A 72,089-nucleotide genomic window follows, 5' to 3' on the forward strand; every position below is an offset into this window, starting at 1 on the left:
AGCCCTGTCATTGATCAATTGTGAGGATACATTTCCTTTACATTCAGGAAGAGAGCCTGTGAATCCTCCGAGGTTCTGCTTTTTAACGTGAACCTTTAATGGAAGTCATTATACTCAATCAATTTGTTTACGAATTTCAGACAACAATAACAAGTTTCAGATTACAAGCAAAATCTGTACATTTGCGTGCATAAAGCTATAAATTACCCAGTCATAGATCTCAGATAACAAGAAAATGTAAAAATACTGATTTCAAGTACGGTGAACTTCTTACAGCCTCCGCGTGACACTTAAAGACTTATGAATTACGTTTGATACGTCTCCTTGTTTTTGTCTGATTAGCTGCGTTGTTCATATATTTGGATATTCACTTCCGTAGTAGAATATTTAGTCTATTACTACTAACTACTAATACCTTTGCGAAAGGAATTATTACTGAATTTTCTAGGAATCAGACTCACAAGTATTTCAGGTATATTTCAAGCTTTTATCAAAATCAAAAAGTCTGGCTAACTTGTTTTGCACCGATAAAAGAATCGTATTATTAATTTGTACCTATATAATATAACCTTTTATATTGGCACACTGTCCAATTATATTTTATTTTATCATGAAACAATGATATACGTTCAGTTTACAATACGAAAATTGAGATCCAATTAATGTTCAATCTTTTGTTGTTTCTGGTAGGCAATATCGTCATCTGTTTTGGAGGCGGAACACCACATATGCCATTCCAGTCATTTTTTCTAGCTTTACGAAATCATATTGCCCGCTGACATTTACTGTAGTAGCCTTATTATTCCCACACACAATTTCTAATGTGAAGGATTATTTGGTGAATGATCAATACTGTTTTTATATAGCACTCTTTATATGCATTTTGACTGTCTTTTCTTCTTCATTCATGTCAAATAACTGTTACAGTAGCAAAGGAATGTTAAATGTTAGTGTCTGGAGTCTGCAGTATCAAAATAGGATTTTCGATGTTTTACACAATTACGTTATATGCACGGCATGCTTTACTACTTTAAGGTCAATAAAAGGAACAAAAAGAACATTTTCGAAATAATTCTTACTTTCCCTGGCTGCATGCTAGCTCGCACGCAACAATGAATGAAATACCTGTAATCAGTATGTCGCACATTGTTTATTGTCAATTTACGCTTACGAAATAAATCTGTCAAATCATTCAAATACCTATAATTCCAGACTCACTCAACCAGCCTTTCAGACGATGTCGACTTTCACCAGCTATGGCATTTTGTATTTCATTAGTGACTTACTGATTTCATTAAAAGAAGTTGATGCAAAATATTTCTAATGCAGCCAACAAGAAATCAAATTCCCTGTTTCTTTTTATCGTATCCCCACCACCAATCAATTAGTGTAGTACTGTTTTTTTAATGATTTCTGTGAAATTTGAAAATCTTTTTTCAGACAATCGATTAACGTCCTAAACATGCCATTAATCTTGCTTTGCTCAAACTTCATGTACATAGTTAACATGCATCGTAATTTGCTCTATGTACACGTTTTTCATCAATGTTTTGTCTCCTCTCCTTTGTTGTATATCCGTAACATAGGACTATCTAAGAGTTAAAAAACTCTTGAACCAACATTATTTGGTCACGTGATATCAACCTATGTGTACTTGTTTTAGATAACTGATTTCAAATTTCGGCATAAAAAACATATACTTTTATCTGAGCTTTGTATATGCCACTCGCGTGCAACTCCTTTAACCGTTGATTCAGGTCAGGTCTTCATTTGTTGCCTAACCTTCTATCTCTATAAACGCACATTAAGAGTAATTTTAAAGTTAATTTCCTCTTTGCTCTAGCTTTATATTATATTTTTTGAATTTCTCAAATATATTTATTTTAAGAACAACATTATGACAATTACAGTATTTTAACCACTCGCCCATAACCGTTTCCAAATTTGGTTTCGATGAGGCGGCATGGAAAAAAGATATAAGTTGAATCGTAAAAATTTAACGCAATTTTCCTGAAAAAACAAAATTGGTAGAGGAGATAATTTTATGTGGCGATTTTCAGACTCTGCAATGTTCGGCATTTCACCTGGTGACTTTTCGACCATAAGTGGTACATTGAAGTAGTTACCTGCTAATTGGTAAAGTACAAAGGGTGATTTTTGAAGAGTTTAATGTAAGATTTCAAATATATTTTCTGGTAAGAAGAAAAACATCGAGTCTTCATTTATTCGTTATTAACACTTGGGTATAGAAACTTTCAAAAACGTCGGAATTTACATACAATATATCGTCGTTGCATGAAGGGCTCTCGTGACCTAATTATCTGTAGTATGAAGAAATCGTAGGTTTGTACTACAAGTATTATTAGTAAAAGATGTTGATAAGGTTTATGATGTGCACAAAAGCTTACTCTTAACTCACCTTGTTTCAAAATCAAAGAACAGTGTAAATAAATTAGTCCTGCCTGATGAATCCTAGCACAAGCAGTAGTAACAGAAGATATGGCATGTGAAACACATAGTTGCTCTCGTACATTTATGTAAAAGCAAATTTAAAGAACTATAAACACACGTATAGTTTGACTGCAGAGGAAAGAGCACGGAGAAACCCAATACAGATATCCAAATTGCTCATGGAGTCATCCACCTGTTCCGTTCAAGACATGCGTCTCCGTGTGGCGGCCGTAAAAAGTCTCCCCGTACCTTTCATTAGAGCTGTTATATCTTGATCTCTTCAGATCGTTCAGCACAACATTTATATTTTTAGTCTACTGTTTTAAATTTTCAGCTTGAACATTTCGGCTTGGGTGGTTCCAGTATCTTTGGGTATTGTTTAATCAGCCACTGGGTATAGTGCCTGCTTTTTGATTTTGTCCTTTGGCAGTTTCTGTGATATGCAAGATCAATAATCACAGATCCCCGCTCTAAATTCCAGTTTGTTTAGTTATGTCCATTGTTTTCTCGTTTAGGATAAAGACATTATATCTGGGACCATACGCCTCTTTTCATGGGACTGCACATTGTGCATCAAAGAAGGTTCCATGTGCATCGCCGTATGAACCTCTAAAATATATTCTAATACAGTAAAATCTCGATATCTCGACTTCATCGGGACCAAGAGAAAAAAGTCGACATTTCGAAATATTGAGATAACCGAAGTTAGGTCAACTTTTGTTGGTAGGTGGGGTAATGTAGTTTTGTCTTGATAAAAATATGTATACTTGTACATAAATATTTTGTTTTTACATATTCATTGGTCATTACTTGTTGATTTTTTTTTATAATTGTTTAACCTACTTCCTGGTTTCTAATACCTCTTTCCACTATATTATACTCTGTGCAATGCACATGATGTAAAATTCACTCTAAGTTTTTAACCTAGATATGGTGTAAATTGTATAGAATCTTCGTTTCTTTTTGTTTATAATTGCATTTAAATTCATTCAATTTTGAATTTAATTTACTTAATTAGCTTTGCACACAGTTTGCGTTGTAAACAAACAAATACTCTTGATGAGCGCCGGCTATTGGCTTCGGGTCGTAAGCAGGATCTTTGTCATATGTTATAATATGTGTAAATGTTGAGTTCTGTTAAACCCAGGGCTAGAGTGCGTGGACGAAAACTTGCATTTCTACTACAGTCTATGAACAGGCTCCATCAAACGGAGTCTGCCACATTTTCGTTTATTTATTTAAAGCATCCTCTTCCGGTAAGCGTTTTTTTTTTTTAAAGTTGCATTCCATATATTTATAAAATTAGATAGTAGTGACATTGGTACAAGACATAAAATCAAAATCAAAATTATGTTTATTCCGGACAAGATGACATGGTATTTGTCAAATATTCATAATATACTAGAAATTATTCTTTTGTTTGAGTCATCAGTAATAACTTGGTGTACGATAGAAATACGTAAATGCACTTTTTACCACAAAATCAAATTTCAGCATTCATATTTTGTACAGTCACGTTGTTTTATTTTTTTAGTAAACAAGTTATGCAACATGTTTTGTGATAAAGAGTACATCTCAAGGAATGACGTGTAAGTTTTAATATTTCTATAAGAAACGGATTCAACTTGATGTTCTTAGCTTTAGTATCATTGTTAGCTCCATACATTTCAAAATTTTGGTTTTCAATATTAAATACACTTTCTATAGAAGCGTGTGTTATATATTCTATTTCAAATGATTAAAAACATAATATCTTTGTATTTAAGACAGAAATATGATTTCTGTTTCCAGTTTATTAAGTCTAAATTGCCCTTCTGTTTAATTAAATTTCTGCCAGTGGAAAATTATCTTCATATTCATTGAATTTTTATGGTTTCATTGTGCCTTGCAAAATATGTATAAGAAAAGTGTATTGCTTTTCCATGTTATTATTTCTGTCTTGTGACGATACGTAACAAGATACTCTCTTTAGAATGGTAGTGTTTTATAGGGAACTATTGAAATTTTGTTATCTGGGTAGGCGTCATATAACAATAATGTGATAGGCTCGGCAGCGTTTTAGTAGCGGGTCGACTTGTGTCTGCCCACATTGCGTCAAGGACATTAAAATATACCCATAACCCTAAAGCAAATGAGATGTTTTCCTTTCATATCTTTGTGTTAGGAATAAGGTATGAGAGTGATTCATATGCGGTTTAGAATTTGTTCACAACCTAAATAAGTACAATAACTTGATGTATAACAAGCTATTACTATCATTTTATCTTTGAAAATTTGCTTTTGCATTTTGGTAGAACATTTCATCAGACCTTGTGTCAAAAGGATTTCTAAATTCATATAAACACAAATGAAAAAAAAAATCAATCAAATATTACAATTTAAACAAAGCATCATTTAGTCTGACTCAGACAAATATTGTCTACTCTGATAGTCATATATTTTGGTTCTGTAACAACATGTTAAGTAACGTGTATTTTGGTTTTAAGCCAAAGTCTAGAGGAAAGGGTTCTATGCTTCTAAGGGATCTTTTTACAGATTTTATTCATGAATTCGAAGATTAAGCTGTTTAGTCTTTACCGTCCGATGTCATTCTGTTTTCCTTTCTTTTTCATTATGACTTACATTATGCATATTTCTGAGAAATTTCAAGTAGTTATATTCTATTCATAAGCTTACCTAGTATACGCGTTCAGTTAATATCATTTGTGATTTTTATCTGCCATGTCTGCTTTCCGAAGCTTGAAAATTGCTTCATACAGACGAAGAAAATCACCTTGATTAAACTGATTTAAGACATATTTTCTTTTCGGTGCATAACAGGAGTATAATTTACTTACCCTGAGCTTCGATCCTATACATTATATCCTTTATTTATTTGGATATATTTATTGTAATGTATTTGTTAATTCCTCATCATCGTTAGAGAATAGAGTATTGAACAATTTCAATATGATATCAAAACAACAAGATATCATTGAGCAAGAGTTAAACACCAAGAGCAAGACATGGTATGCAAAAAAGTTATAACATGCGGAACAAATATGCACTTTTATAAGATTAGTACATAAAACTGATAGACATATGTGTTACAAAACATATTGATTAAAAGCTTAAAGCTGGTAATTTGAGGTAGTGTTGAATAGTTTTGAGAAGTTTTGGGTAAATCGCGTTGTCGCTTTCATCAGTATAGTGTCAGTGTTAAAACAACAAGATAAGTTAAACAACAGAACAACAGCGTACAGCTAGGAATAGTTTGCTCAATGTGTTAGCTTACATTGCCATTGTGTCTAACATTTTGAATATATTGTCTAAATAAAACGTTAAATTATGGCTTCAACAAATGTAAGAAGCTGACGCGTAAGCTTACATCAACTTGGTCTTCTTAGAATATCTTCTAAAAAAAGCAAAAACGAAAAAGTGTTTATCTGTTGTAGCCTTATAGAAACGATTAATTGTATGCTAATGGCAACAAAGGTACCAATCTGAAGGGGCATACACAATACACTATTTTGCTATTGTTAATAACTGTTTAGTAATCGTTACTCATCCACGTAAAACAAGTTATCAAAAGAACATCAAAAGGAATTATACAAAATATTCGATCTCAAAATGTGACATTGGTATTTGGGCTAACAATGTGAATTTACACTTTTGTTTTGCTAAATATTTTGTTTAACATTATTTTAATGTCCATGTAAGCGTGAAAATTGATGTCTACCATGAAAACATAAATGAATTTTTCAACATCTGTGCTTGACCTTGTCCTCTATTGTTTGATTAGCGGTCTGACGAAACATGTAGACATGCATTTTCACTTATTAATAATAATCAAAATTATAGTACTTTATTTAATTAGCAAAAAAAAAAAAAAAAAAAAAAAAAACAATAGTATTAAAGCAATAGAACGTAATATTTGCATCAGCCAGGATTGAATTATTCTTTGATAAGAATACATTGTTTTACTAGACGTCTGGCATCACGAAAAATATAAATACATAGACCTCGATCAATACAACAACTGTACAAACTAAATAGCACTGGGTCTCTACCAATTTTTTTAAAAACTTTATTGCCCATAATGACCGATTAAATAGGATAGTTGTATTATCTATAGAATTGCCGGCCAGAGTAGAAACGGAATCTGCAATGAGGCTGGAATGTATCAAGAGTAAATGCATTATATAACATTCTAAAATTATTGATTTTCGACACTAAACCGAAAATAAGAGACACCAGCGCTTAAATCATACGGCATTATTCGACTGTGATACGAGTAAAAGTCCACACATTACTAACAAAAATGGTATTAAAAACGATTTCAAGGTAATTTCATCACTCCCTTTGGCACTATCTATTTATAGTTTCTTGGTTTGAAAATAATCTAAGCAAAGCCTCGTGTGTATGCTTGTTAACAATAGTTGAGACTAGTTATTAATTTCATACTTTTCACTATTTTGAACTTACGGAAGTTATGGAGAATTCGTATTCAAAACCTTTTTTGCACGTATTCCCAGATTAGCCTGGTATGTATTAATGGCAATGACACGCGGGCGTGAAGACTTTGTCCAGCCCTGTTCATCGATTTGCACAAATGTTTACTGTGAAATAAGTATTTTCTCTACAGAAGCATTCTCATCACGCATAAAGACGTTATAGATGTCTAAAGGTTATGAAGCTTCCGATTAATGAATGAAATGCAGTTATCGTCATATATATCTTGGACTTGTGTGTCTAAATTGATCTTTCTGCAACAATGTTCTATAAATGTATTTAGGTTATGCATTTATTTCCCTACGGACGTTTTAGAAACCCATTTTAATTTAAGTCGGTAATCAATAACTGAAGATGTAGCTGAATTAAGCTAACGGTATTCTTGTAATATTAATTTGATCCCAAGCATCAGCTATTTAGAATAAGGTTAAGTGGTTATTATGTCTCCAGGTGATGATGAATAGTCTTTACAGAAGAACATAATTGTGGCTTAGTGACGACATTATTAGTCAAAAGGTCATGATTTAAACCCTAAAGCACTCCTCATGGAGCTATTCAATCGATAATTGTAGTAGTCGTACACGTTGATTTCTTGGGGGGAACCCGATGATTTTCCATTTTCAGTATTCTGTAGAGCACGAGTTTTAAAATTGCCTTTTCTGTCTAAAATGTGACATTGCTATTTTAAGCTCTCATGTGTTCGTTTAAAACATTCGTATTTAAAGCCTCTAAGATAATTATAGCTAGTGTTTCCAGTTTGATCGCAAGTAACTTTTCATGTAAAATCATTTTACATCAACACCAAACGTTCGATATACAAAAAGAAACTGTATTTAGATAATTGTCATACATTAAAACAAAAGTGAACATACTTTAGATGAAATACATTAGATGATCAAACTTTAGTAGGCTTTCAAGTGGCATCAACACGATTTACTATGCGTTTTAGACCTTATTATACAAGCTACATGTAATTCATTTGAACAACACATCAATTCTTCTAGAAACCCTCAACAAGAACATAAGATAATAAAATCAATGTACAAACAGTAGAAAATGCAAAACCGAAAGGCAAAGTTCGACAGTTACAAGGCAGACAAATTAAACTGAAATTCATTAGTGACGAAAAGGGCATTTTAAAGGAAGTATGATTTCAGCCCAAGTAAAATAATTCACAATAGATGACTGACTTAGCAGCTTTGACATGACGAGGAAGGTTATTCTATATAAACAATCAAGAATAGAGTAATGACTTACAAAATTGATCAGCGTTTGGTCCAGAGAAGTAAATATACCGCCTCGTTAGCATAGTGATACAGAATGGAAGCATCCTGGTGCCAGTAGAGAGATTTAAATCTATTTTACATGAAACTGTGTATCTCCTACGAAGGACTTAGTATCTCCTACGTAGACCATAGTGATACTAACTCCTATCGTAGTAATAATATCTCCTACGTAGGAGATACTAAGTCCTACGTAGGAGATACTATTTTCTACATAGGAGATACTAAATCCTTCGTAGGAGATAGTATAAAGTATGTAGTATGTCCTACGTAGGAGATACTAAGTCATACGTAGGAGATACTAAGTCCTACGTAGGAGATACTATTTTCTACATAGGAGATACTAAGTCCTTCGTAGGAGGTAGTATGTAGTATGTCCTACGTAGGAGATACTACGTCCTACGTAGGAGATACTAAGTCCTTTGTAGGAGATACGAACTTCTACGTACGATATACTAACTCTTACATAGGACATCCTAAGATAGTACTAACTCCTACGTAGGAGATACTAATCTAATCTAAATCTCACTCCCACGTATGATCATCAAACAAACCTTAAGAGTGTCATAAGTTATAACCTTAACTGTTTCAACATGTCTTTTGGTAATTAATATATGTCCTATTGTTCGATTCACTGAATCCATGAGAGTGTTTTCGTGAATTCTTTGAAATCATTTTCAACAGCAGTATAATATGTAACTTTTTTCTCTTGGTATAGGACTTTATTGTAATATTTTTGATTTATAGTATATGTTTTGTAGAAATTACATATAAATGTAATTTGAGTCGCCTCTATATATTGACATAAATTGATGAATTAGTTAAACTTAGAGGCAAAACATACGTTGTGATAAGAATGTTTCATAAACCGGGCAGCGACTTCCAACTCTTAAAATTGAAACAAATAGATCCGCGTGAAATTCACTAGGCGTTTTGTATTTTAGGCAATTATAAAGTGCAGTGACTGACAGTTTACTTGTCTATAATTAAAAGATTAAAATATTAAGCTGTTTAGCATTGTCTTCTTTGTTTCATCATTATAGAAAATTGACTTAGATTGGTATTGGTACTACTATAAGATATACGAGTACATTTTGTATCTTTACGTATTGATTTACATAATATTTCTGGAAAGAAGAAGTGAATAAATTAGCACATTAAATTTGCAACACACAAAATATGTTTTCGATATTAAGAAACAAGTGACACATGGAGTGGTGAGCCTTTAAGGTTGTGTAAATGTCAGTGGCTGATGGTCAATTACGAATTATAGAAATACAAGATCCTGATGAAAGATCCTGTAAATATGCGCGCTTTGAGTCAATAGCAGAGAAACAATACATGGTTTGGTTGATTACAAGAAGGGTGATGTGAAATAGCAAACGTAAAAATATAATTTGATATGCTCTACTACTTGCCATGTAAAATTCTTTAACCAAAATGTCTACGGATGACTCTTGTTTCTGGTACTTGTAACATGCGTAAATGTTGAGTTCTGCTTAACCCGGGTCTAGAGGATGTGGATGGTAGCATGCATATCACTACCGTCCATGAACAGGTTCAATCAAACCGAGCCTGCAAATTTTTCATTTTTGTCGTGTTGAGCGACCTGTGGAGTTTTCACTATTTCTATTTTAAGTCCCATGACTGCACTCGTATTCGACTACTCTTCAGAAAAAAAAACCTATGTGTATGTAAGAAAACTGATAAAAATCGTTATTCCTCCTATTATTCCAGTAGAAAATTTATGTTTACACTGAAATCGCTTCGTTTCATACATAGGAGGCTCGTGTGCTGATTAACTTTTAGCAATATGTGTTCTAACAGGTCTTAATACGATTTGCTTTTTATTTCCTCTTCATTACTTTCGCGTTTGATCGTGTTATTTCTGCCACAGAAGATAATCCGATAACAGTTTGTTTTCCGGTTTATCAAGTGTGACAGGTCTTTTCTGGCTACTGACATATTTCAGCTTGAATGGAAGCGAACACGTTTGAAAGTTTTTCCTACTGTAAAGGTTTTTGCGAAGTTCAGTTCTAAGTAAAGAAAATATAAACATAATTAATATCCCTTTTCGTATATTTGCAAGATATAAGATTATTTTGTATTCCCCATTACTTTACTAAACTAGATAATTGCACCGTTAAGGAAAAAGGTTAATAACAACTTGTGAGGTGACTACGAAAACAAATTATTAAGGATCTGTTTAGATAACACCACATTCATCATAGATAACATTGCTCCTTAAAGGAATTGATTGAATCAAGTAAAGAAAGGCTAAATATTTCAGCATCGTACCCTTTCTATAGAATTGTTACGAAGAAAGAACCGATTCAACTGCAGATTATCGCTAGTGAAAGAGCGTTTTGCGTTTCGCTTTTAAACAAAGCACAAGAGTATTTCACCAGACGAGTTCGCATAAAGGTAAAGAAAAAATCAGAAACTGCAATATAAGTGTCCAATATTAATTGTATTTTGGGTAATGTAGACGACTGGTCAGAATTATTGGAATTTAATGACGTATATTTCCCATAAATCAGTAAAATCATTTAGCAGCATAATATGGTGCTATTGTGGATGCAACATTGGCAGAAGAAATACAAATTAATGCCTTGCCTGTCGTGAACTACTAAATGAAAGCTGTAAATCCATTCATTCCTTCTAACAGCAACTTCCTACTCATGCCAAATTTAAGAAGACCCTATAGCTAACAACACCAGCTAATTTCCATTTCAGACGTACTTTTAAAGTACTCAGCCATACACTTAGATAGTAAAATAAATTGTTTAATAGTGTTGAGTTTTAAAGGCACTGATCTCCAGACCTTACGACACCTAAAAAAGGATATTTTTTTAGATATCAGAAAATGAATGCTATATTTCTTAGGAAGGCTTTAAAACTTAGTTAATAATAGATTTTGTGTTACGGAAACATAAAAAGAATTAGTTGTATGTATTAATTTTTCCATTTAAATCTGAAAAGCGTTTGTAACAGGATACCGGAGGTAAACTGCCTTGGAGGTTAACTGCCTTAAATATAACGCTTCATATTTAACGGCACTTATGTAAGTATTCCTCAATGGTGTATTGATCAAGATCGCAGAAATATTTTTATTGCCGCGTCTCCCCGGGTTCGATTCCCAAATCGGGCATGATTTCGTTTTGTTTTGGCATTTTAAGACAGTTTAAAAACAAAAGTTCTTATGTTTATAATATGACCAAACTTCAATTCTAAAGAAAAATCGTTTTAAGGGAAAATCCGGAGGTAAGTGCGTTTAAATGCGGTCTCTTCTTGCATGAAAGATAATTGTTGACTACACCTGCCTGCTAATGTAAATTCACTATATGACTAAGTTGACGGCGCTAAGACTACGAAAGTGAAAGATACATTGATGCTTTCCCCCTGAATCCTACAAAAATGGACGAAAGTGAAAGTTTGTCTTGCAATATACCATGCTCTTAAAATGTATGCTGTTGATGCACTGACTTCAGATACATTGTTACCGATACAAACTTATTTTTGTGTACTGTATACAGTCTGACACGTTGTCACTAACACGACAGCGAAGAATGATAATATTTACAAGATATTTATTATCTCTCAAAAGATACACGTTTCCTCAAAAGACTGAATTATTAAATGATATTCCTTTTAAAATGAAATATTACTTGATTCGTGTGCAGAAATCATTAATCCTTTACAACGTTTCCTTCGATTCCGTAATAAGGACTTTTCGTAATAATTTCAAATGCATTATGTGCACGACAGTTTAGCATACCTGATAAAAAGCTTTTATAAAAATCGTTGCAAAAACAATTGTTGCATGTATCAATTGTTTCGACAATTCGACAACAAGTTTTTATCGTTTTGAAAAAAAAAGAGTCAAAAGATAAGTCCGGTAAATTTAATTTCGCAAAATGTATCATACCCGCTGATGTTGCCCCTTATTTTACAAGAAGGTAAGATGTATATTAAAGCGACTAAACCATACATTGTGAATTGTGATTTTTAAAATAATTTATCAACGATAGGCAAAATTATGTCACTATATCATACAACTACATGACACTTTATGATAGGTAAGTTTCTAGTACTTTCCAGTTTTACGGGAACATTCGAGCTCACGCATTTTTATAAACCGTTGCAACGCTTTATTTTGTAAACATTGATATAAATATAGAACGAGACGCGAAATTATTTTATGACACTTTCATCACGTGGGCAGCAAACCATATACTGCGCTTGCATATATTTTGCTTCCGTTACTAATAATAGAGCGGATAGGTATCGCACAGTATTATGTCGTTTTCAATTTAAAAAAAAAACATAATCAGTAGCACTCTCGTTTAAAGTAAATATATACGCTGGATATCAATATTTGGCTTGCTGGCATTAGGTTGAGTGGTTGGATACATATTCATTTTATAGTGATAGTTTTGACGGTTCGAACTTTGCATTCGACCAACATTGTTTTGCATTACATACTTGTGTAAGTTTGTTTTTCACTGGTTTCTAATTCAATATTTTGTTTCTTATTTTCGTATAAAATCGGTAGAATCTTTAACACAGCCGATACTGAAATTATGACCAGGCAATGCTTTTATTAGAGTGAAATGTAGGATTGTTATAAAATTTACAAAACTAACCCGTATGGGTTAAAAAATGTCACAGGAAAGCTTGAAAAACGTATGACCATATTAAAGACGGGGTGTATTTAAACATAATAGTGAATACGAGTGCAGTCATGTGACTTAAAATAGAAATAGTGAAAACTCCACAGGTCGCTCAACACGACAAAAATGAAAAATTTGCAGGCTCGGTTTGATTGAACCTGTTCATGGACGGTAGTGATATGCATGCTACCATCCACACCCTCTAGACCCGGGTTAAGCAGAACTCAACATTTACGCATGTTACAAGTACCAGAAACAAGAGTCATCCGTAGACTTTTTCGTTAAAGAATTTTACATCGCAAGTAGTAGAGCATATCAAATTATATTTTTACGTTTGCTATTTCACATCACCCTTCTTGTAATCAACCAAACCATGTATTGTTTCTCTGTTATTGACTCAAAGCGCGCATATTTACAGGATCTTGCATCAGGATCTTGTTTTTCTATAATTCGTAATTGACCATCAGCCACTGACATTTACACAACCTTAAAGGCTCACCACTCCATGTGTCACTTGTTTCTTAATATCGAAAACATATTTTGTGTGTTGCAAATTTAATGTGCTAATTTATTCACTTCTTCTTTCCAGAAATATTATGTAAATCAATACGTAAAGATACAAAATGTACTCGTATATCTTACAGTAGTACCAATACCAATCTAAGTCAATTTTCTATAATGATGAAACAAAGAAGACAATGCTAAACAGTTTAATATTTTAATCTTTTAATTATAGACAAGTAAACTGTCAGTCACTGCACTTTATATTTACAATTTCAAAACGCCATTACAATACGCGATACCTATATACTTGTGCGCTCTATTGATTATCATGTTCTCACTGTTACCTGAACTTTGCATGGTGCTAGCTCAAGGGAATCCCGTTTTTTTATAAACCGGAAAACCCTCATCAGAAATAATAGATATTGTTTTGTTTTTGATGTACTAGGAAAACAACACTTTTCGAATGAATTCGATGAAAAGTACATTGTTAGAACATTGAATATGCATCATAAAGGTGAATGTAGGTAAACGTTTGATTTTATTAATTCTCACACCACGATTTGTGGGTTAGTCGCTTTAATATTTCATGATAGATTTCAACTTCACGTCCTCAAATATTATAACGTACAAAAGGTTACTTTATACTGCATGGATGAAGTAAATATGCGCCGACTCAGTCTTATTTTATTATTATCTCATAAAGATATGATCTTTTGAGAGTTGTGATTGGATACAGATAACACATAGACTTTTATAATACTATATATTAATACAATTGCGACTTCACATACATCGAAACGAGTATAATAATATTTTTTTCATAGGTTTTTCAATAGCTATTTTTGTGCCACCAACAGACTGAGAACGAACGAAAAACCATGCGATACGAGTAGTTATACTTTATTTGAGCTTTTCGCTTGAATGATAGAAACCTCTGCTTACGTAACCGACATCCATGGCGGAAGAAACTCGTTTCGTTATTATTTAATGCCCATCAAATACAACAAATATTTTCAAAATGTATAACAAAATACTGTAAACACAGTCAAAGGGCTTAACGGCTTAATGTTCAAACAAATTACCTCTTGAGTTTTATAGTATAACTGGCATGTCTGAATTAGCTAAACATAACTTTATTCCCAGATATTTCCTTGCATTTAAGTTTGATTTGGTGGTCTCTGACAAATGATTGGTATTTGAACCCACATTTTTCAATGCTTAATCTTTAAAATTGAAAAAAAAAAACTCACCATTTCTAGAGTGCATATATTTCGCATCCAGCATTTAAACTATCCCGTAAAAAGACCGTTGTCTCATATTTGTTTGCTTATTTTTCTTCTTTTTTTTTCTAGTGAACGGAAAAATCCGTTTCATTTCAAGTAACATTTTTAAACACCTTTCAAATTAATGTCAGCATCGGTGTACAATAAAAGAAGATAAGGTTACTTAAAGTTGACACTGTCACATGCAAATGTAAAACTGAAACGTGAAATCATAAGAATGCATCCTTTGAGTTGCCAAAAAGCCTTTAATAGCTTTCTTATCAACTCGCCTTATCTTAAATTAACCTTACTTAAACAAGAAGACAGGATGTACAGTCAGACTCATACCTTAGATAGTCAGTTTATTTTCCTTCATAATATATTCTACACGATAGGAAACGTCTTTTGACTTGGATTTAGAATTACTGTCTGCATTATTATTAAAAGTAATGCTCACTGGGGTAAGTAAGCGTACGAGCTCGCACATCCTGCTGCCATTGGCCTTACATTTAATCAATGTTTTATTACGAGATAATTTAGTGACGTCTTACATTGTGTAGTGACAGGGCGGGATTAGAACTTAGATATACCCTTCTAAGGCTGGAGGAGTGCTATTGCGGTTTATTCCTGACTAACGATATTGTTTCATATTCATAATTCAGTCATCTACCTGAACTTCTTCTTTGTAAATATCCGATTTGAAAATTACTTCAAATTGTAGAACTTTATGATAAACCGAATTACAGATAAACTCTGATAATACATTTTCGAAATATGCATTTAAACTAAATGGTCAGTAATAACAGTTTAACTTATTTTCCGACTTTGTAAAATATACATTTTTTTGTGTATTTCATATATACTTGTCACAAATGGGCTGTAGTCGACCAGTGAATAATTGTTTAGAACGTAAGCTAATATTGTTCAGTATAATACTGCACTGACCGAAATATAAATAACAAAGTCTATACAACTGCGTCCCGTTTACTTACAATATAATCTAAACACACTACTGGATGCACCTACCATTAAATATGGTTTAAAACCCTGTAAAATATCCATTAAAATAGGAAAAAACCGTTAAAAAACACCATTAATTCTTGCATCACTTTATTTAACAGGTTTCATAATATTAATGGGTTACATGTTAAAATACCATTAAAACACCCATTTTCGACCATGAATCATGACGTTAAAAATTTGGTTTGGTAGCTAAAAAAGTTACTGGCTTTGAAAAAAGTAATGAAATTCTGTATATTTTAAATTTAACAGGAATATTCACGGTCCTTAACTTTGATTTAATGCCCATTAAACGTTAAGGTTCTGTACGATTTCATTTAAGAGTACAATTAATGGCCCTTAACAGCAATGTGATGCCCTTTAAATCCTACATTCTGTAAAATGTGATTCGTATATTTTCAGAAACACCAAAAAAATATTTTTGTTTTGTTTTTGGCTTGAGCTCGCCCCATTGAATGCTTATAATTCCAGTCCCAAAGTGTTGTAAAATGGACTTTAATCACAATAAATACATACTACGCACACATCGTCTATAATATATCATGATGTTATATTTAGTTACATTAAAGTTATTTCCCCTTGATGCAGTTACGCCATTTTCTTCAAATGTTTGCCAAATTGTGTTCCTACAAAAAATCAGATTTATTTCAATGAAAGTCGGATGAAAACATACTAATTTATTTGATAACATCAAACTACCTTATTTTGGTAAGAGTAAATACGTATTGATGCATGCCACTTTTCTATTTTCTGGTTTTCCTGTCCAAATAATCAGCATTTGTATACGAAAGTGGGTGGGGTAAGGAATTTACATTATGAGTTGTGTTCAGACTAGTTTTTTCAAATTTTCCAATCCTCGAGTAGAAACTAAGGTTTATAGAGAAGTGAATAGTACACATGATAGTGAAGATTTACAGTCTGATTTAAATTCACTTGGGGCATGAGCAGACCAATGGCTTCTTCGTTTCAATGAATCAAAGAGTGTGGTACGCTTGATATGGGGGAGCTACTTGTGATGCAATTCCTCAAACATTTGCTCTTAGCTGTTTAAGTGCATGCACCTGTGCACAAAGTACTGAAGGAGAGCTAAATTGTGATCGCCCATTGTGTGCTGACATTGTTATCAACAGTGGCTTTTTGAATACACATGACGACTAATATCTGTACCAATAAAAACTTTGTCAGAATGTTTGTCAATATAAAAATGTTGGTTGGTTAAAACTACCCACATGGTCACTTGATTTAATAGTAAAACCGGTACCTGTAAACCCTTCTCAGTACATCACAATACAATGCAATATCCGTTTATTTTCTCATTTCATATGAACATATGACAGAATGAGGATACAATATGACAAATGTTTGTACAAGGCTCTTACATGTGTTTACATAACAAAATAATGAGAAAAAAGAATCAAATATTCTTCTAGCATTTTACAAAACTGTACATATGTATAGATACTATTACATATGTAGTAATACGTACTTTAAATCAATAAGGCAAATCTAAATATGAAGTTGATTATCTTAATGATGTTTAATTCTGGTGGTAAATTTTCATGGCCCTTAATTTGATATACCATTAAAATATTACAAACTCATTAAAATTGAATCTGACATATTTAATGAGACCATTAACTAATTCTTAATAATTAACAGCCATTGATAGAGTATTAAAAAGTTAATGGCCCTCTTTGTATTTACTAATTAATGTAAAATTAAGGGGTACCTTTTTTAATGGCTCATTAATTTAATGCCAATTAAGAAATTTTCATTGGGTTTTAAGGAGCCAATTAAATTATTTTAATGGTTTATTTTAAGCAGCTTTTTATGACCCTCAAAGTTATTTTAACAAGGTATATTTTACCAGGGTTTTAATGTACTTATTTCATGGTTTTTTCATGGCTTTTTAATATATGGCATTAAAGCTATGATCATGAAAATGCCATTAAATAGTAAAAAGTAAGAGGTGAATTTTAATGGTGACCTGTTAAACCTCTGTTAAAATGTTTGAAAAAATTAAGGCCAATTTCATGAGCCTTTCAATGGCATGTGCATCCAGTAGTGACAGTCGTTCCTAACATTTCAAAATTAACAAAAAGTCCAGCAGTAAAAGCGACATGTAATTAAAATAGGCTAGTGAAAAATGGTAAAATTGAATTAATCTTGCTGTTTAGTTCGTTTTCTCTTTTCTCGTTTGCACGTTCTCAACTAATAAGACAATCATTTTCTCATTATGTAATCTCTTTATTGTTCCTTCTCACTGCAACTTCATGAATCACGTTTGGAATCTTAATTGGAAGGTAGAGACTAGATTTTTTAGTAACTTTCTACCATTTTTTAATTACATATATTTGTGTTCTACTTCTGAGCCAGATGCCCCATATTCTGATTAAAGACAGCAAGTGGTGTATAAATTAATTGATTGTGATTCTGATGTTGTACTATGATACTGCTGATATCTTCTTACTAAGAGATTATATCTAGATCAAATATTGTCTTCCCAATGGATCTAAGCAAAGCAAAATAACAAGCTTTTAAAATTGAAGAAAAGAATAATAAGTATCAGTATAAAATAGCTGACAATGCCTTACAATAATCTGCTTTCCGAAAAGAAAAAACGGCGAGTGCCTGATTTAAAACTGGATATAGTGAATCTTTGAAAAAATCATTTACTTCAAGTAAACACATAGAAATTACAACTGATGAGTCTGTACAAATGTGCTGATAGAGTACAAAATGTTATATACAAAAATTGTTATGGAATAACCATGCGTTTTCTATTTTTATACTAGCTCAATTAAGTATTTCGAAGGCACGATAACATTCTTTCTTTTGAAACTTTTTCATTGAAATGTTCTGAGTATCAATGGACGAACACTTCAAAATGTGGAGTCCATTTGCGCTTATGCATTTCAAAATTGAAAATATCAGTCTTGTTCATTTAGTAAAATAGAAAAATGTCATTTGCATAATTTAAATGATTAAACAAAAAAAAAAAAAAAAAAGAAAGAAAAAGCCAAACACATAGCGCTTTATCTCCATACAGATGAAAGTTTTTCGTGTCATTGACACATTTATTTAGTTTTGTGGAATTCCCTGCAAAGAACAGACTAGTTTTTTTAAATTTTCAAATCCTCGAGTAGAAACTAAGGTTTATAGAAAAGTGAATAGTACACATGATAGTGAAGATTTACAGTCTGATTTAAATTCACCTGGGGTATGAGCAGACAAATGGCTTCTTCGTTTCAATGAATCAAAGAGTGTGGTACGCTTGATTTGGGGGAGCTACTTGTGATGCAATTCCTCAAACATTTGCTCTTAGCTGTTTAAGTGCATGCACCTGTGCACAAAGTACTGAAGGAGAGCTAAATTGTGATCGCCCATTGTGTGCTGACATTGTTATCAACAGTGGCTTTTTCAATACACTTGACGACTAATGTCTGTACCAATAAAAACTTGGTCAGAATGTTTGTCAATATAAAAATGTTGGTTGGTTAAAACTACCCACATGGTCACTTGATTTAATAGTAAAACCGGTACCTGTAAACCCTTCTCAGTACATTACAATACAATGCAATATCCGTTTCTTTTCTCATTTGATATGAACATATGACAGAATGAGGATACAATATGACAAATGTTTGTACAAGGCTCCTACATGTGTTTACATAACAAAATAATGAGAAAAAAGAATCAAATATTCTTCTAGCATTTTACAAAACTGTACATATGTATAGATACTATTACATGTGTAGTAATACGTACTTTAAATCAATAAGGCAAATCTAAATATGATGTTGATTATCTTAATGATGTCTAATTCTGGTGGTAAAGTTTCATGGCCCTTAATTTGATATACCATTAAAATATTACAAACTCATTAAAATTGAATCTGACATATTTAATGAGACCATTAACTAATTCTTAATAATTAACAGCCATTGATAGAGTATTAAAAAGTTAATGGCCCTCTTTGTATTTACTAATTAATGTAAAATTAAGGGGTACCTTTTTTAATGGCTCATTAATTTAATGCCAATTAAGAAATTTTCATGGGGTTTTAAGGAGCCAATTAAATTATTTTAATGGTCTATTTTAAGCAGCTTTTTATGACCCTCAAAGTTATTTAACAAGGTATATTTTACCAGGGTTTTAATGTACTTATTTCATGGCTTTTTTCATGGCTTTTTAATATATGGCATTAAAGCTATGATCATGAAAATGCCATTAAATAGTAAAAAGTAAGAGGTGAATTTAAATGGTGACCTGTTAAACCTCTGTTAAAATGTTTGAAAAAATTAAGGCCAATTTCATGAGCCTTTCAATGGCATGTGCATCCAGTAGTGACAGTCGTTCCTAACATTTCAAAATTAACAAAAAGTCCAGCAGTAAAAGCGACATGTAATTAAAATAGACTAGTGAAAAATGGTAAAATTGAATTAATCTTGCTGTTTAGTTCGTTTTCTCTTTTCTCGTTTACCCGTTCTCAACTAATAAGACAATCATTTTCTCATTATGTAATCTCTTTATTGTTCCTTCTCACTGCAACTTCATGAATCACGTTTGGAATCTTAATTGGAAGGTAGAGACTAGATTTTTTAGTAACTTTCTACCATTTTTTTAATTACATATATTTGTATTCTACTTCTGAGCCAGATGCCCCATATTCTGATTAAAGACAGCAAGTGGTGTATAAATTAATTGATTGTGATTCTGATGTTGTACTATGATACTGCTGATATCTTCTTACTAAGAGATTATATCTAGATCAAATATTGTCTTCCCAATGGATCTAAGCAAAGCAAAATAACAAGCTTTTAAAATTGAAGAAAAGAATAATAAGTATCAGTATAAAATAGCTGACAATGCCTTACAATAATCTGCTTTCCGAAAAGAAAAAACGGTGAGTGCCTGATTTAAAACTGGATATAGTGAATCTTTGAAAAAATCATTTACTTCAAGTAAACACATAGAAATTACAACTGATGAGTCTGTACAAATGTGCTGATAGAGTACAAAATGTTATATACAAAAATTGTTATGGAATAACCATGCGTTTTCTATTTTTATACTAGCTCAAACAAGTAGTTCGAAGGCACGATAACATTCTTTCTTTTGAAACTTTTTCATTGAAATGTTCTGAGTATCAATGGACGAACACTTCAAAATGTGGAGTCCATTTGCGCTTATGCATTTCAAAATTGAAAATATCAGTCTTGTTCATTTAGTAAAATAGAAAAATGTCATTTGCATAATTTAAATGATGAAACAAAAAAAAAAAAAAAGAAAAAGCCAAACACATAGTGCTTTATTTGCATACAGATGAAAGTTTTTCGTGTCATTGACACATTTATTTAGTTTTGTGGAATTCCCTGCAAAGAACAGCTAGACACAATTTAGTTTCACTTCACTGGTAATATATCAGCTAGCTGCCTCGAAAAATCCATGAAATGTCAATTAATTTGGATGTATGAGGTGGTGACCAGTAAATATATGCCATCGCAATTGATTGATTACAAACGGCATTAAGTTACTAGGAAAATTAAGAAATCTGAAAATGGCTACAGGCTACCAAAATTTAGACATAATTAAGAAAACGTTATGGTGGAATGAACTATGTATTTGTGTTGCGGATAGATATCACAGCCTTAAAACTGATGCCAAATCTACATTAATCCCACAGAGATTTTTTTTTACTAACCTTTATAATCAGAAAGATACAACTGTTTGGAATAATGTTAACGTGGTCTATTTAAGGCTATTTTGCTGAGGAGGTCACAAATCCGCCATATTTCACTCCGAATCATTTTATTGGATCTGTTTAGAAATAGCGAAGGCCACGTTTTGGCATGTTCCTCGTACTTTATACGAAAATGTTAGCTGAAGAAATCTAGCCCTTTTTGGCAAAATGATCTGCCTCCTTTTGTGGTTTCTTCAGGTTGTTAAAACGTTTGGTATTTCATTTGATTGCTGTGAGCATAAACGTTTACTTCCTGGTATGAAATAGTACATTTCTTTCACGTAACCATTTACAAATTGGCAAGAAATATACATTTTTGTAGAACATGAAATATTTAAACATTGTCACATTAAATTATTCATTTTTAACACTGCATCGTTTTCTTAAAGATATCAGTGTCAAGTATCCATCCCGCCGTTACATAACTGAAATACTGTTGAAAAACGGCTTACCCAAAACAAATATTTATATCAAAACATCAAACAAATTTCCTGTAGCAACGAATAAAACATGGTCTTGATTTATCCATTATTGACATTTCTTTACGGGGAATATTGATGTAGACATCTGTCATTCCGCTACTAGCATTTATGATGCCACTGACTGGCGTTATCGTCAATGCCTTACTTTTATATGCCATAATTAATAGAAGAATCCTTTTCAGTAAGAAAACATGTACGAGCATGTATCTTTATCACCAGTAAGGTAATACAATTAAAGATTTTGAAAGCCTTGGAAATAGACGATTTTGCAATAAGCAATATCAATTGACAGAACCAACCTGGTACCTCTTTAAATTGATAAATTGAGCATGGATATATGTATCTTTTTCTAGCGTTAAAAAGTATACCTCTCTCTCCAGTTATATCTTGCATACTATTCCAATCAGCTATGGCAAAGGTACTGACATGTATCAAAATGTTTAAACATGCCTCATATAACGTGATTTTAATACCTCTTATATTTCGATCAAAGTTATAGTTTTACAACAGAAATAAATGTAAAACAGTACATCTCGGGGTATAGAAGATTTGATTGACAACGCAAATGGAATATCAGCATGACGAAATTAACAGCTCTTCAAAAATACAACAAGGTTATAAAAAACAACTTGTGTACAGCTACATTTTATAAAGTGTCATCATATGTTCAGAATATTGTCATTACATATTAAAGTATTAACATTATGTTTGCAAGTAAATATTATATTTCATAAAATATATACGGATACCCATGACTTGTTTCCAACACGTTCCGACGCGGAAAGGCTCCGCTTCAGTCGGAACGTGTTGAATGCATTTCATATGTAGAATTACAGTCAAATGTATTGAGAGAACACGTCTCTTAAATGACCACCTGCGTTAAGATACCATTTTTTTTCAATTTTAAATTATGTTGTATAAAGAGATTAGTTACATTGATACACATTTTACCATTCCCTTAGAGTATTAATGCAAGTGTTCAATAAACAATGGCCTTTCAAATTATTACTTTTCTCTTACAATATCATGTCTTAAGAAAACTAGAATCTCGTGTCCACTGGACACGGATGACCATACATACTGCGCCATAGACATTTTCACATGAAGGATGTTCTGCTTAAAGTTATCTAAATTGCATTCAGATAAGGTTGTACATCTGCGCAACTTTTAATCCATTCTTTCAAAAAGTGTATACGGATAGCTTTAACACATTTGTTTATACTATAAAATGAAACATGTTGGAGGATTGTTAATCAATTTTCTTAAATATTCTAAATCAAAATAGGTGAACTTCTTCCCTCTTCATTCGTTTCCGTACGAAGTCCCACCCTTCCCTGAATATTACTATAGAGAATGACTAAACATACAAAATATAGCTGCATTCGATACGACAACGTGGAACATCATGTCACCGAAAGACATTTTTCTCATAATATCACTCAAGATGACAATTCTGGAATGCTTTTTTTTCACTGCTCCCAATGCATTTTGTTCTTATCAAAGGAAAATAGTTTGGTGTCATTTTAATTACGTAACTGTAAGTCCGTTTCTGTGCTGTTTCATTGTGCGGACTCTCTTGCAAGTCCGAAAGAATATCTTTGTAAATTGTTTCCTCATCTCTGGTAAGAACAAAAAGTAAATAAATGCTTTGTATGCAAAATTGAATTGATACAAATCCTCAAATAATTTTAGAAACAGTGAGTCTTCAAAACTAACAATATGATCTCCACTCAGGAATGTCAAGCGTGTTTTTATGACATTATTAGGTATGAACAGAAACGTGTACGTTAAAGCTATAAACACAGACGTCACTGTAAGACGTCTGCTTTGGGAAAATATCCACAAATTCATTTTTTGGATTTTTCCTTGGTCATCCGTTCTGGAACTAGAAGGACATTCCGCATAGCGCGTTGTTTGTTTAGAATTTAGCCTCATTTCTAATGTTATCATTTTTACTTCAACTTTTAGTATTCCATTATTAAAATACTTGCAGTTAGAGGCACACAGGTGGATCAGAAGAGGTATAGAAATGGTGATACTAAGTACGGCAGGTAAAATAAAAGACAATATTATATCAATTTTCCTCATGATCATAATATCTTGTGCGTGTGCAGGTATAACATTACATATTTGCCTGTTCTGGAATATGAAAACACCACTTGTCCAAGTGAGGTAGAGGTGGCCGACGATTGAAAAGATTGAGATTAGTGTGATGTAACACTTAACTCTAAACGCATTCATGTATTTTTGTGCTGTCTCCGGTCTATAGCATACACACAGCCTTTCGATGAGCAGCATCACAATATACCAACTTGACAAAAATGTTGTTAAAAGATTCAGATAGTAGACAAGCTGGCAGAAACCTTCTGTATTGTAAATATCGACGACACGAATTGAAATCCAAGGAATTGCCATTGCAATAAGGTAAAAAGTGTCAACTATTCCCATTGACAAGAAGTAGCAGCATGCGGAAACTTTCTTTAGTTCAGAGTTTCGAATTGTGATAGAAAGTATTAGATTGGAGAGAACGCCAACTGTAAGGAGAACAGGTACTCCGAATTTATCAAGAAAATAGATACAATTCAATAGAACTGTCACCGTGTGTGATTGTACAATCTGTTGTTGAGTGAAATTCATCAGCGAAACTGACATATTTGTTAGGTCAGAATAGTTGTTTTGGCTTAACGTATTTTGATAGATAAACTCTGTCATTGATCGTTCGTGAGGATCCATTTCATCCATGTTTAAGAGCACAAGGTATGGGTCATGTGAGGTTAATCTTAAGGAGTACTTTGCTTTGGGAAAAGTCCAACAGAACCACTGTCAATATATTCCTTCGATTTAAATTAAGTTATTTGCTGCAATAAAGTGAACCCAAACAACACTTGTCGTTTACGAAATCAATGAAACAAGTGCCAATCTAATTTGTTTTTCTCATGGGATAACAATCCATTTTTTTATTGAATTCATTCTCTTCGAGTATAGGTCAATGTATGTCATTACTGCTCTTTCTTGGATATTGATTGAAGGCAATTCATTCAAAATTATTTTCCGTTGAAAGGTCCATTTACTTGGTTCTTCACGGCCGCATTTCGTAATTATAAGCTCCAAGTCTACTCATACATTGCTCCATTCCTCTGAAATAGATCAAATGAAAATAACTTTAGTTTGAAAAACACATTTTTTTTTAGGTAAAAATTAATTCAAGCAAGCGTTATACCTTTAATGATGAATATTTTCTATAATTATGTTTTCCTAAAACTACAGGCTAATCGAACAATTTCAAGCAGTGTCTGTCTATACGTCTCTCTAAAACATGTTGATACAGGTTTTGCAAATTCATGTTGAACATGTTTAGATACATCTAGAGAAAATGAATATTTTGAAAGCTTTATAACCATACCAATACATGTACTAAGTTTAATCACAGCCGGTAGTAGGTGGTACTGCAAATTCCATTACCTCTCCAAACTGAATATGTGTTTTGTTTTTGTTCGACTGCGTTCTATGCTTCCATGGGATGTTCTTACAGTTTTTAAGTTGTTATTTGTGAAATGTTAACGCTTTCAAGAGATATTTAAAGCAAGCGCATATATACACGTATATGTGAACATAATCTTTTAACGACAAAGGAATATTAAAATATGCAAAAGACAATTCTCTTTACAGTAAATTAAATAAAAAAACCAGATATTTATACTTTCTTCAATCAGTAGTGAGACGTTTTGTCAAACGTTGATATGTTATCAAATTTATAATGTGTGACATTCCTCTTTTTACAAAATTGCTACAATTGTAAATTAACATTATTCGCAACAATGCAAAAAAATGTTCATGTAAAATATTGCTTCTATGCTGGTAATAACCTCAAAGTCTCTAACATTTATCGGAATTTATATCGCAAAAGTATATGATTTGTTGCATAGCCCTCTCGTAAGACCTACATACATCGGCCTAAGCCACACAGACTTGAGCAATGCCGGAAAGCCAAACGAATGTCTAGCCGGTTATTTATTAACTATTAATAATTAATTGTTTATAACGGCAATGTCATATGTTACTTTGTTCGATGGTATTAACTATCATGTTAATCAGACAGTTATCTGATTTAAATGTGTACAAAACAAACATCTGTGACAATAATAATCTTTTTTACTTAGTTTCACACAATCATTCGCTTCTGAAATCAGCAGTGACCCAGAAATCCACTGATCTATTGCATGTGGAAGAGGGGCAAATGTCCCAAACCCTTTGTTGGTAGTGTAACATACAATATAGTAACTTGATACTTTGGTGTAAAAAGATGTATTAAGGATAACCTTAAAATATCTTAATGAAAGGCTACCTGCCCTCATAAATTGTTAAAGTTTGACATAAATGTGATGGAGAGACACAATGTGAATAGCTGAAGAGCATAGTATGCTCAAATAGATAGTTGGCTTGTTAGGTGCTAGTTATGTCATACAATATAATACATATAATGTAAAATGATCAGATTCCTGCTTTAATGGCAATGAACGATCCCGAGAGCCTGTCGGTAAATTATATTTGGCTCGAATGAAATAAGGACAGTTAAGCTGTTGCCTTATCTTTCATACACACCATTTCTTACGTAAAAGATTATTTGCAGACTTATAGGTATTTCGCTCCTCATATTTTAGCGAACCAGTACTATGCAGAAAATCTCTAATCAGTTGGGTCACCAATTATAAGCTGACATTTGCTGCTGGCCTTACCGTTCGTGACAAAATGCTGTTAAACACGGTTCTTACGAGTGTCTTCAATCACATTTTATACTATTTGCGTGCAACTTACTTAGACAAATAGGAATGAAAATGTAACTTGGTTGTTATTACGTGCATATAAATGGATATAATGAATAGTATAATTCAGTAATTCACCCTCTTTTCATAATGATAAGTATTATCATGGAATTACACATAAGACTGTCATTGAAGGTTCCGTGTGCACCGCCGTATGAACACGTCTGCGGATGTCTCTAAATTGTTTTTGTACTTGTAGCATATTTCAATGTTGGGCTATGCTCAACCCGGGGCTAGAGGGCGTGGACGGTAGCATGCATTTCCACTACCGTCCATAAACAGGCTAAATCATTTGCATATTTTGTCGTGTTAAGCGACCTGTGGAGTTCCCACTTTTTCTATTTTAATAGAAAATAACTATTAGCACATACGTCTAACAGAAATCCGACAGTGTACTTACTCATCCAACAGTTATTACGGTGTAATACTGGAGTCAGCATTTCATCATGTATGTGACTAAATACAATGTAATGGAATAAATCAACCGGACGCACATATTATAAAAGCACGATGGAATGTTATTACCTTATGTTAACATTAAAATAACACAAGTATTAAGAAGGTATTTATATGATTTGCTGACTCTGAAGATATAAAAATCATTCGGTAATGCTATGTTTTTAAATAAAAGTAATACATAGAAAAATTGGTAACGTGTGTGTAACTAATTGTTATAAAACCTGCTCATGTTTCAAAAGTGACAATTTTGTGTCAAGAAATACTCTTACTACATATTTAAGATCATAACTGGTAATTGGTACTACATTATACGAGATTTAATATACATGTACATACATACTGTTTAAATACCTTTCGGTGTTCAGTAACACACAGTCCAGTATAGTCGTAGTGTTTATATCTGTTCTAAAATTTCGTGTTCAGTAATATAATTCTTCAACTGGGTTGAACAATTGTCTTTTTGTTATACACGGTAATTGCGAAGTCTGTCTGAAAGGTCATTTTTATTAGAGAAATGTGGTTATATAAAAAGATTATTGCGTCTATTTATGTCAGATAGGCTTGCAGCATATTAGGAATGGTTTTGTAAGGAGGAGTATTTCGTTTGATTACCTGTAATAAAATTTAATTGTTAACATGTTGCCTAGCAGCAGTACAAACTGTACGAAATTAGCTGGATGCAGTCGTGTTTGTATGTAGTCTACCAGTCTATCAGACATAATCTAATATCATTATTACATTAGATTAAACAGTTTGATTTAAATTATTATTTTTGGAAATGTTGAAAGCAATCGTCATTTAAAATTGACACCAGACACATTCCGAAAGAGTGTTTCACGTTACAAAATTACAAAATTACAAAGTTCAAGTGCTGTAACTGATTAGATTATTTGCCGGATAAAACTCGCATGAATTTAATTATCATAGATTGCAAATCATTTTGTACACCAACCTCTGCAGAAGTTCGTAGTTTCTTTAAAATGATACGAGGTTTTTTCTTCTAGAGGTGCTAAGTAAATTTATGTTTAATTTCGTTCATCTTCCCTAATATCAAAATGTATCCTCTGATTTTTTTTATTTCTCTAGGTAGAGATAATTTCGAATAACTGCATGCGTACTTAATTTTATCTAGTAGTGCGCTTGTTTGAAATACCTGTGATCTGTAATGGCAGTTATAGCATTTATTTTGTACATTTCCGCAATTTCACACCAATAAAATAATTATAACAACATTTGCTCTACCAGATTAAACACTTTTAAGTTCATTAGATTTAGTTACCACTATAGGCTTAGACAGTTTTGTTTGTCGAGAATGCCGACTGGTCTGAACTTTAGTAAAACATTTAACAAGAATATTCTTAGTTTTTGTCCACATAGTTGTAAAACACTAGAAGAGTTTCTTTGCAAATTTAATAACAATTCACTGAATGCTTGATGAATAAATGTTTTGATTATTGCCGATGCAAGTTATTAGAAAAGTGAAAAAAGTGTTACTTGACATATTAAAAACAGATACAGCTAGAACAAATAATATATTGAGCCAAACGGGGACGTACAATGTATGTTCAATTGCCTGGCTATCAGAAGTATTTAAGGAGGTAGGTTACCTTGCTATCAGGGTAAATTCAAATTAGTTGAACCACAGCAATTTTTTTTGTATTTCGTGTAATATGATGTTTTAACTGCTGCAATCTCAATTTCGTTTATCTCTGTCCCTTCAAGTTCAGTTTTTATCCAGGTTTGAAGAACATGACCCTCCACAGGTATTTTATATTGAAAGTCCACAGGTATTTTATATTGAAAGAAGAAGGAAAATACGGATATTTAACACTTTTCAGTGTATTTTAGTTTCATTGATATCCATAGAAGTCTGAATAATTGATAATTTTACTAGTATGCGCGTTAGCTTTCTAATATAAGCTTAATATGTATATGTCGCGGGGCTCGTGTTTCCATGGTAACGCATTTTCTCTCATTTTTAAACAATTATGTATAAAAACGGGGTTTTCGACGGCTTCAGTGCCATTCTGTAAATGACCGACATGGAATATTTGGGTACTATTATTAGCAAAATACAAAGCACTTTACATGGTACCCTATACTTCTTAAAGTTTAAAGTAACCATGGCAACATAGATGTTTAAGATAGCTTATGTCTTGCTTTTTGTCGTAATTTCTTATAAGCATATTGAATAAAATTATCTTTCTTGGTAATGTAGCTTTAAGACATATTATTTCTAACGTATGTTATATTTTCATGTTATTTGCATTTATTCAAACACATTTCACAGCTTAAAAAACTTACAGCAGTACCCTTCGTCTGGCATTTTTCATGGAAAAATCGTTCGGCATGGTGCTATTATTCTTATGGATAGTGTTGAAATGAAAATAAAAAGCCAAAGCTGTGTTCCTTAAATAGACGAGTGTCAACGCTTTTGAATTTTACATTTAGATATATAGGTCACGGGCTTCGTTTCCATAGTAACATCAATTCAATTCAAGAAACCATAATTTTATACTGAAATATGAACAATTTTAGAGCTTAGTTTTAGTATATAAGTAACAAATTAAACTGAAACTGAAAAATAGGTATTACAAATCAAACTGCCAGTTTTTTATTTGAAAATGGCCGTAACAAGTTACCTTTCACCCAATTATATTGATTTCCAAATAACATTGGTTACCATCATCCATTTTCTTACATTCCGCATAACATTTTAATATAACTACATAAAAGAAGCAAAATATTGATTATTATTCAGAGCAAAAGACTCATAAAAATATTTCAGCAAATAATGGCTGTTTGAAAATAGTTCAAATAAAGAAATGCACAGAATTATGTACTTTCAAAATAAAAGCTATTAATTTTGCGCGGTAACTGACACGTAACGTCATGACGTCAATGATGTCATTTTAAGGCAACATTGTTTTCAAGCGTTTCTGCGGCAATTTATTCATTATTTCTGCATTATTAAACCATAAAGCATCAGATCGGAGACAGGTTCATGATTTGTTTTCAGAAGAATGGAACAAACACATTTAGTTTGTCGTTAACGTCGTCGTAAATCGTTCGTTAGCTTCCGGTTGGACATGCGCACATACAAATATTAAGGTAACCTACCTCCTTAACCGGGTATATATAAAATATCTCTTTCGTTAAAATCTAATCTGTCAAATTAACTATAAGTAACATTACTTTGCCAGATGTTAACGTTTATGTTGCTGTCTTTAGCGTTTTTGAATCATTCTAGAGTCCACCTCCTTGGCACACAATCAATCACTGATACCTCATGCGAAAGCTTAGTTTTGAATATAACTTTGAAGCCCTAGCGACGGAAAACTTTGCATTGTGGAAGTAGCTCAAACAGTTTGTCTGACATTTCCAATCGGTTTACAGTCTAAACTGTCTTAAAGAGATAAACGTCAATTCCTCTTCACAACGACATTTGACACTCAATATTTCTAAACAGATCCGTATACAATCCAGCAATCATTTTCCAGACATACTTTTGAGGTTGAAGATCTGACATAAAACGGTTCTAACTTGTTGGAAGATATCCACTTGTTTAACTGAAGATTAATCACAATTTGTCTAAAGATATAATTAGCAGAAAAAAGTGTTTAGGTAATAAAGAAATACTTTTTCATAAGAAATTACTGTTTACTTCGTTCTTAACTATATACTTAGATATTTTATTAATTTAATAAAAATGTTATTTTAGAATCGTCATTTAAAATCAACCACATCTTAAGACCGTTAAAATATTAGATGGTTTTGTACATCAATAAAACGCATAAGTGCTTTTCAGCAAAGCATGTTTTAGAGAATACTTTCTGTGCTAAGAAAGAAAGAAAGAAAGTCAAAGGCTCAGTTAGTAATGGACAATACTTAGGTACTATGTGCGATTTAGACTTTTGATAAGCAATAAGCAATGATGGAGAGTTGATTTAACAAAGTAATATTATAAACAGAGACTTACTTTGCGAGCTGATCTGTATTAAGATAATCTGAGTTAAATAGGTATTTCTAAGTATACAAATTATTTGGTGTGAGGAATGCTTCAACAAATGTCCAATATCTTAAATATTAATGTTGAAAACACATATAAACATGTTATTTTATTTGCTCCTGACTTTATACTTGTAAGTATGTTCAGCGTTAGAATTATGAAGGTTTGTATATGAAGCCAAGTGACTGCATATGTAATAGAAATGTAAGACTTCTTTCCAGTATTAAAATTCTATTTTAGTCAAATATCGTCATGAAATGCTATATTATATTTAGCAATAGTCAGAAAACATATTTTCAGTCATCAACAAGGGATTATTTTAATCATTATATATTGCATCAAAAACATTGCGGGCCTGCAGCTGATTAAATTTCAGAAACTTTAATTGTATCAATTCGAATTTTCATTTCTATTATGGCCGCGTTTTCTTTGTCTCCATGATCTTTAAGAAATACAATTTCTCCTCATCGGGTAATAAACATGCTGAAATCTTGGTATTTATTGAAATATTTGCATTTTTAGCTTAGTTCAAACAAAATCTCACATGTGTCGTTTCAAATGATTAAATCATTAAGTGTAAACGTTAGATAGTCATTTAAGTCAGAAAAAAATAGTTCTTGCATTTGAAGTAAAGGAAGAATTCTTTAGATTAAATTCCAAATATAATGCAGGCAAGTGAGTTGATTAATGTTTATTTCAGCTAAACCCACACAATTGTGAATTTAAATCCCCATAGGATGTTACTCAGAAGATGCCTCTAGTTATTTGTGTGTAATTAATTCACATCATGAAAGGTGAACATGTCAATCTTTTCATTCATTTTTATTGAATGCAAATCACAAATGTATCTTTTTTGACTAAATGTACTCGTATTTTTGTGTTCGAAAAAAATAAGAGTTGAACTGTTTAAAATATCGATGCAGTTGACATTTAAATAATAGACTATTTATGTCAGCCCTGACTTCGAAATTCATATCTGTTGCTGAGATACACAGAACACCTTTTCCTGCCAAACGGTAGTGAAGAAACAACATTTATAGAGATTTTCATCTTCGAGTATCCCAAGCAGAAATCACTCAGTACGTCTGAATAGCTCCAGTGACAGTTGTTGTAAGTGCCTTATTCAATGCTTATTTTATGCTTATTCTACTTTTGCTTGTGGAGCTACGGAACCAAGCCACGTAGTAGCTCCAAGCCACATGTTGTTTTCGGATATTTGTCATCCTCAAATGTAAAATATTGTAATAGGATAAGCTAGAAGACAAAATGAAAAAAAAAACCCAACTGATCATTCTCTTTCCATCAGGCATTATATCTGGGTTTTCCCTGTTAAATGTAAGGTCTGAAAATAGCACAGTTGATTTCCTAAATATAGAACGCTGCTTAATCCCCCGTATAACCCTGTGTCGTTTAAGTGAAACGAACACCAGCAATGCCTGGTTTTTCAGTCCGCAAGCTTATTTCCGGTTGACGTTCAATGTGCGCTGTAATACAGTTAAGTGTTTTCTGATTGTGTTCGCTGACTTTTGTTATCAATTTGGAAATGAATATTAAAACAGACAGCTGTACAAAAATGTGATTTGTCTTTGAGAAGAGTAAAATTATAAAGTAAAGGGAGGCTTTTGATACAAAGCAAGCAACTAGATCTACAGGTGACTGTTTACTGATATTTAAATATCTTAAGTTAGTGAATTAAACATTAAAAGTTTTTTGTCCATCAAATAACGGTTACTTCCATTAAACTTTAAAAGGAACTATGATATAACAAGAAATATCCTTAAAAATGATGGTCGGCGAATTGTAATAAGGAAAAAAGTTTATGAATTTTTCATCTAACATTCATCTTTCATCTAACATTTTTCAAATTGCAAAACTAAACACCGCACTTTAACAATTTAAATGGTTCTCTTTTAATTCTTCGCAAAGGTTTCGTAGGGTTGCAATTTTGTTTCGTTTATCCTTAGACGAATAATTACAGCAGTAGTTTGATGAAGATTCATGAAACGGTTCATGAGAAGAGGTCATTAAACGTGTTTATATTTTTAGCTAAATTGGTCCCTATCCCCATTTGTAACAAAATAGCAGAAGACCTTACGATATTGTTACACATCGAGTTTGATAAAAATCCATTGAAATTTTAGTGGTTAATGCGAAGAAAGGCATATCTACTTTTAGCTATAGTGGTCCTTAATAGGGCCCAAGTTCCTATATAAATAAATTTGGAAGAGGACCTTATAATGATGCTCCAGACCAAGTATGACAAAGATCCACCAAGCTGTCCATGAGACGCTGTATAAAGGCATTTCTAGTTTTAGCTCTAGCAACCCCTAAAAAGGGTCAAATGTCACAGCTGAACAAAGTTGGCTGCGGGCCTAATAAAGATGCTACAAATCAAGTTTGATTAGAATACATGAGAAAAATCAGTTAAAGGATTTTTTTATTTATTATTTTTATTTATTTCTAAAATAGGCCAGCTGATCCCTGCTTTCACGAATGCATATTCGCTATTCATGAATCTTTGGGCAATGACGTCACACCTATAAAAAAAGTGAAGGTCAAGCAGAACGTACAATTGTAATTGACCGTAGTCATATCACATAGATAAACTGTATGCAGCGTACCTTCATTACAGTGTAATGAGATTCAGTCATTATATAGCATATATATAATGAAACAGATTTCAACTGAGTTCAAAATTTGCATACCATACTAAAGAAAAATATCCATATATAATAAATCAGTTAAATAATTTATAACAAATATGTCAAAGCAAACAAGTACTCATTTTAATATGCAATCTGAATAAGTCACAAAAGCAAGAAACCTTTTCATATGCAGACGACAATTGTAACAAGGAAAATCTTTTAAAAAGCACTTCTCTACACAAAAGACTCTTATCACACCCTTATTCATGTGATACGCAGACCGTATTCAGCTCTTTCTTTAATTTGATATATGTTGGTATTTGAACAGTTTTTTATCATATTTATTAAACTTACTTATCATTTTGAGATATATCAATATTCTTGCTAAATATACTGAGCTAAAGTTAGCTTTAAAACTGTGAACAGCGTCGTTTAGGATAAACGCTTTGTCTACATTTCACTCAGCGTAGCACAATCAACAGAGTGAAAGAAATTGACACTCTCGTCCAATCAGGCAGAGTGTTGCATAAATCTTCCATTTTGATAAATTATCTATAATGCGTTATCAAGCAGTTTGATTTGCAGTTTGAAGTCACGTGGCATAGGTAACGAAAACGAATTTAGACGGCGTCGCCGAAAAACAATTGTTGACTTTTCAGCCATTGAATATGCTGAAGAAGACAATATTGACCCAAGCGATGAAGTAATGTTATTTGCCAAATGGATATCGCGGAGGAGGTTGTACCGCAAATATTGTGGCCGATCCATTTAGTATGTAAAGGGCTAGTTTTAATTTACAAACAAAAATATTTGTGCAGCCTGAACAAACAGGCTACAAAAAAAGTGTATTTTCAGTATATCGTGTATATATACTATATTTTCGAACTCTAATTAGCTTGAAATAACTGCCTCCTCTGGTCTCTATTTCCTCAACTTCCTAAGTCATTCCTTTTTAAAAGGAACTCTTGCATTTTTACCGCGTGACCGTTCATTATATAACGTATTTGTGTATGCAACAAAATTCGAATGTGATCGAAAAATATATCCGCATTGATATGATATTAATTAACCGAAAAAGTAGGCAAATTTTATTTCTTTTTGAAACACGTTGTACCAAGATATTGCGTGACATGTATAATCCGGACAGTCTCAGACAGGCTTAAAGGGAAAATACGACAAAACCTTTAAAAAGCGGCTCCCAAATCTTAACACGGTTCATAATTACAAGTAATGAATCAGAATCAGCTTAAAACGTTCAGATCTCTTTGATCAAGGGAAAATAGCTCAGAAACAAGCACACTGATCTACACTTTTTAATTTTACGAAATTATAGACAATACATCTATTCACGGCAAAGGACCGTTTTATATGTAATCATATTATTCAAATCAGTCTAGCTAAAACAAAAGCCCTTTATTTTTCTTTGCCATTTTTTCCTAGTATATTCTAAACATGAGCTGTCACTATTAGTGACAAATGCCCCTAAGCGTACCCAAAGAATGCTACAGTTGTCTGTGCAAAATATGCCAGACAAGTTTAGGTATAAATCATTTTATGACATTGACCTTGTCCTGAAAGACCCGGTTCATAAGCGCGACACACCTTCTCAAAACCCTGGATAAATGGCAGAGTTATGGACCAGACAAGAAAAAGACCATGTTAGCCTTTGACTTCTAAATGTGACCTTGACCTTGGAGCTAAGGGTCTGGGTCTTGCGCAGGACATGTCGTCTCATTACAGGGAACACTTATGCCATGTAATTTCAAAATCCCTCGATTAATGGCAGAGTTGTGAACCAGACACATGTTAAACTTAGACTTCTAAGTGTGACATTGACATTGGAGCTTGGGGTCTGGGTCTTGCGCATGACACACCCTCTCATTATGGTAAATATTTATGCAAAGTTATTTCAAAATCCCTTTATGGATGGCAGAGTAACAGCCCGGACAAGAATTTACACGGACGAACGTACGCACACACGCACGGACAGTGCGATTTATATATTCCCACCTTCGGGGGCATGAAAAGCATAGTGCAATTAAATTTTATATTGTAGTACTTCTATCCGAACGTGCAAAACAACTTAAAACATTTAGATGATAGATACATTGGTACAAAGCTTGCCATGCATATATAATATATTATATTATTGAAAGTTCATCTATCAGACAGAAATGTATTTTTGCCAAGAAGGAGAATACTGCAGCGCTATCTGATTTCGGCATTGATGCACATACGAAATCAAAAGAATATAATTTTGAGACCGTGTCGAATCAATAGATATTTGAATTATTTTTATTTAAAAGTGCGTATAAAATAAGTTTTTGTTTTCTTTTAGATGAAGGTCCGAATATCAATTACTGGGTTTGTAAGTGACTCTCAACGGGGCCAGTATGATATAAAGGCGGGAGGGGCGGTCGGGGAGTGAGGGTGAGGCGTAAGCCGAGTCCAAATATTTATCATACTGGCCCCACACATTTCCGTGGAAGGTCACTGACAAGCCCTATAATTGGTTTGTTTCATCGACACCTTCTATTAAGCTTATTAAAGCTTAGAACGACATGAAAGTCCACTGACCCTTCATAGAAATATAGGGGTCAACACTTGACAACCTTTTATCCAACCAGTCAATGGTACGGTCCAAACTGAAAGATGGACAAGTTCATTATAGAAATTTAGGGAGGTAAGGGTTAAGTTAAAACGCAAATAACTTACACATTATACGTACAACTTATACGCTACCGAAACTGATATTCCTTTCATTGTCACAATTCATCAGGTTAGAAAAAAGACTCGAAACATGAACAGTGATGCTATGGAAGTCAGTTGTGACACAAAGTACACCAATGACTGGTGTATATAACTCATTTGCTGTACAAATTAGAGAGAAAGGACTGAACGTCTAAATCTGAAAATGAAGGCATGTCGCTGCAAAATTGCATTTAGTGAATCTGAATATTGTACAAAATAACAATCAACTTTGGAAGCATATCACGCAACCTTAGAAAATATTAGCAGACTCGGTTTGATTGAGTCTGTTCATGGGATGTAATGCAATAAGCAACACTATCTGTCTTAAAATGTTTAAGATTTGATTAATAAATGCAAATGATGGATGATAATATGGAAAAAATTCTATAATAATGGAATGACGGTAAATGCACAAAGGCACCATTCTTGAAAAGGGTTAATTTATTATTCTCTAAAGACAGATTAGACCTATTATTAAGATGTTTGCGTCTTATCTGTGTTTGATGAAAATATTCTAGAGTTTTTTTTAATTAAAAAAAGCATAATTTTTACATCACAACTTTGTTTTCATAACAATTTTTTGATATGTATATGCCGAATTCCTAGTAAGCCCTCATTAAACCTCGTACGATTAAAGAGAGCTGCACAATTCAAAATGATAAAATACTGTAAGTATTAAAATTAAATAATGTTTTATTATGCTAAATGCTTGAGATAATTGAATACAATTTTCAAATTTACAGAAAGCAATTATAATCTATTGAAATATACAGCCTGTAACATACTTGAACCTAATCATAATGTTGCATATCTGTTGAAATAGACTGGAGTAATAGTCACCATATCATATGCATATATGCTAAATCATGCAATCTGACGCAATTCAAACCATTAAAAACAGTTCCATGTCACAAAACCAAAAGCTGCGTTTCAATTAGATTTAGATTACTTTATACACTAAAAGCAATAAATTTATGAAATATACTGTACATTTGTAAAATATTTAATTCAAATATTCTTTATTATATATAACATTATCACGAAGATCCACAATAAACTATTTCACTTATCAAAATTAAAACACACGTTTCTTAACAAGGACAGTTACCTCAAATCCTAATTATGTCTGTTAAAATAACAATGAATCATCTACATGGTACTTCTATGTTCATTGTTCTATACATAAAAAGAATTAAGTAACGAAACTTACATTATTGTAAAAACTTAAATAACATTGCAAACTATGTTAAAGTTATTATAGTAAAATAACGGCGATCCTACTGTACTCACTCACGTATTTTTTTTATATTTATTTTGTTGGGTTTAACGTCGCACCGACACAATTATAGCTCATATGGCGACTTTCCAGCTTTTGTGGTGGAGGAATTACTTCATCACCAGTGGGCACCTGGGCAGAACCACTGACCCTCCGTAGGCCAGCTGGATTGCTTCCTCACACGAAGAACTCAACGCCCCGAGTGAGGCTCGAACCCACATCGATGAGGGTCAAGTGAAGTCAGCGACCTTAACCACTCAGCCACGGAGACCCCTCACTTATGTAATATGACGTAAAAAAATAAAGCATTCAGCGTGAACGCTTAAAATATTATTCAAAGGTTAGAAATAAAAATACAGGTAACCTATTTTGAAACATTTCTTTAAATAATCTGTTACACGATGTTCAATTATCAATGATTAATTACATTCTTTAATACATTTTGAAATGAAACAATCAAGTTGTTACTTTGAAATAAAATTTAGTAACGTACAAAATGTAGTAGCGTAAATTACTATCAATGCTTAAATCATCACAACGAAATTATGTTGACATTACATCGACGTGATGTTTAGCGCCATGTATGCATCAAGAAATAGCGCTTTTAAATTTGATCAAATATTTTACTTAAAACGAAATGTCACAAAGCCGAGCCGTCTTGATTAATTTATACACACACACTGATTGGTATTCGCTGTGCAGAGTAATTTGCCACCATTTTCGCCATAGTTGAACTAGTCCGCATGACGAATTACAATTTCCGGTCCTGGCGTGTATAAACAAAGGAACGTGACGACCTACCATTTGGCGCCATACGTGCGCGAAGCAACGGTTCTATCATATACAACAAAAGACATATTAGAATTGAAATAATTTATAGCAAAACCGTGTTTGAACACTGTCTGCATATACTCTCCGGCGGTTATTAGTCGTAAGAAATAATTTCACTCGTGAAATTATTACGCCTGGCGTATAACCACAAATCGTGTATAAAAAGTGTTAAAAAACGGTTTTCGTTTAAACTGAGTGAGTGAGTGAGTGAGTGAGTGAGTTGGGTTTTACGGCAAATCGACACCAAATGGTCATATATCGCCATTGAGGTATGAACATTGAGTAGTGTTATATATAGACAGACTACCATACGAAACATATGGATATTTCATTTTGTTACATGTTCAGTAAGGTTTCAAAAGTTTTATTTGTGAATAAATGACATTTTGCTTAAGTCTCAAAGTAATATGTATAAATGAATGTCACTGAAAAGGATGGCGTCTGTTCCAGTAAAATAATGATTTTAAAGTAATAAATCATAACTGATGTATTTGCGTAACGCCGCAACGTCCAAATGTTAGAAAAGAGGAATAAAATATACAATCATAATCCGAAAAATTACCCTATTGGGGTGGAGGCTGGGGACTTCGTCATTCTGTCTCATAGCTTATTAAAGTAAGCGTTATATATATCCGATTTTTTTTTCAATTTAATGATGTTTGTAAAAATGTTAATGACTTGTTCATTCAATCCACGTGTACGTTTAACTGTCATGTTGCGATCACACAAGGTTATTTTTTGAAAATTATGAGAATAAGATTATGTTCCGCGCTATGCTCCGCACCATATTGTCATAATTTTTACGGCGTTAGAGTGAAATAATGCTTTGTCAAATTAATGGAATAACATTTCGACTCCGATGTCAGTTCAAGTACAGAAGAATTTTGATAGGCAATAAATGAACTGACAAAACAATATTTAGGAAGTGATTCGTTATCAAATATCTTTAATATATTCCCCTGAAAAAAGTTTATGTGAAACGTACAGTAGTTGTAACATTCAGAATTCCCCTAGTATTTGACTTAAAAACAAATATGTTCATTTCCTAAGAAAACATTTATTTATTTGATTTAATGTTTAGAAATAACACATTGTCTAACAATAGCTACACATGCCATTGAAATCTTGCCATAAACGTTATGAAAATAATGTATACCTGTTGTTAATTAAGATTTCCTTTTCTTTCTAACAAGTTGTTGCTATAATGCACTGTGAACACAACTAATAGGATGATCTTGTTTACATAACCTTATGAATCCTAACAAGTCTCTTATTTTCCTAATGGATTCCTTGACTGGCACTTACTTTATCAGTTCCAGATCTCTGTTAGGAGAAAGAGACCGTCTTTCCAATCACGAAACAAAAACGCTATATGCCTAACAGTTTCTTCTGTAGTTAGACATAGAGAAGCTTCAATTTTTTTCTGTAACGTCATCACATCTTGATTAAGAAAACCCATATAATGATAATTAAATTGAAATAATTAAATATTTAATTAATTCTACAATGTTGCACTAACTGGTCGTCTTTATTTGATGTTTATGGACGCAAGAGTGCTGCAGATAATTAACAAGCTGTAATTTTATTCATTAAGAAAGGAATTAGTTTCAATTTAAACATTTATATATATGTAGTAGTATAAAACAGACAACCTAGTAAATGAAATATGATTGCTGTATGTGAATTTCTTAATTATTTAATTAACACCACTAAAAGAGTCACTAGAATACTGAAAACGATATATCAAGAAATACATGAATTAACTTTTACAAATAACTGTTGTTATATTTCAATGCCTTGTGTAAAGCTTTTGACCTGAAATAAGGTATGTTTTAAAAATATCCGATGCCTGCATGTCATTACAACATTTTATCTTTAAATGTTACTTCAAACGTTGACATTTCGCATCAAACATAATCAATATTAATAACTATTTTCATGCAACAACAGCCGATTCTAAAAGAAAATTTCAATTTTTAATAATAGTACACATTTAAACTGCCTGACGTCTTTTGAATTTAATGTGTAATAGCAATGATTAGTACTCTTTACACAAATAAACTTAAATTTCTGTTAACATTAATTAGATCTGTATTGTAGTAATTATTCTAATTTCAAATTAGAAATTTTGTTCTAGTTTACCATTTAGAATAGAAACACAATTAGTTGTATATCTGCATTTTTATTTTTTACTTGCCAAGGAAATAATGAAATGAAGGAAATTACAATATAATTATGCAAATTTTAACCAAAAAAAATCTGTATCAGTAAATCTTTTTGAAGAATTCCGCACTTAATATTTCAGACATCTTTTTCACCTATTTGTTTAGTTTGTTTCTGTAGCCTTATTATGTTTCTTTAGTTTTATCTGAACGGGCAGATAAAAAATAAACACACGCAAAACATACCTTATCAAAACTATACATTTAAGACCCCCCCCCCCCACCCCCCCCCGCGACTGAAGCGGTGTACGGTTGTGTCAGTGTGCCTGTTGATAAAAGTGACTGTTTGTAAAACAATTTGTTGAAACAGACACCGTGATGATGCTTACCTCCGTTTATATAAAGTGATTGCTTTTGATTAATTCTCTTAACAACAGATAGTTATAACAATCTTTGATAAATTGAACAGTAATAGATCTAATCGCCACACCTAGGTCACCAGTTAAAAGCCCAGATAAAAAGTGCAATATGTTAAAACATTGGCCAAATTACCTTAACCTTCCGAAATGTCATGCATACGTTATATCCTTTTGGCCAATGTTTTTCGCGCAGCCGTATCAAGCTCGTATTCATGACCTACAATACCTATGTCACGTGAGAAAGTTGGCAGATCAGATTGCTTGATAATGTGCTATAGATATTGCTTGATATTCAGAAGATTTATGCAACAGTCTTGCTAACTGGATGAAAGTGTTCTTTTATTTTTGTTCCTCTGTGTCTTGTGCAACGCCGTGTGAAATGACAAAAAATCATCCTAAATAACACTGTTTACAGAAACAGTATATCGGCATATCTAAGTAAACGTAAATTATGTATAATAAGTACAACAAAAATCCATTTAAGATACTAGTTTTATAAATCTACGGAAAGAACTTTGTACGGTCTTATACCATATAGTTACATTCTGATTTGCAGGCGTGGTTAATTTAAATCTGACAGGAGAAGAAGGCTTCTGATGGCAATATTTTCTCTTCTATGTAATAGTCTAAAGCCATTTTCATGCAAGATGTTTCCCCTTTTGATGCTAAGCTGTCGAAAGATTCAACTTCAGACGAAACAGCATTAAAATTTCCAACTTCACTGCACCGACCATCTTTTGTTAAAGATATTTCTTGCCACAAATTGATTTCCAAGTCTGAAGAGTTATTTTTCTTATACAAAGTTAATAGTAAACACTTATAGAGCATTCTTCAATGCTCTCTTTTGGTCCCAGTTATATATAACACCTGTATCGGTCGATAAACGGAAAAATATTACAACAGCATCGCTAACTTAGTGTTCTAACAGTAACGATATTTTAAGCATAACAATGTACATATGAGCCGTGCCATGAGAAAACCAACATAGTGGCTTTGCGACCAGCATGGATCAAGACCAGCCTGCGCATCCGCGCAGTCTGGTCAGGATCCATGCTGTTCGCTAACAGTTTCTCCAATTCCAATAGATTTTAAAAGCGAACAGCATGGAGCCTGTTAGTTTTCTCATGGCACGGCTCATATATATCTACACATTTGTTGACAGTAACCATGTTTATATCATATGTAAGCTTGAATCTGAGGATGGAGATCTGCACTATAACTTACCTTACGTGTTTGTTTTATTATTTAAGATTCAAAGAGTAATAATCGTCATTTCAGAAACAAAATGTACTGACAAATTGTAAATTGTGGAATATAGAGTACAGAACGTAAGATTGGAAGAAATGTAATTAGTTCTTTTTGTTCAGTTTTAAAAGGACGTATAATGATGCTATTTGTTGTCTGTTAGATGACAAATCCGATAGAATGTCAATGAGCGATCACAGTCTGAACAGGGTATTGACCGATGGTCTGACTGAACTAGGAAACATCTTTATAAGACGGAAATGATAAAAGCAGCACCTGAGTGACAGGAAGCTGTATAAGCTACAATATAATCTCAAAGCATTGTACCTATGAGCTCGTATGGGTGTAATTTACAATCATTTGTCAGTCTGAGACTGGCCTAGAGAAAAATATCCTTAAGTTTACAGCTTTCAGACAACAACTTCCGGCTCTCTCAACAAATATTAGCAGATTCATGTGACATTTAGCATTTGTTATATTTCTCAGACTTTGAAAGTAACGAGTCGTACACATAATTGTCGGAAGATGGGTAATGAAGTAATTTTTGAAATGCGTTTCCCCTTTTATCTGGAATGTAATTAAGTTGAGTTCGCTGTTCTGTGAAAACTGTTTTATCAGTAACGCTACAAAAGGTCTGAATACAAGCATATGATCATATTATTAGCATAGGATGTTATCAGTATTTGAAAAATAGGGTACGTGTTATTAAAGTTCATACAGACGAGAAAATTGTGTATTTGTCATAACGATCTGCAGAACTAGAGGGCCATAAAAGACCTAGATGCTAACTTGAATAAAAGAATTATTTTGGACACATTTTAGTAAAAAATGGCCAGCAGAGCCAGAGGAGAATATTTCAAAAGTTTTCCATAGATCAATAAAAGGAAAACTAGACCCTTACATGGCAGTCATGATTTTTGACATATCAATATGGCTTTAATAAAGAAGACAGTTTCCAAGGAAACATGTCTTTGAAGTTATTATAAAAGCAAGCGAACGGTAAAGGATGAGAAGTTGTTTGGAATTTTCTGATTGTTTTACCTAGTGGTCATTTGTGACGAATAAAAAACGTAAACATTCTTTGAATAAGACAATTTAAATAACATTTTAAATTATTTTAGAATCGAGTCAGCAGTTTCAGAAAAAAAAAACATCGTTCAGTGTCCATTATAGGCATGTAGGAAGACTAATGGCGATATTTTAGACGAATCAGAATTTGGTAATTATTTCGAAACTGGGCCAGCAGTTTCTGACAAGAAGACTAATAACGTTTCTAATTTTTGCAGAGATGGAAAACTTACCACATCATATAGCATAACAGCAGTCATGGTTATGGTCAAAACGAACTAATTTGAACACTTTGTGCAGGAGATCGCATAAAGGAAACTTTGAAACATTGTTTTAAATTCAAGCAAGCAAAATATGACTTACAGTTTAAGTCAAGAAAAGCTTTTAAAGGTATTTTTCCATTGCAACGACAACCGCAATTTTGCACAGAATGCACTTCTTTGAACAATAATGAAAGAATACTAGACGGAGAGTCGGCTGAGTGGTTTGGAATTTTCAAGAGAGAATTTCGATTTGTATCAGTTTAATATATTCTGGTACATTAATGTCTTGAGCTCAAGGGACGTGGCTTATCTGTTGGATCTTTGTCATTATCAAATATCTCTAATGTCGCAAACATCTGCGATGTACTTGCCAAGGCCTTTTGGATATGGTATTATTCAACTAATTTCTCTTAATATAGTTACTTTATGAATCAATCTAACATGGCTTGATATGATTTCCAGTTAAACAAATAAGGAAACCAAGCTCTGTATGTTCTGCGATAAACAACGGTTGACGCGTGGACCGGTAAGAGAGCATGACGTCCGATACATTACTCCTCGGGTAAATGAAGTCCAGCTTGATATTTATTAAAATATGCCAATGAGCATGTCAGAATGAAAACAATCAATGCCTTCTTGTGATTTATCATCTAATTTACCACGGTCCATCGTTTAGATGCTTCAGTATTTAACCACGCCGGCTATTATAACGCCCTCGTGGTTCAACCCTACGCATCATCTGAACCGTGGTAAGCTATATGATAAACCACTCGAAGGCCTGATTATTTGTTAATTAGACAACGGTCGGTCAGAGCAAGAAAAACAGTGATAATGTACATTCACCTTAAATCTTGCCCAATGTTATTAAACTATCACAGATGCATACTGTCACAGGGTCAGCATCCGATACTTATTAATCTCCGGTCGATTTGCGAAAGAAACAGCAACGGACTGTGTAATCATGCACCTGTGGCAGTTAGATTGAATATAAGTAACTCTCTAAATGTAAAAGGCGGAACGGATTTAAATAAAACGTCAGTATAATCCAAAACGAAGAAGTTTTTGTCAATAATGGATAAATGAAAACGAAAGCGTTTTTCTAGGTACCTGTACGTATGTTTAATAGTTTGATGAAGCGACAAACTCTTGTTTCGAAAAAATAAAATAAAATGATGGTCCGTCCATAATTATACTCAGACACAAATGAATAATGGTGAAATTGAATTCATGTAATTCATGATTAAGAAGATATAAAATGTGGTAAATGTACCCATTTTCCTTGTGTAAGATACACTTTCTTCATCGATTTCTTAATTTATGACTCGGAGTGAAACAGTTGTTTTGGTCTCGATGCATAAATTTATCAGAATACATTTTCTTCACAGAAAAGAATATTGATTTTTTCTGAATATTCTCATCTTTTGCGAATAATGGATTGAAAGATGCATGTACGTATATCCTTATTTCCTTTGTTTGGTAAAGGCCTACGATTTTCACATTGTGCTCTTTCTATATAAATCTGAGATCGACGAAACAACATGGAAAATGATGCACGGGGATAAAAAATGAATAAATGGATTGAAATGATAGCCCTTTAAATTAATTACAAAATATCAATGGAACATACAAAACACATATTCTTCAATCATTGAAATTATGTCAGTGTAAAAGAGCCGGAAGTTATTTTTCTAAAAGCTTGAAACACATGTGCACCGAATTTTTAGAAATAAATATGTCCATCATATATACCATTTTATGATTTAGCGAAAGAAATAATATGAGTTATAACATTATACTAAGTCTTCCTTATTGTAGAATACGATTCGCCCTCTAACCTTAATTAAGTAACCATGATGTTAAATATTTTTTAACTGTTTCATGTTTTTAAATAGTTTTAACTGGATGTTACCCATATTGCAGCTCCTTATTAACATGATTAATAGAAATTAACAGAAATATCTTTAAATGTGAGACATCTATTTTTGCTATGACATTAACACATTTATGTTTTACAATTAATTATATTCAAATGCATCAATAGAAAAATAAAAATTAGAATGTTCTATTTGTTTAGACCTAATGCTAGTATAATTTTTTATGTAGTTACGGTAGCATGAGTTCATAGTACGAAATCATGCGTACGAGTTGTCGGCGTTGTTTCGTTTAAACATGTCTGAAATATTACCAAATAGTAAGCACTACTTTATATGAATTATCGTTTAAATTGTGCACAATCCCAGTTACGAACGTTTGGCATTTGAGGTTGGCTTGTATGTAGTATCTTCTAAGACTGATCACTATATGTTTATTGTAAAAGATACATTATCTAACTTAAGCGGAAAATGACAAGAACTTGAGAATGCAGCTCTCTATTTGGTCAGGTACATGTAGGATTCCTAATATGAAAATATGAATTTTCTTTTCAGACAAACCGGGAATTGCCATAATTGATATACAGCGCCTTGTAAGTAAAGATTTCCCTATTAATACTTGTATATTATAAACTTTGCTTTAGATACTCTGGATTCGGCAGCAAAAATGTTCACATCATATTTAAAGCGATTTATTTAACAAAACGGGAATCATATTCATTCGAGCAGTCAAATTTCAGTGAAAAGAGTGTAATTAGGTTTAGCATAATTATTTCAAAATAAAGCTCTGTCAGATTATTTTAAAACACTATTTGTACAATTCGGACTATTTTGATAAAAATGTGCATAAAAATGAAATTTTTGTTGACATCTAGGCAGTCTGAATGCCATTTTAAGATAAGTAGAAAATGGAAATTGAAAAACAGCGCTCAGCTATTTAACAATAATAATTCAACATCATTTTGTACGCTTTAAGAGTACCGAAAATTGTGAAACCGGAACACTGACAACTGTTTTCACTTTAAAATAATATAGATGTATAGTTAAGCACTTCATTGCTTTACCGGACTAAGGGTTGCTTTGCAGTGGCTTTAAATATTAAAAATTTTGTTTGTTAAAACGTAACATAATTTCTAATGTCAGGAGTTGGCGAAACAGTAATTTTTGCGGCGTTTGTAGGTATTTAGTGTAACTCGTTTGTTACAGAAACAATGACCTGCATATAGATGATGTATATTTATGACAAGTCTTGCAATTATTTGGAATGAAGCTTAGAGAATAATTGTTTTTATATCTATATCTTCTACAAGAGTGAAAACGTATTATGTTGTTTTTCGCTATTTCAACTATTTCAATTATTATGAAAATAGTTGTCTCCTGAGTATCAGGAAAAATCACGCAGAAATCACTTTTAGGAAATGCTATTAATATGCAAATGGAAAACTATTCTTATTTCTTCATTTACATTTTCCACGACCTCATTTGCAAGTATAATATAATTATGACATTATTCAAATGCAATCTCTTTAAATCTGTGCCTTTTCTTGCTTTAATAAAGTTCAAAAATTACACTTAACAAATCTTGTAACGCAATACATTTTTGGCTGATACATGTATATTACACGTCACCTGAAGTATATGTCTGAAAATGGCAAACGTTTATACGTTTAGTTTTGCTGAGAATACACCAACACATAAAAAGTAACAAAAAAAACCCCATAAACATATTTAACATTTTGATCTAGTAAATTGCATTTTAACATAAAACAAATAAAAATATTTCGTCAAGTTTTATGGAAAATTATACACTATTTGAGCTCAGTTTACAGACAAATAAGTGTGTACACCTTTGACTAAGTAATGTACTAGATAGATCTAGTTATACCATACAATGTATGCAAGTTACTAAAATTAATTTAACTGATCTATCAATACGTATTCTGCGACTTTTTCTTCTAAAATTTTAATTCCATTAATGAATAATATTTATGTAACTGATCTATCAATATAATTTTGCGACTTTTTTTAAAAGAAAATATGACAATAACGCATAACTGGATTATACTTTATCGCTTTTAACAGCACATGGTCTTAAAAGTAAGTATAAAATTTTAAAAAATACACATTAGCATTTGAAGTGATCTTGACAAAAAGTGTTGCGTAAGAAGGTTCGTTCAGTATATCAAAATTTCTTTCATTTCTCCCCTAATAATAATTATTACTATGATCTTAAACATCATAATTACTTTAATTATTAACCGCTGTTTAATAGGTCGTATCTTCACATTGCTGAAACATACATAGAAAGTGTAGCATAATTATATAAACGTTCCGAATAACATATATATTCAAAAATACTTCAGGAACACACATTGTACAAACAGTTATGTATGTAACTAAGATTTCAATTAATTTCATACTGTTTGTAGAAATATCTGCATAACCTCCATGCAGTTAAAAATAGATGTTTCCCTCTTTAAATTTACCCGCAAGTATAAACAGAAAGCGAATATCCGCAAATATAAACAGAAAGCGAAGAGCTGTATAATTATGGTTCACTCGCAATTATAAACTGCAAGCGAAGAGTGATAACCCGCAATCATAAGCTACAAGAAAGAGCTGTATAATTAAGTGTTCACCCGCAATACTGTTCCATATCATTTTCACTTTCAGTCACGGAGCAGCTAATTGTCTATCTGGTTTTGTCTTAATTCAGAAGAACTGTTTTATAGTTTATCCCAGTTCCAGTAATTTTACCGTCACCCTTACAATTACGTATCTCGTGAGAATAAGTAGTAAATACAATAACTTAAAATTAGACGATGCTAAAACCTAGCTGAATTAAAAACGCATTAGCAAAATGCTTTCATGAAACGATATACTTTATGTTATAAAATACGACCCAGAAAGGCGTTTTTATACGCATCTTAACAACTGCAGTTAAGTTTTATAAAATTACAATAAATATTGGAATCACTGGTTCAGTTTTTAATTAAGAAAGGAAAGGGGAATGTTAGATTTCCTGTTTTTCGTACGGTATACAGAGAAGTGAATCGCTTAAAATGCGTTTAATTTGTGTCACTGGACTAAGAATTTTCTTTGAAACTTGCTGCATTTTAAATTTTCATTATTCCTCAGATGTAGTATGCATCAAAATAACAATCTCATAGAATATTCACTTCAAGAACAATCATTCGATTTTTTAGTATTTCGAAGAAAAATGGAAAATATTATACGACTAGCTATTCCTATCGTGAAAAAATGTATTAAAAATTATACCTGCTGTTTAGTTTGTTTTCCTTTTGATCTTCTTTCAAGTGCTGTTGCTATCATACACTAGTAGCTTAACAAACAAGAAAATCCTTTCCTCAAAATCTTTTGCATCCTAACAGGTCTCTTTATTCTTCCGATGTATTCGCTGACATTCACTTACAGAATCAGTTTGAGATCTCTATCAGGCGATAGAGACCGTGTTTCCAATAACTAGCTAACATACCATACGGCAAATATTTTCTCAAGCAGCTTCCTGCTTCAAGAAGAATATACATTGTCAAACATCTTTTCGGGCGTCTTTAAAGATTTAAATAAAATAGTAACTGTCAAAATTGAACAGAAGTTAGTTATAATTGGTAAAAAACGATAAGCTGAATAAATGTCATTGCCATGTACCACTGAGAGCATCTACATTGTATTTGCTAGTGTTGCTACACATCGTTGAACTTGGTTGATATTTAATATTGTCCAGAACAGTTACATATAATGATGGAGGGTATTAAAAGAAATAGATTCGGATACGTCAATCTGCATCCAACGCTCCAAGAAAGTTCACTCAAGCAGTGTTGTGGGTTCAGATTACCGGTCCGTCAGCCGGCTCAGACCGTAGGTGGACAATGAAAAGAATGTAGTAACTGGATCATTGGTTTACCCAAACCAGATTATGAAGTCTGACAATCCTAAGTTCACAATAAATATGACCCCTAAAGGTTTTCTGTGGTTTAACCAGTACTAGTATTGAGGTCTAGGCCATTATACTTCTGCATTTTGTGATAACCAATCAGCCCCTCTTACCCACTTGGACTGACAACTGTGCACCAGTACCTCCAAGGACAGTCTGAGGTTTTAAAAGAACTGTACCTGCCCAAAGAATACACCGCATCACAACCTTTATTGTGGATCAAATTGCCTAAACTAAAAGGCTAATAACCCTACGAGCTACCTTCATAGCACTGTCTGACAAATAGCCTGTCTACTCTGACAGTCTGGCTAGACGACGCTTGGCCTTTCTTGTAAATACACCCAAATGGATGAAGCTATTCATTTTGAATACTTCCACTAAATGCACTGGCTTAGTTGCAGGCCTCACATTGTGACACATAATGCCGCATATCCGTGCCTGTATCAGACAATCTTCTCTTTGATCCTCTTCTTATTGCGTTTATATCCTAATGCCCCACAGGAGGGATGGCTACAACTGATACCATAGTCCCCTTCTTCAAAGCTTCGGCATAACAAGATGAATGTCAATTTACCCTGAGTCACGCTCATATAAGAAGAAATGATTCCTTGTTTAACCAGTATGACCTAGCCACTGTCTGGCACAAAGCAGTTGTTCGGAATGGGTCGGATATTTCTCTTATCCAGTCCAAGAGAAACAGATAATCTTCAGTCTGTACTACACTAATAAAACACAAACAACACCATATGCATGACCAGACGTGAGATCATAGCCAATATCTGATTTAATCCGAAGGCACGCTGTCGCGAACTGACTCGCCCAGGAAAAACACAGAGATCAAAACATTTTTTTTTTTTTTTTTTTTTTTTTTTTTTTTTATGAAATTTCTCTGAGAAACCTGTGTCCTTTTGTCAAATGTCAGATCACTGAATGTTGGACCCCATTCATAATGCGTATGTAGACGTATGATATCATAATAATATTATAAATCAGTTAAAGTGAGATTTTACATCATTTGCTCAAATACTGAATTTATAGAATACTAGTAAAACAAAATAATAAATGTCAAGATGACTTCATGTATTAATATTTACTTCGTCATTAGATGACCTTGGAATAAGCAAACATGTCTTTGAAACGTATTTCATATTTGTAAAAATTTACACAATGCATTGAATATGAAAACTGAAACTAAATATAGATCAAAATGTTAAATATCAAGAAGACTTAATATACACATATTTTGACTTCGCCATTTAATAGATGACGTTGGAGTGTACAAAAATGTCTTTTGAAATGTACTTCGTATTTGAAAAGAAAGAAAAAATCACAATACATTGAATATGAAAACTGAAACTTAATATAGATCAAATCAAACAAAGTCATATTTTCTTTGCAAAGTACATAAGCCTTTATTCTACGGAAAATGATGTTTTAAAAAATATGCAAAAATTTTGCCGCCATGTATTTTAATAACTAACATTAGATCTTCCCCCTTAAATTTTTGAAACAAATTTAACTTGTTCGGAGTCGTCTGGTAGAATGACCAGTATCTGATTATACATCTATTTATATGTACATACATGTACGCTTCACTGAAAAACCCCGTGCAAAATCCATACTGACCAATATCAATTATCACCCTTTGTAAAGCGTTCCGCGTTCAGACAAATATTTCACGCTATACTTCGAAACGCGTGAAATAAAAATTCTGTTTTTGTGCATTACTCAGTTCTGCAACTGAGAACTACACAATTTTGTGTCGGGCACCTTGATCTCGTACCGAGGGGAATGTTGTGGGCTAAACATTACACAAAGTGTGGAGTCAGAGAAACTTGTCATACATATAGACCTATCAATTACGTTCGGCTTAAATATGAGTTTGTTCCAGTTAGACAGTGTGCCTTAAACCGTTTGTCCTTTCAGATGACTGATCGGACGACACGACATACCTCTCATGCCTTTCTGGCGTGTCCTGTCCAGGGAATTGGACCAAAGACTGTGGAATTATTTGCTCTACTTTGGGTACTGAATGCGACTGGATTACCAAGGCACTTACTAGCATCAGCCCGATTTTTGTCACTTCTCCTGATAGCTACCATATTTATGCTTGTAACGTAAGTCCTTGTGCTGCCTTCAAACATTTTCCATTGAATGAGTTAAGCAGAATCTTTAAATATTTCTCTTAAGGAAAATATATTAGATGGATATGATATCTCATCAATTTATCACAATTTAAGTATTTATTGCAACATCTCAACATTACCTCAAATTCAGTTTCCTTTGCTTAACAGTTATAGAGTCATACTTCTGACACAACGCATATGGTGTCAGATGTGTTACTAATATATCACAGCTCTATTTGTTGTCTTGGTGATATTAAATCTTTTTGATCTAGTTGTATTTTAAGTCATGTCATTTTAGTGTACTTCTGTCTTTAGAAAGCATACATTATGATAAATGATAAATATGATCGTGTTCAATCATGGGATTTCTTCTAAACATACAAATTCCATTTTCTGGTCCATATAGCTCGTTTCTATTTTTTAGCTCACCTGTCACGTAGTGACAGGGTGAGCTTTTGTGATCGCCCTTCGTCCGTCTGTCCGACGTCCGTCCGTTCACAATTTCCCTGTGAACACGATAGAGACCACATTTTGTATTTGATTTTAATTAAACTTGCACACAGCTTGTATGGGCATGATATCTCGGTTCCGTCCGAAAACTGGCCAGATCTCGTTATGGGTTCCAGAGTTATGGCCCCTTAAAGGGCCAGAGTTTGCCATTTTTGGCTTTTGAACACGATAGAGACCATATTTTGTGATCAGCTTTAATAAAACTTGCAAACAAGTTGTATTGGCATAATATCTCGGTTCCTTTCGAAAACTGGCCAGATCCCATTATGGATTGCAGAGTTATGGCCCCTTAAAGGGCCAAAATTTGAAATTTTTGGATTGTGAACACGATAGAGATTGCATACAACTTGTGTTGGCATAATATCTCGCTTCCTTTCAAAAACTGGTCAGATCCCATCATGGGTTCTAGAGTTATGGCCCCTTAAAGGGCCAAAATTTGCTATTTTTGGCCTGTGAAGAGGATAAAGACCACGTTTTGCAATCAACTTTAATCAAACTTGCACACAACTTGAATTCCATGATGATACTATCAGATCCAGTTATAAGTTCCTGAGTTACAGTCCCTGATTTATCCCTGAAAGAGCCAAACTTTGTTCATTTTTACTCTGTGAACACAATAGAAGTGACATTTTATATTTGATTTAAACCACACTACACACTACTTAAGTCACATTAAGATCTCGGTTCGTTTCGAAAACCGGCTAGATTCCATCATGGGTTCTAGAGATGCTGAATTTTTATCTGGGTCATATGGGGTCAAAAACTAGGTCACCAGGTCAAATCAAAGAATAAGCTTGTTTACACCCTGGGCGGGGGCTCATTTTTTATTCTATCTTCATAAAATTTGGTCAGAATGCTTTTATCATAAAGTCTTGGACGATTTCAAATCTGGGTCACGTAGGATCAAAAACTAGGTCACTAGGTTAAATCATAAGAAAAGCTTGTATACACTCTAGAGGCCACAGTTTAGCTCCAATCTTCCCGAAACTTTGTCTTCATGAAATTTTGGACAAGTTCGCATCTGGGGCATGTGGGGTAAAAAACTAGGTAACTTGGTCAAATCAAAGAAAATGCTTCTTTATACTCAAGAGGCCATGTTTTTTGGTCCAATCTTAATGAAAATTTGTCAAAATATTTGTCTCCATGAAATCAATAGGTAAACCATGTTTACACTGTTATGGCGTGTTACACAGTTGAACAAACTAGGGCCATCTTGTTGTGTTTTACATCGCACTGACACAATTACAGGTCATTTGTATGGCGACATTCCAGCTTTGATGGTGGAGGAAGACCCTAGGTGTCCCTTCGTGTATAATTGCATTACGGGTGGGCACCTGGGTAGAACTACCGACCTTCCATAAGCCAGCTGGGTTTGACAAACGGTCGAACAGATTTGCACTCATAGTCTCGTCGCCTTTGGCCTAGTATGCCTGTCTGTACTGCTTTTGGTCTTACATCATTCGAAATCAAAATTTCTGAACTTTCAAACCATATATACCTTCTCATCGTTTGGGTCGTTTGATGCATAGCGTGCAGTAATAATTCCTGACTCATCTTCGCAGCGAACCGGAAGTATTAATATTTTGTAACGGAAATTCACAGTAAATGCATTGAAGTGTTACAAAAGTATTCAAATATAGCAAATTAAACAGAAGAAGGTTGCCAGGACAGAACAGACGAATCATTAAATATCATTGCAAAGCTTATACCCGTTCTATAATAGTCCGAGTGAATAGGTGTTCACGTCGGAGAAACATATCTAAATTTAAACATCACGTTACGCTGATATAAACACGGTCGTTTAAGAAATTATGCTTTACTCATTTTCTTATCAATATCATTAATTTTTGAGTACTTATTCATTATCTACAGTATCATTATTGTTGATGGTGTCGCATCAGGTAACAAAAAAAACTTGTTGAAAACATGGCAAAAGTAATGTTATTGTGAAAATTCTATAAATTCTTTATTCCTTTAAATACCTTGAATGTTTCATTCAAGACGGTCCTCAAATCCGGCCATCTCCAATGCGGATAATGGGCAACAACGTAGGTTGGAGACGGCATATTTACGACATTCTCCAGTCTTCTCTGCTTCTGTGCCTGTACAATCTCTTGAAATGAGCAAATTCAGAATCCACTAAACGGAGGGCGTCTACTTTATTTAAAGGCACTGACCTCCAGATTTGACTTAAAATAATCTTTCTCTCAAATTGAACTTTGGTCATATTATGGACATTAGAATATGAGATTTTGTTTCTAAAATATATCAAGAATTCCAAATCAAGAAAAAAAGATGAGCGCGTCGGGAATCGAACCCCGGATCACCGCGCCAATAAAGACATTTTCCTGTCTTCGTAACCAATAACGGAATTAGTGAATTATGACTTCAAAATATAGATATTTATAATCGAGACAGTCTACCTGAAGTAAAGCGTTACAAAGGCTTTTCGATTTTCATCGTGAAACGTATTTAAACAGCCAATTCTCATGTGTTTTCGTAACATATACTTTGTAAGTAATTAAATTTTAAAGCCTTCTTAAGAAATATAGCATTTATTTCCAGAAAATATGTTTTGTTGTCGAACAATCTGGAGGCCAGTTCCTTTAACAATAACAAGTATATCTATCAAGGAGCTAAATCGAGAGTTGCAAATAAGACTTTCATAGCGAAATAATTGTGTCGGTATTTGTAAAGATTCAAAACGGAAAGAAAACGAAAAAGTATGCATGAATTACAAAAATAATGTTAATTTGAGCATAGTATTCACGCTTTGTTATGTTTAGTGAAGCAGACTATTTAGTAATTTCGATTCATTATTTTTAGCGGTACAGACTATATAGTATTAACGTTTCATTTATTTTTTGCAAAGTTGACTACATAGTAATTATGCTACATTTATCCTTGCAATGCAGGCTAAATAGTTTCTACGCTTCATTTATTTTTAGCGATGCCGATTAACTATACAATCGTATCACACTGTAAGTTAAAATATTATAATGTATTTTGAATCGTAGATTATAACATCACCTGTATTTTTATATGTATTTTTTAACATCTATCTGGCCAGTCATTAATCTCAAAACAAAGCACCCTATAGATATGTTTATTATTCCCGTTAGATAAACGATCACTGACTTTGGAATCTGGGATAGTCTAAACGAGTATGCGCTGGATTTTCTAATATTTATTCGTCAGTGATTCTCTATTAAGTAAAGTAATAAATGAGGTTACAAATGAAAGCAAATATAAAGATTTGAATATGTCAAATTGTTTTCATTTCTATCTTACAAATTCAAAATCTAGGTGTAATATTCCATGTATAAATTTACATGAAAACACACAATACAAATTTAGCTTTTACCGAATTTGATATCTGCAACATTTATAAATTTTAATAGCTCCCTGTTCCAATGTTGTTTCAAACATTTACTTTGTTTGAATGCCGTCAAAAATAAACAAGCTACGTCAAAAATGACGTCGCGCCAAATTGCACGTCGAATTGAATGCATTTGCGCCAAAAATGAGGTTTTATTATATATCTGTATATCGTAAAATTATAAAAATGACTTCACACGCTGGCTTTGACTTTCTTAAATTTTAATAGAAAGGTCACAAACTAGTTTCGCCGTGAATGGCTCATCAGTGTGCCATTCGCGGCGAAACTAGTTTGTGACCTTTCTATTAAAATTTAAGAAAATCTAAGCGTGAAAAGTCATTTTATAATTTTACGATATTTTGTTCCTGTTCCGGGTTATTTTTGGTTCGTAATATATGTATATATATTGAAATAATGGAAATTAATGTTATGTCAATAGAAGAATTTTCAAAAATGTTACACTGCCCGCCATGAAATTTATTCATTTCATCATATATATAATACCAAAGAGGGCATACTATCACCTGTCAATACTTACAAGGTAAAATCTATATGTAAAAATAAATATTGAAATGTATCTAAAATATTGTAGAGACATTTAAGAAATATATGCTGCTGTACAAACACAAATACAAACCTTGTTAAATGCAAGTTTGCCGAATTTAAATTTTAATCTGTACTATCGGTCTAAGAAAATTTATGTTTCTGGCACGGAACCTGAATTTGCGTACAAGCCCATCCCTGCTCTTAAGGACTTCGGTTACTCTGCCCAGTGGCCACTGCCGTCTAGGAACGTTAACGTTTACCACAAGTATAACGTCACCTACTTGCATATCCCTGGTTTCTCTCTGCAACTTTTGTCGGGTTTGGAGGGAAGCTTTAGGCAAATACTCTCTGATCCATCTTTTCCAGAATATGTCAGTGTTGGCGCTCAACATGTCCGGTGCTGTTATGGCAATGGCGAATTATCAGCTCCGTCACGTGGTCACTGTAGGGAAGAATTATTGGACATGCACATATTCTGTGTGAATTTGTCTGCCAGGCATCCGAATGAGTCCATTTGCCAGTATAGGTTTACCAAAGCTAAACTGCTATTTTTTACAGAATTTCCATTGTTTAAGTGTTCCAGTTCTTGACGGAAGTTGCTCCTTTGTACATGTCGTAATGTCGCAAGTGCAGCGTTCTGCATCTCGACTGCGACGAGGTCTCCAATTTTTAATGTATTTTCCTCCGTTTGCAGTACGCTATGAATCTCTGTAACCAAGCACGCTCTCCGTAGTTTATTCAAGTCGGAGTAGTGGTTGATAAGGTCTTTGATGGTTAGTCCCGTGTACAATGCGGTGGTGTTGATTGTAACGTCTCTTTTCACTTCTGTGTCGTCGTCTGCTACATTGTATATCCGATTTGTTTCGTAGTCGAGGCCATGTAGATTCGTCATGCATCAGATATTCCGGTCCGTTTAGCCAAGTGTTGAGGCTGGTCTCATCGCAGGGATCAATGCCTCTTGAAGCTAGGTCTGCAGGGTTCGAAGAGGATTCAACATAACGCCACTGTTCTGGACTTGTCATCTTGTGGATGAAGCATAGTCTGTTTCAACAAACGTTTTGAAACGTGCGGTGTTGTTTATATAGCCTAGAAGGATCATAGAGTCTGTTCAGAAATCTACCCGGTCAATCTTTTAAGTCAAGTTCGTTCTTCAATCTGCACGGCAATGCCAAGCGACAGGACACTACGGCTCAGCACAGCTCCAGTCTGGGTATAGATGACTGCGTGTTCGGGGCGAGTCGGGATTTACCAAGCACTAGACTGCAGACGGTCCTATCACGTTGATCTGTGAGGCGTAAGTAAGCGCATGCGCTGTAGTCCGTCTCAGTCTGAAACATCGCTGAACACGTGCAAGATGTTCTTAAGTATGTTGGTACCATCGGTTTATCCGAATACTCTCCAAACGAGGTAAGGTTTATAGCTATCGTTGCCAATCTTTGTGCTCCTTCTGCGGTATTACGCCGTCCCAACCTAACTTCTTCCTGCAAGGATCCTGGACGATAACTTTCGCTCGTAACGTCACTGTTGCTACAAGTCCAAGAGGATCAAATATCGCAATGACTATGGACAGAATTCCACGTCTCATCAGAGGCTTATCTGCTATCTTGATTTTGAATGTTATTTCATAGTTGTTGACTTTCCAATTAACACCTAATGCGCGTTCGCAAAGAAGAATATCATCAGGGTCGAGGCTAACAACCGTATGTGCACGTTCTGATTCAGGAATAGTATCGAGTACTTGTCTGTTGTTGCTGATCCACTTCGTTAGTCTAAAGCCTCCCATTTGCATTAGTGACTGTATATCCACTGCTAACATCGCGCTTTCTCTTCCGATGCCACAGATTTCAAACAGTCATCGACGTAGAAGTTTCTGTTAACGTTATCTACAACTTCAGCTGGGAATTTTTGCGTTGTCATCAGGCCACCATTGGAACCGAAGCGCGTCACAGTCTGCCTCGCAAACGCGTTCTTGATGGAACATTGCCTCTTTTTTTGGCAGCAATGGCCATCTTTTCCTGACGAAATCGGATAAGTACTCTAACCAGACTGTTCATCATATAAGGACCTTGTAGGAGTTGACATTTCAATGAGGCGTCCAAGTATTTCGTGGCACAGTCAAATACCACACGGACCTTTCCTAGTTTGTTCACTTTCGTCACGGGGTGATGGGGTAAGTATCATATTCGCTTGGAATCTGTATCTTTGTCTTCTACTTCCATGGCATACCCTTTGTTAATATAATCTGTGACGGTCTTGGTATACATTCCATGTAATATTTTGTAGTGTGAAAGTTTTATCTGCAATTGATTTAGACATGCGTGTGCCATTGCCAAATTATTTGGTAGGGTAACATCGTCCGCTCGCCAAGGTAGTCCCGTCTCATAGTGACCGGCTACGTGTGAAAGGGTTGACTCCATATTACCTAACGCCCTCTTTTCTTTAACTTACATCGACTTTCTTTTGCAGTGTGACGCGTCCTTAAAGTCTGAAGCCCACATATGTTCTAGCTGTTGTTGTTATATAACGTCACTGGATTGGCCAAAATGTATATTTGCTGTTTTTCTTACATTATCTGTTCCGTTCTACGCCGGTTTGAGGGACTGATCCACGAACTGCCCACCCTAGTCGCGTCCTTACCGCATACGGCTCATGGCTGCGTCCAGTGCGCAACTCCAGGGTAATGTGTGCTTCTGGGTAATCTGTACCGATAAGTAGCATGACTTCGTTGACTGCAACGTGGGGAATCTGTAGGTCGGCCAAATGTGTTTTAGCGCAAATTCCCTCAGCTGTTGCTGCAGAACGTGTGGAGATTTGCAACTGCTTCACTATCCAAACTTTACTGAGCTGAATATCGCCGCCATTTCCGGAAACTGGACTTGCACTGAGGTCTGCTTTCTTTCCATGGATTGTATTTCCGGTCGGGCTTACAGTCGATATCTGGAACATAACGGGCCTGCTGGACACATTCAATTTCTGGATCAGCCTCTCATCGCATAGCGTTTTGTCAGCAACCTCGTCGAGCAGAGCGCAAGTTTGACAAAAGTAACCGTTTCCTTAACAGTTACAGGTATGATCCCCAAACATGTTTTAACAAATGAACCATTTACAGCAGCACAGTAAGACGAATGCTGCGTTACATCGTTATCAGAAGGTGTTTGGACTAAACAATATAAAGGTGAATGGCGTTTAATGGTACAATCAGGTACAGTGCACATTTTCTCTCTCCTACATTGGTAAAACACATGGTTGCGTTTGAGGCATTGTAACACAATTTAGACTTGACAACATAGCTCTTTCTATCTTCTAAAGACATATCTTTGAACTTATTACATGAGGCTAAGTCTGTTAATTGTACAATAGTATTTTTAATCGTATGTAGGCCTTTGATTTTCTGTGTATGTAGAAAGGGTACTTTACTTTTTATAACATTTTCCGACGGACCATGAGATGGTTTACTGACTCAAACATTTTCTTTTACTATATCAATGCCGTACACTGAAGTAACGACACGTGATCGTTCGTCTACAAATTCAGTCAAATCCAAAACGTTTGGCTCTCTACCTGACTCAAAAATATAGTTTGCTATCTCTGCCCATCTCGACCTTAAATGCATGGGGAGATGTCTAACAATCTGCCTCAAATTCTCAGAGTTGTCTATATTTGAAACAAACCCTAGTTGTGATAGTGTGATTTGGCATTTTTGCATATTTAATTAGACAATTCACCAACATCAGAGGCCTTAATTTGAGGACCATGTAACAATTTGTCAACGCGACTTCTTGCAATAGCATGCGATCTACCATATCTAGACTGCAAAATTAGTGCGGTAATAACCTACATCCGAGTCTAACAAAAAACAATATTCTTTACATGACTTTGCCTCACCGGTACAATATTGTATAAGGTAGCTTAATCTTAGTCTACAATCACTTACTTTTCACTGTATGTTCGTCTCAAATTTGTTTATGAATTTGCAATAATCAAGTGCAGAACCACCAAATGGCAATAGCTCAGGTTTTGGCAAGTGAAACCCATCTTGTAAGATTGAAGTTTGTCTCTGGAAGCATTGTTTCCGCCGTCTTGTAATATTGCGGCGTCGCGCCTACCGGAAGCTACGTCTGTAGCGTCCGTGGAACCCGTATGACAATCACGTGATAAATAACCTCCAGCTATCCTGTCAGCGGGCGCTCGGTCCTGCAATCTGTCTTGCACGAATGCTAGCTTGCCTTCGTCCGATCTGCGCATGTAGCTGCTGGACCGTTCGTTACCAGAAGTGAAGCGTTGAACTGTCGTCTGCTTCACGTATGTAGATTCTTGCACGCGCTCGCCAGTGTCTTTCTCAAATGCTTCGTGCCATACCGACACTTCAAGCCGTGCCTGTTCTAATTCAAGTTCGTACTCAAGTTCTTGCTCCTGGATTTCTATCTGCCGGCGCGCTCGCTCAAGTGCATGTTTCTTTCTAAGAGAATTCAGCTTCAGTAGAGCAATCATACGTTTAGCCTTAGCATTCGCAATTTTCGTCTTACACATTGATGAGGTGTTGCTACAAATTATTTTTTCATCTTCATTATTCTGGTATGGTGACTTCCATTGTTAATATCTTTCCTGGAATTCTAAGAAGTTATTTTTACAACTTTCGTAGTTTTGTACCACATTTTAACAATCAGTGGGTTCTGTACAGAAGTTTAGACACTCTAAGTGGATGTTCTTGAAATAGTTAAATCTGTAGTATGCGCTGGATTTTCTAATATTTATTCGTCAGTGATCCTCTATAAAGTAAAGCAATAATTGAGGTTAACAAATGAAAGCAAATATAAAGATTTGAATATGTCAAATTGTTTTCATTTCTATCTTACAAATTCTTAATCTAGGTGTAATATTCCATTTTTCAACCATTTACTTTGTTTGAATGTCGTAGAAAATAAACAAGCTACGTCAAAAATGACGTCGCGCCAAATTGCACGTCGATGTCAATGCATTCGCGCCAAAAATGAGGTTTTATTATATTGAAATAAATGAAATTAATGACATGTCAATTTTAGAATTTACAGAAATCGTACAGATATTGACTTGTATAATTCGTTTTATTTTTTTGCCGTGGCTAATGCAATCTTTTCATATTATGTATTTATAGAAAAATAGTAATGATACGAAATAAAATCATACTTACTTTCAAACAGGTTAGGTAAATCAAAAACAACATTTCGAGGCAGTTTATATTTTTGTAAAGCGCGTTTGACTGAATTTGCCAAAAATAAAACCGGCGCACGTTTATGCTGATTAATCCAATAAACTCACCAAAATGGTAATCGCCTACGATTTCATTGCCATAAATATATATTGATCATTTCCAACACTGAACGTCACTGTGATTCAAAAGGAAAAATCTACTTTCGTTTTCAATTTGCGCTAAGTTGCCTTTAAAACATTCACTGCAACCTATCGTTTTCAGACGAGTCAATGTGAAAATAAAGCACAGATACAGACAATAAAGATATTTTTCATCTTAACATTGACCATCAGTCGTTCTTGATACAAGAGAATTGTTGGATGTAAACTAAAAAGGACTTGCGCGCGTTTTGGTGACATATATCTACATATTTTAACGAAATAAATTAATTTAATTATTTTCGCAAAAAAGGGAAAAAATCCTTACCGTGATTTCCGCTCAAAATAGTGTCTGGTCATCGTGAAAAATAGTGCCCAATATCCTTAGATCTACAAACATCATAAATAACCAGTTGAATATAAATACCTTTAACCGTATACCTACTTTTTTTTTAAATGTACCCGGGCCCTCAAGCTGACACTTTAAGATTTTTACATTAACAGAAGCTCAACTCACTTTTCCATCCGGGCTATCCGCTACATGTGAGCTACATAGTAGTCTGCCCTTGGTATACGATACAGACACTGAGGTTCCAAGGGTACTTCTGGAATTGTAGACAGCAACCCTTTTTTCAGCAAGTAAAGGAGGGAAAATATAGAAACTTAGGCGAATATCAGTTGTGAGGCACTTGATTGCTCTGCTGGTCCGGTAAAAATTGATATACAATATTCCTCTCGTTGCAGATGCAAAGTCAAATGCTCCGTCAACTAATTTGTGAACTGATTCTGAAATATGTCTCTGTTAAATGTTCCAGTAAAAGATCGGCCGGATTCACTGGTAAGTATATCCATCTAGTTCAGAGTTTGAGAAGATAATGAAACCACCTTTTGTCTGCATTTTCATAGATTTTAAAAGTGTTTTTGCACATTGCACCCTTTAGCCTTTTTGCTGGTTTGGTCAATAAACTGGATAATTACCTTGTATTCTCCTTCAATATTTTTTCAGACCAATTTCCCGGTGGAATGAAACTTTTTTGGAAACTGTAAATCTCGAGTCTTCTACTACAATAACTGCTACAGCGGCAATGTAACGAGAGGGTGCTGATGTTTAAGGGCGCCCTACACGGGACAGATCTTCAACCCTTGATTCTCAGTTATTAAATAAGATAAACAATCTATTAAAAGAAGTTTTGGGAGAGAAAAACGCATCTTTATGTTGGATCTAATTTTCTTCCTATCTGGAGTCTCCGTGCTATCTGGAGTCTCCGTGCTCAGGATAAAAGAACACTAGTTCATACTAGTGAGCTGTGTTAAAACGGCCGTTACTCATCTATGACAAAACCAACGATGCTGAAACTTTTTATGTACATGGCTATTGCTACCACCAAAAACCTAATTATAATGTAATAGTTTCTATGAAGCGTGTTAGTCTCAAGAGTTCTGAATCACCCTCTTACAAAATATATGGACTCCATTTTATGGCAATATAAAAATGTTACATATCGCCGAGAAGAAGTCCAACTAAAAAGAGACATTAAAACAAATCACTAAATATTATTTAAGTGAAGCCATATATAAATGTTGACATTCTAAAACGAATATCATTGCGATTTTGAGCTGAATTAATATTAGGACCATATGTTGAAAACGGGATTTATTAAACCTGGTTTAAATGTTATTTTTCAAATCTTATTCTTCATCAGATAATATGGAGTGACCTTTTGCTTTTTATAGAAATACGAGAAACCGACTTCAATTTATGGACCTAAATGGAATGCGAGATTGGTGTCTGACGACGTTATAACAGGTAAAAAGGAACGCATAATACATTTTGTCTACTGAAAAAGGAGAACAAAGTCATAATACTCATTTTGCAATTCTACTAATGAAATTTTATGTCATACTTACAACCTAGAAATTAAACATTTCTCTCCAGCAAATGTCTTTTTCTGTCATTGAGATTACGTTTTTCTTCTTTTATATGGTTATCTGATAAAGTATTATACAAAGAGTTATGTGAATCAATTTGAAGCAGTTTGGTAGTTCTTGATATGAATATTTGATATTCCTCTAATGATTGACTAAGTATCATCTGTCCTGCTCCGTCGAAGTGCTCTTGAATGTGTTTCTCTTGGAGGTCGGGCTTCTGCAAAATCGTTAATTACATGCGTTAATGTAGTTAAAAATAGTTGTGTCTATACATCTTTACCTGAGCAAATGTTTTCCTCGGATTTCTTTAGTTTATGTAAGAGGTTCACCTGGTGTGGAGAAATTTTATTTACACTTTATTGTCATAAAAGAGCATAGTGGGATGTAGCATCAGTATATACGTTTAAGATTGCCGCTGACTGTTCCAAGACGGTACACAGATCTGTTCCTTTTTCATGTGTGTTTGATTCTGTTTTTACTAAATTAAATGTGGTTTTGTTGTTACATGCCGTTTATATGTGCACGTGCTCTATCGCTGTGTTCTTGTATACATGGCCACACATACAACTATTGCTATGTAGCTTGCTGCACTGACGACTGCATCCTTTGCCTTTTACTGTTGGACTTGTCGTTGTTTTAAAGGTATAAGAGATTCAAACTTAAAAAAATTCAAAGATATATAGTAAATGCTTCTGCATTTACATCAAAGATTAAAAGATTCAAAGATTATGAATTTAGTCCGCATGTCAAAGTAAATTATAGCATCTGTAAAGTTTAGAAAGAAAATTGATAAAAGTATATTATACACGGCCACTGCGAGTTGTACTCAACTCGTACAGCTTTTTTTTGTTGATGCTGTAAAGGTATCGCTATTCATATATTCGAAACTAAAATTAAATATTGGCTATATGGAAAAATTGTAATGTCACTTTGTTAAAGATCAATAATAACTTTCTGTCTGAACACCAAATACAGCATCTTATGCGTACAATTTTTAATACTGACTCAAAGTAAGCACAATCGTCAAAGAGTATACACTAAAGTATCTAACTACATAGACTAGCCACTAGACTGATAATAAATATATTTCTACATTGACCCCTTTTTGTCGATTTTAATTCCCTAGAGACAAAAGTTAGTCTATTTTATAGATTTTCACAGAGGAATGATGTTAAAATTATCATATATGATATTGGACATAGGATATAGACTGGCTCAGTTCCCTACATTCAATCATGAAAATGTAAAAAGATGTATCATAGTGTAGGAGCTAGTTTACTAACTACATTCAATGTTCAGCCAATTGAATCCAAGGATCCAATACATCTTTCAAAAAATTTTACAGATGTATTTGCATTTGCAAATATGCATAACATAGGCAAGTAAAGAATGCTGTGTCTGGTCTTTAACGAAAACTAAAGGAAACTCCTGTTATTCAAGACATGTACGTAACAGCAGTTAATTCCTTGAAAATGTAGTTAGAATACAGAATTCACTTATACCATTTTATAACAAATGTTAATTATTGTTGATACGTATTGAAATGAATAATACTAGGCGAAGTGTTTTCCTGCAAAGATATATATCGTTCTAGTTTACAGAGTATTCAACAATTCTACAAGAGCAAAACCCTTGAACTGCAAAAGTGACATTCCAGAGATGCATTGAAAAAAAAAATACAGGCAATTATTATCATGTTAATTGTCAATGGGCAAACAATGAATTAAAGAATCATCATTTTGTTCGGACAAGGAAAGGAACCAAAAGCCGTATAATTTTATTTGTATAACCTGATCTTAAATGCGTATCGTGAATTATTTTTATACAGTGTGTTCTACTCAGAGAGCTGCAAAACAAATTAAATTTGTTCTGACCAGTTTCAACTTGTGAATCCCGAATTACGAAATTGTAGCAATTATTTTAGTAAAATCAATGTATATATTTGGCAATGAATTATTTCTTTCCATGCTGCAAAATCCAAATTACATATTGCCTTTGGTTTTATAGTTGATTAAGTTTTATGAAACAAACAGAGAAAACAAAGATTCCGTAATCAATTGTAATTTTATATTTTAATTGTTACAATTTTCATTGAGCTACATATGTCTTACTTTATTTTTATTTTTTTAAAAGGCAAACAATTTTCACCATATTTCTTTCGTTTCATAAAAATATTTGCTAATCCTTTTTCTTAATTTGAAATTTTAAAGGTCTTTCAGAAAGAGGTACTTCTTTAATTCCGACTTTTGTAAAGTAAGTACTTACGAGACAGTTATTCAACTATTACATATTAATCGTAATTTAAGTACAGCTTTCGCAGTGTTATATAGCCCTACAAATGTGAAAATGATCGCATATTACGATTACTCATTAATCGAGATAATATATGTTCGTCTGGACTACCAGTACCCACTTAATTCACTAGTGAAACAGAGCCTTATTTATGAATTTATTAACAAAAACAGCGTAATAAATTGTACTTAATGCACGAAATGTGCGGGCACAATATAAATACGTATTTCACACAATGCGCCAATTTCAATAGAATTTTTTTTCTGAAAGAGTTCTTTGCAAGTCAAGCCTTTATTTTGTGCATATAAACGCACTAATTCTTCGCTTTATATTATAATAAATCATTTTGTGAAGATTTGTTTAGTAATTGTAATTGTTATTGACCTTAATGTGAAGATCCTACTTCGAGTTCTATGTGGTCTGATTTGCTAATGTCTAATGCGGAAGAATGGGGAAGATTAACCTAGATATTGCGTGTCATTTTTAATCCGGACACGTCTCAGACATCTTTAAAGAGACAGTGCGTCAGACCCTTCAGACAACGACTTCCGGCTGTAAATACAGTAAGTAGATCTATCTGGATTTTTTCAGACATTAAATTTACTGGTTTAACTTGAAAGAGACAAAATCAAACAATTGTAATTATCACATTATAAAGTGGGGACGGATTATCAAAATGAATGTACATTTGTATATATTGCTTTTACATTACAACACGTATACGGCACTGAAATCAATAAATAAAGATTTATGTATTAGATAATTGCAACTGTGATCTAGATATTGCAAATAATTTTGTAATCCAGCAATACAGTTATCATGAACATGTTCGAATACACATTCAAAAACGGCTATTTGGCAATCGAAAATTATTTTATTTGCCCAATGCCCAATTACAAAATAACTGTATTCTTTTATCTTTCCGTGATGTTAAATATACATGATTCCCATTTCAAAATCTTTAAGAACATTATATACATTGTTATTTGGTTTTACAGTTTCCAGGTAAAGTTTATGAAGTCATTTATCAAAACATATTATTGAATTAATATAGCAGTATGTACAGTAATTTACGTATTTAGTTAAGTTTATGCCTCATAATGTATTTGTACACTTTAAGAGATTTTAAAAATATACTAAAAAAGAAAGACTAAATAAAAAAAAAGATTTTAAGATTAAGTTACTTAGAAAGGGCGTTAAATTGTCCACTAGTCATTTTATACAAAGTTATATTGTAACTGTATTATAGGACTGATTTTCTCTAAGTTCAAATACAGAAAAAATTGAAGATCACTGCGTTATGGTGGGTGTAAGACTTCTGTAATTCTTAAATTGACGCGTTATTAATTTCTATCATTTTAATGTACAAATGTCATTTTTGGCGCTAAAGTATTGACGTTAATTGACGTGCAATTTGGCGCGACGTCATATTTACGTAACTTGTTTATACTGACGGCATTCAAATAAAGTAAATGTTTGAAACTATATTGAAACTGGAAATTATGAATTCATTCATAAATGTTGCAGATGTCAAATTCGGTAAGAGCGAAATTTGTATTATGTTTTTACATGTAAATTTATATTTATATTTATATGGAATATTATACCTAGATTTAGAATTTGATAGATAGAGATAAAAACAATCTGAGATGTCCAAATCTTTATATTTACTGTCATTTGTTTACCTTATTTATTTTTATTTTATAGAGAATCACTGACGAATAAATATTAGAGAAACCAGCGCATACTCGTTTTGACTATCCCAGATTCCAACAATTCTCGAATATTCGTCTACTTTGATGAAGATCCACTGAGAAGCAGTGACGATAAAAATGGCGGAATCTGAAAAAAAGATTTTCAAGGACTAAAAAGGTCTCGTTCAGCGCAAATCGCTCAGCTGACGAAACTCTACATGGAGCTGGAACAACTTATGATATCACATGACAATGATGAGCTTGTTGATAAATTATATAGGAAATTGTGTGACAGATTTAACTCGTTCAAAATTATCCACTTAGAATGTCTGGACTTATGTACCGAACTCGCTGACCGTGAAAATTTGGTACAAAACTACGAAAGTTGTCAAAATAACTTCTTAGAATTCCAGGAAAGATATGAACAATGGAAGTCACCATACCAAAATAATGAAGATGACGAAATTTACAGCAACACGTCATCAATGTGTACGACGAAAATTGCGAATGCTAAGGCTAAATGTATGATTGCACAAAAGAAACTGAATTTTCTTAGAAAGAAACATGAACTTGAGCTAGAGCGCAGACAGATAGACATTCAGGAGCAAGAACTTAAGTATAAATGCGAGTTAGAACAAGCACGGCTTGAAGAGTCAGTATGACACGAGGCATTTGAGAAAGAAACTGGTGAGCACGTGCAAGATTCTACATACGTGAAGCAGACGACTGTTAAAAACTACACTTCCGGTAACGAACGGTTAAGCAGCAATATCAGCAGATCGGACGATGACACGCTAGTATTCGCCAAAGACAAATTGCAGGGCCCATTACCCGCTAACAGGATGGCTGGAGGTAATGCATCACGTGACTGCCATACGGATTTTACAGACACTGCAGACGTTGCTTCCGGTAGGCTCGAGGACGCACGATTACAAGAAGGCGGAATAAATGCTTCCAGTCTGGATGTAGAGAGACTAGCTTCAATATTACAAGATGAGTAACACTTGCCAAAACCTGAGCTATTGACATTTAGTAGTTCTGCACTTGATTATTGTAAGTTCATAAAAAATTTTGAGACGAACATACAGTGCAAAGTAAGTGATAATAGACTAAGATTAAGCTGCCTTATACAATATTGTACTGGTGAGGCAAAGTCATGTATAGAAGAATGTGTTTTGTTAGATTCGGATGTAAGGTATTACCGCGCTAAGGCGATTTTGCAGTCTAGATATGGTAGACCGCATGCTATTGCAAGAAGTCACATTGACAGATTGTTACATGGTCCTCAAATTAAGGCCTCTGATGTTGATTAACTGTCTATATTAGCGTTGAATATGCAAAACTGCCAAATCACACTATCACATCTAGGGTTTATATCAGATGTAGATAACTCTAAGAATTTGAGGCAAATTGTTAGACATCTCCCAATGCATTTAAGGTCGAGATGGGCAGAGATAGCACACTCTATTTTTGAGTCAGGTAGAGAACCAAACTTTTTGGATTTGACAAATTTTGTAGACGAACGATCACGTGTCGCTACTTCAGTGTACGGCATTGATATAGTAAAAGAAAATGTCCGAGTCAGTAAACCGTCTCATGGTCCGTCGGAAAATGTTGTAAAAAGTAAAGTCACTACTCTTTCTACATACACAGAAAATCAAAAGCCTAGATACGATAGGAAATGCTATTGTTGCTCAGGTACATGTACAGACTTAGCCTCATGTGATAAGTTTATAAATATGTCTTTAGAAGATAGAAAGAATTATGTTGTCAAGTCTAGATTGTGTTTTAATTGCCTCAAACGTAACCATGTGTTTTTCCAATGTAGGAGAGAGAGAAAATGTGCACTGTTCCTGATTGTAATATTAAACACCATTCACTTTTACATAGTTTAGTACAAACAGCTTCTGATAACGCTGTAATACAACATTCGTCTTTCTGTGCTGCTGTAAGTGGTTCATATGTTAAAACATGTTTGGGGATCATACCTGTTACTGTTAAGGGAAACGGTTACTTTTGTCAAACTTACGCTCTGCTCGACGATGGTGCTGACAAAACGTTATGCGATGAGAGGCTGATCCAGAAACTAAATGTGTCCTGCAGACCCGTCACGTTTCAGATATCGACCGTAAGCTCGACCGGAAGTACGATCCATGGACAGGAAGCAGACCTCAGTGTAAGTTCAATTTCCGGAAATGGCGGCGATATTCAGCTCAATAATGTTTGGACAGTGAAGCAGCTGCCAATCTCCATACGTTCTGCAGCAACACCAGAGGATATTCGAGTTATATCTCATTTGTCCGATCTACAGATTCCCCAGGTTGCAGTGAACGAAGGCATGCTACTTATTGGTACAGATTTCCCAGAAGCACACATTCCTCTGGAGGTGCGCACTGGACGCAGCCATGAGCCGTACGCAGTAAGGACGCGACTAGGGTGGGCAGTTCGTCGACCAGTCCCCAAAACCAATGTAGAACAGAAAGAACAGAGCAATTAAGAAAAGCAGCAAATATCCATTTTGGTCAATCCAATGACGTAATATTACAACAACAACTAGAGGGTATGTAGACTTCAGACTTTAACGACGGACCACAATGTGAAAAACAATCGAAGTCGGTTGAAGATAAGAGGGCGTTAGGCATTATGGAGTCAACCCTTTCATATGTAGCCGGTCACTATGAGATGGGACTACCTTGGCGAGCGGACGATGTTACCCTACCAAATAATTTAGCAATGGCACACTCACGTCTAAATTAACTGAAGAGAAAACTTTCACAGAACAAAATTTTACATGGAATGTATACACAAACTGTCACTGACTATATAAACAAAGGATATGCTAAGGAAATAGAAGACAACAATTCAGACTCCAAGCGGATATGGTTCTTACCCCACCACCTCCTGATGAACGTGAACAAACCAGGAAAGGTCCTAGTGGTATTTGACGGTGCCGCGAAATACAAGGACACCTCACTGAATAGTCAACTCCTACAAGGCCCTGATATGACGAACACTCTGATAGGGGTACTTATCCGATTTCGTCAGGAAAAGATAGCAATTGCTGCCAAAAAAGAGGCAATGTTCCATCAAGTTCGCGTTTGTTAGACGGATTGTGATGCGCTCCGCTTCTTATGGTGGCCTGATGGGGACATGTCTAAACCTCCAAAAACGTACTGTATGCAGGTGCATTTGTTTGGTGCCACTTCATCTCCTAGCTGTACTGCTTATGCATTGAAAAGAACAGCCAGTGACAACGCAAAAAGATTCCCACCCGAAGTTGTAGATACCGTTAACAGAAACTTCTACGTCGATGACTGTTTGAAATCTGTGGCATCGGAAGAGAAAGCGGCGATGTTAGCAGCGGATCTACAGAAACTGATGCAAATGCGAGGCTTTAGACTAACAAAGTGGATCAGCAATAGCAGACAAGTACTCGATACCATTCCTGAATCGGAACGTGCACATACGGTTGTTAGCCTTGACCTTGATGACATTCTCCCTTGCGAACGTGCATTAGGTGTTAATTGGAATGTCAACGACGATAAAATAACATTCAAAATCAAGATAGCAGAAAAACCTCTGATAAGACGTGGAATTCTATCCATAGTCAGTGCGATATATGATCCGCTTGGACTTGTAGCACCTGTGACGTTACGAGCAAAAATTATCGTCCAGGATCTTTGCAGGAAAAAGTTAGGATGGGATGACGTTATACCGCAGAAGGAGCACGGAGATTGGCAACGTTGGCTGTCAAACTGACCTCGTTTGGAAATAATTCGCATAAACCGGCGGTACCAACAAAGTAACTATGGTGTACTGAAGAACATTCAATTACACGTGTTCAGCGATGGTTCAGAGACTGGCTATGGCGCATGCGCTTACTTGCGCCTCACAGATCAACGTGATACGACAGTCTGCAGTCTAGTGCTAGGTAAATCCCGACTTGCTCCGATCAAGCATGTAAATTACGTTGTACTTGTGGTAGACGTTAATGTACCTAGAGGGCAGTGGCCCCTGGGCAGGGTAACGGAAGTCCTTAAAAGCAGGGATGGTTTTGTACGTAAATGCATGATCCGTACTAGAAACACAAATGTTCTTAGACCGATCACAAAATTATGTCTTTTAGAAAGTGCAGATTAAGATTTACATTTGGCAAACTTAAGCTTTATATTTGTGTTTTACTGCAACATTAATATTTCTGAAATGTCCCTACAATGTTTAGATAACTTTATTATTATTATTATTTATAGGATTTATCTTGTTTACATTGACAAGTAATAGTGTTTATATTTTTATTAATTAAATAGTATGCCCTTTTATTTGGCATTATATAAGATGAAATGAATATACATTTCATGGTGGGCAGTGTAAGATTTCTGTAAATCTTAAATTGACGCTTTATTAATTTCTATTATTTTAATGTACAAATGTCATTTTTGGCGCTAAAGTATTGATGTTAATTGACGTGCAATTTGGCGCGACGTCATATTTACGTAACTTGTTTATATTGACGGCATTCAAATAAAGTAAATGTTTGAAACTATATTGGAACTGGAAGTTATTAAGACATTCATAAATGTTGCAGATGTCAAATTCGGT

At 33.8% G+C, this 72,089-nt stretch overlaps 3 protein-coding genes across 3 annotated transcripts; 1 reads left to right on the forward strand and 2 right to left on the reverse strand.

Moving 5' to 3' along the window:
- Positions 1 to 22,599: 22,599 nt before the first annotated feature.
- Positions 22,600 to 49,140, reverse strand: LOC123553231 (uncharacterized). The gene is made up of 2 exons (XM_045342977.2): positions 49,011 to 49,140; positions 22,600 to 25,046 (listed from the first exon to the last, which is right to left on the reverse strand). Exon 2 carries the CDS (start codon positions 24,649 to 24,651, stop codon positions 23,437 to 23,439), a length of 1,215 nt encoding a protein of 404 aa, XP_045198912.2. The 5' UTR covers positions 24,652 to 25,046; positions 49,011 to 49,140; the 3' UTR covers positions 22,600 to 23,436.
- An 8,527-nt stretch (positions 49,141 to 57,667) lies between these two features.
- Positions 57,668 to 58,063, reverse strand: LOC123552693 (uncharacterized). The gene has a single exon (XM_045342432.2). The coding sequence runs from the start codon at positions 58,061 to 58,063 to the stop codon at positions 57,668 to 57,670; it is 396 nt and encodes a 131-aa protein (XP_045198367.2).
- A 12,577-nt stretch (positions 58,064 to 70,640) lies between these two features.
- On the forward strand, positions 70,641 to 71,249 carry LOC123552694 (uncharacterized). The gene has a single exon (XM_045342433.2). It carries the CDS (start codon positions 70,641 to 70,643, stop codon positions 71,247 to 71,249), a length of 609 nt encoding a protein of 202 aa, XP_045198368.2.
- Positions 71,250 to 72,089: the final 840 nt, after the last annotated feature.

Source organism: Mercenaria mercenaria, chromosome 4 (genome assembly GCF_021730395.1).
Source record: "Mercenaria mercenaria strain notata chromosome 4, MADL_Memer_1, whole genome shotgun sequence".
NCBI classification, from domain to species: Eukaryota; Metazoa; Mollusca; class Bivalvia; order Venerida; family Veneridae; genus Mercenaria; species Mercenaria mercenaria.

What these genes read in the sequence shown, in the direction of transcription:
- LOC123553231 (XM_045342977.2), bottom strand. Translation starts at nt 24,651, where the DNA reads ATGGATGAAATGGATCCTCACGAACGATCAATGACAGAGTTTATCTAT.
- LOC123552693 (XM_045342432.2), bottom strand. Translation starts at nt 58,063, where the DNA reads ATGTTAGCAGTGGATATACAGTCACTAATGCAAATGGGAGGCTTTAGA.
- LOC123552694 (XM_045342433.2), top strand. Translation starts at nt 70,641, where the DNA reads ATGTCTAAACCTCCAAAAACGTACTGTATGCAGGTGCATTTGTTTGGT.